Below are 72,089 nucleotides of genomic sequence, written 5' to 3'. Positions count from 1 at the left end.
TAATATGGGTCAAAACTTGGAATCAAATGCAGAAAGGATGGCTCCCACAGCAGTCTTCAAGCACTCTGTTAGTGTCTCAGAGGAGCTTGGACACTGTACTTCCTTCTAGTCTGTATTATTGTCCCTTGGCCTCCATTTATTACTATACTATGTAGAATGTAGGCAGATGAAGATGGAGAGGTTGCATTCCAGAAGAAAGTAGAATGAGCAGGACCAAAGAGTGAGAATCACTGCAGTTGTACAAAGAAAGAAGAATGTGTTTAGCAGGTTAACAGAAGCCGACCTGATAAACTCATTCAATTACTTCTGGGAAAGATGAGCTAGCTAGTTACCATTAAAGGTAAATATACTTTACTTGTGGTTTGTCATTTTATTTTGCTCTGTATCCCAGTTTCTTTATGCCCAGGGATTTGAAAATGAGACTTCTGGAAGAAAGTTAAAGAAAGTAAGAGAAAGAAAGAAAGAAGAGAGAGAGAGAGAGAGAGAGAGAGAGAGAGAGAGAGAGAGAGAAGAGAGAGAGAGAGAGAGAAGGAAGGAAGAAAAAGAAAGAGGGAAAAAAAAGGAAAAAAAAAAAAACAACCCTGTCTCCGGTGGCCACGACAAATACAGCTTGGAATGACAACCATGGAACTGAAGACACTTGTACATTCAAGTGTTTATGCTTTTTGAACACAACCTGCTTCAGGATTTATGTTGGCTGAGCACTGTTCAGGAGTAGTCTATTGTGAAGATGGCAAAATTACATATTAGGACAGCATCTCATTCCTTGACACTCCTGTGAGAATGAATGATATGGATATCCTGTGCTGTACTGCATTACTATGAGCAAGAAAAAGACAAGCAGCAAGGATCCAGCTTTTGGGGATGATTATCATTTATAGTGTAGGAGAATAAGTCACTGCCACTCATGAGTATCTCTAATGTCTGTAGTCTCCTTGGCTTCTCTGTGCTATAGACTACAAATTTTATGCTTTTGTGTAAAAAAGAGATGATGCCTTATGCTTAAAAACCAAGCCTTGCTCTTTTGAGCTACACAAGATGATCCTGGGCATCCTAATGTAAAATAGCTTCTCGTTGTCCCTCATGGGTTTCATGCAGGCTAGTGCCCTATCTTCAAGTATAAAAATGAAAATTAAAAAAAAAGTTATCTCCTGCAAAAGTGCCAGAGGGAGGAGAGGCAGCTGTCTGTATCCAGATTTGGCTTTAACTGCTACCACTTACCTAATCAGTTTTGGCAGCCTGTCTTCTAAGCTAAGGTAAGAACTGTATGTGAACACTTAGGTTAGCCTTGCAAATAACATCACTCTCTAAACTTAACCAAATGTCCCCCTATCAAAGCCCACAGACAGTCAACTGGAATCAGCCGTTATGCCTATTCTAGAATTTCTTATCTGTGAACCTCAAAGTTACATTTTCTAGTGTGGTCCACCTGTCATACACTACTGCCCAGAAATAGGTTCTCTGTAATATTCAATGATGTGAGTTGAATGAACAGTTATGAAATTCTACTCTGGGGTGAGCTGTTTCCTAGTTCTTTGTAAGAAGCTCAGGGCCAGGGGCACCTGGGTGGCTTATCTGGTTAAGCGTCTGACTCTTGACTTCGGCTCAGGTTATGATCTCACCAGTCATAAGATCGACTCCTGCATGGGGCGCTGTGCTCAGCAAGGAGTCCATTGAAGATTCTCTCCTTCTGCCCCTCCCTGCACTCATGTGTACATACTATCTCTCTCTCTCTCAAATAAATAAATAAATCTTTAAAAAAATATGCTCAGGGGCAGTTGAGAAGTCAGTCATGCACCACATTACATATACTATAGAGATTGCTGTGATGGAACCATGGGCTATAGAGCCTATGACATTACAGCCATGTGAATCAACTTGTAGTCCGTGGACCTGCAGTGTTAGCATCATTGGGAGATGGTAGAAATGCTACTAACTGAATCAGAATCTGCAGGTGATTAATCAGATCACCCGATGATTTGTGTGCATGTAAGGTTTGAGAAGCACTGCTTTAGGACAATACTTCTCTGACCTTGCTTGTATTGGAATCACCTGGAAGCTTTTAAAATCCTGATATGTGGGCTGTGCTCAAGCACAATTGAATTAAAATCTCTACTAGTGGATCCCCACCTCAGTATTTGTTTCAGCCTGCTGTTTCCACTGGTTTCGCTATTGGTACTGCCAACTCTGAAAACCAATCATCTTGTAAGGAGTCACATAGTTAGCATACACATATGCCCATTTTTAAGGAACACATACATGTTGCTCACCTGAATACATTGTTGTCTACCCAGCAACAAATATTCCATATCCTCGCTAATAGCCAGAGAACTTTCTAATGGAATCAGAAGCCTAGAGTCTATATCTCCATTCACACTCTAAACCAATGGTGGTGATTCAACTCCTCTGCCAGACTGGCTTAAAAATGGATATACAGTATCCTTCTGGCCAAAATGAAAGAGGGGCTATAGATTTAGGACCTCTAGAAAAGCTTTCCTGACTCTTAAAGAGAAATATCAGAAAGGGTTGCATTACTTGGTTTTGGTTTTCTCCTGCCTCTGAATGTTTTTCTGTGATACCGGGAGCCTTTGCAAATAGCCCACAGTCATGAGAATTGAGGCCACACTTGGGGGAAGAGGGATTCAGAGAAGAAAGTAGTGTTCAGTTGACCTGCTGAATTAACCCACCCTGATAATTGATCTCTTATCTGAAATTCTACGTTTTCTTATTTGTGAAGGCATTTTTCGTTGAGTCCTCTTTTACTTTTGGCTGAAAGTTCCTAATAGATAATCTTTATCTGATAAATGGGGAATGATAATACATAGTATGAAAAATCCTAGAATAACATGAATCATAGACTTACAATATAGAAAAAGACCCCAAACACCATCCACTCCAACTGCTCAAGTAGTCTCTAAACAACACTGAAATATGTCTTGCCTCCAGCAGAAGAGTAACAAAATTTAGAAAATTTGCTGATTTGGTATTTTTGCAAGTCATCTTCTCATTTTCTGTCTCCAACTTGACAGATGAGGAATATACAGAGAAATAGATTTTGTTTCTGCCTGAAGGGGCACAAAATGTACTACCCATGGACACGTATTCTTATACACAAGGCATGTATGTGTCTGTGAAGAACATTGTTAATTTGAAAACAGAAGAACAATGAATGGTCCATGTGAAGTTATCCCTGAGTTTTCTTTCGCTGGCTCTTTTTTATATGAAATCCAAGTCTAGAATTATAACTGAGAGGCTAGTAAATTTAAATTGAATGATATTGTTACATTTTTCCAACTGGTTGTAATTAAATTAGGAAAAAGAAATGGTTGAGGGCTGATTCCGAAGCTACTTATGATCATGTCCCATGAGGGCAGATAGTTTATTTCTGTTTCATTCATTGCATTCATGGCATTGTTATGTGTTTCTATATGCAAATGAGCTCACCTGTGATTGGTAAATAGGGGATTTATATAAGTGTAACCCCAAATACAGTAACTCAATTGAACATAGCAAGCTTGCAGAAAGACTATTTAACAGGATGACCCCACTCTCCAACATTTGGCTTTGATTATAATGTCAGATGTTTTCTCTTGGAAGTCTTTACTACATGATTCTCCCTATTTTAGGGCAATTTTTGCCCTATCTTCATAACTAGGTTTTAAGAGAATCAAGAGCTATCAGGGTTCTCTAAGAAACAGAACCAATAAAATGTGTGTGTGTGTGTGTTTGTGTGTGTGTATTTTAAGTAATTGGCTTATTTAATTGTAGGACCTGGCAAGTTGAAAATTCTATAGGACAGGCTAGAAATGCAGGCAACAATTGATGTTGTAGTGTTGAGTGTGAAAGCTGAAAACAGGGAGAATTTCTATGTTATAGTCTTGAGGCAGGAATCCTTCTTTTTCCAGAAAAACTCAGTCTTTGATCTTAAGACCTTCAACTTTGGATGAGACTCATGTTATGAAGTGTGATTTACTTTAAAGTTAACTGATTGTAGATGTTGATCACATCTGCAGACCTCCACAGGAACATCTAGTGTTTGAGCAAACAACTGGCTTCATAGCCCAGCCAAGTTGACCCATAAGATTAACCATCACAGAGTTGTTGTTTTCCTTCTTATGTCAATGGGAGCATAAATAAAAATAGTTTTAGCATTTATGATTCTTCTGAGTTATATACATTTCCCTTCAAGGGACAAGTGATAACACATTTGATAATACATTTTACTTAGTTATTATTATCAGCTTCACATAAAACCCTATAGACTATGTCTAGTCTGAATTCACCCAGGGAAGAACTTCCCTAATAATGTCTTTCATTTAGTTGCTATTTGCAGACTGGCCTTGCTAAAGCTTACCCAATTATGAGATAGATAATAATCGCCTTACGTCTGTCAACTCAAGCTCAGGCCACTTATTCCTGGTCTTCTGAGGCTTTCAAATTTCTAGTCTCAGAAGGGACAAAGAAGAAGCTGCTGATACAAAATAGTAGTAAAATGAGAAATGGATCATCACCACATCCACCTGACTCTACTAGGAAACAAAGTGGCTTTGCTGGGTTCATCTCAGCAGATATAATAAAAGAGAAGGAAGATACCTATCTCCTCTAATTAAGCATAAGCCCATAGTATCAGTGTTTCTGGCTTTTTCTGAATGTGCTAAGGGATTGCTGGTGGATTTCTCAGGAACCTGTGCTTACCCATCACCAGGTATCCTGTCTTATTCCCTCTCTACATCACATGTGAGGTGTAGGGGTGGGAGTTTGGTAGATTGCCTTTGGCCGGGAAGCTTCTCTGAGCCCAGCCTCTTCCTTGCAAATATAGATGCATTTTTATTGAGGGTTCATAGGCTGAGGATCATACTCAATTTAAACTAAAAGATGTTCTATGCATTGCACAAGAAATTCACAACCGAAATTTAGAAAGATAACTGATTAAACAAACATACTCAAAGACATTTTTGAAGGGCAAAGTTGTATTTCTCCACTTCAACTTTCTCTAGTCTTTTCTAATATTATTTTTCTGCTGTTCAATTTCCTCTTCTGTCCAAGCTTTGACTTTCAGTGACTTAGTCACTTTTCCATTTTCTCCATTTTTTTTATTTGTTGTCCTTTTTTTTTTGTCCTCTTTTTTAAAGTTAGTATTAATCCATGTTTCTTAAGCTGCCACTAGTATTTGTCTTAAAGATCCTTCTCTCCTAGACTTTATCATATAGAGCTGGCATTATCAAACTTTTGCTTAAAGAGCAAGATAGAAAATATGTTAGACTTTAGGCCAAGATGCAAAATTGAGGCTATTGTGTAGTTATTTATAAAAGTTTTTAAAATGTAATCGTCTAATAATGTAATAATTTTAAAATTTAAAAACCATTCTTAGTTCACTGCAAAATGGATTTGATTCATGGCTCAATAGTTGCCAGCTCCATGTATGGAAAAGGCATGAACTTGAACAAAGAATGAAGGAATATAATCTTCACAGCTTCTTATAATGGTTTGTCTTACACCATTATACCTCTTTGGGGCTGGGGTTTTTTTTTTTTTTTTATTGTTTGTTTGTTTGTTTTTTGTGCCTTTTTAATAAAATAATTGCTTACTTCACAGTATCAACCTGGAGATAAAGTTGGTTGTAGGGTAAGAAAGAACCTTCTTATAAACTCTAAAGGGCACACACATAAGAGAAGGATGTATAACAGTGAAAACGATGTCTTAATTATAGTTTAAACCAAATAGACCTTAGAAAGAAGAAGAACCCTACTGGAGCAGATGGTAAAGTTACAACAGAAAACAGAGTTATTCAATTTGTTCTATATTCTGCCTTTTCTGTTCAGAAGTCTGTCACATGGGAAAAGAGAGAATGGACTCAGATAAGAAAGAATTGATATTGAAGACAGAGAGGAAAATAGTGGGAGTCTTCTTCATTAACTCATAAAATTCATTTGCCTAAATCCCTCACTGTGTTTTGAGACAAGCTTGAAGAAAGTCAGGTATGTGAAAATACATGTAGGTGTTTCCAAAATTCCCCGAATGATCAAATAGATTAAATAAATAAATATATAAAGCAAGCCACATTATCAAGGACAGAGGTCCCCAGAAGGCTTTCCCTTATTAGTCCTTGTCAAAGCATTTATGTGAAGTTTAAAGAAGGGCTCAATTACAGATTATTCTATTTTACAGATACTGAAAGATGGAGTGACTAAATGATCTATATAATATTTTTCCAGCTCTAAAAGCCAACAGTTTAAATATTGGTGTTTTTTTTTTTTTTTAATGATAGTCACAAAGAGAGAGAGAGAGAGAGAGAGAGAGGCAGAGACACAGGCAGAGGGAGAAGCAGGCTCCATGCACCGGGAGCCCGATGTGGGACTCAATCCCGGGTCTCCAGGATCGCGCCCTGGGCCAAAGGCAGGCGCCAAACCGCTGCACCACCCAGGGATTCCCCAGTTTAAATATTGTTAAAAAAAAAATCGACATCTCTGTATCTGAGCTGCAATCTATTCTGAAATAGATATTAAAGTATTTGAAAATAACTCTGAGCTGCTATGTTATTTATTGTCTATAATACATGAACATTTATAAGGAAAACTTAAGGTGTGTCTCCTGCTGTACACTTGAAGAAATTTTGTTTGCAGGAACCAATCCTAAGAATTTACATTGTTCCACTTAAATCGCCTCTCTTTTATTTCCAGTATTATGTAGGCAGACCTACCAAGATTGTTTTGGATTATAATTGTGTTACTAATAGGAGGATCTAGAGAAACGGATGATTGATTTATCTAAGGTAAGAAAATGACTTAATGACAGAGGGCAACATAGTACTGGAACTTACTCCCAACACAGTTAGACTGTTACTGCTAATTGCGAACACAGAAATAAAATCAGTAAACAGGAGCTGAGATATTTGGGAATCAATTTTAACTTGATGCAAGGATTTTGTTCTTGTTTTGCTTGTTGTTGTTGTTGTTTAATCAATGGATACTTTCCAAGGAAAGATAAAATACCATATGTAGTTCCTTTCTAATGTAATAAAAATAGACTTGGTTGTTATTTGGGAACTTAGCTTCCAATATCAACTCTGAAACGCCTGGGCCTCCTTTGTTTGATATGTAGAATAGAAGTTAATAGGGAGTCAAGAGTCTCCAAAATCAAAGAATGCTATATTCAATCTTGCTTTTCCCCTGGAGAGTTCAAGCAGAATAGGGGTCCTTGAAGGTCTGGCTCATTGCTTTGGCCAAAGACCTTCCTGTTAGGATTCTAACCAGGTTCACTTCTTGGCTAAGGAGCAGAAACTCTTTGCTCTTTTCACAAACCCATTGTACAAGTGCATGACTATTAACATATAAACTAAAAACCTTGCCCAAAGTAGAAAACTCTCCTTTAGAAAGAAAGGGAGGAGAAGCAAATGACAAGCTGGTAGCATTAGAATGGATGAAAAATTTGCTCTTCTACCCCTAATTAAGAAAAGGTAAAGTAGGCCAGCGTTAAATTTGCATGACAAAGAAAGCAATGCAAACAGAAATTGGCTCCGATTAATCTCCTTTTGAGATTCAAAGTTTAAAGGAGAATATAAAACAGGGAGAATCTTAAATTTGCTCCAGCAGGAATCTGTGGTCTTTACCATTTAATCCTCCAGGGGAAAGAGGTATGCTTGTCATTCAGACCTGCAGGACTTTAAAGGGCAACACTATTCATTTATCTTTGCTCTGGTATGTGTAAACCATCTTCCTTTTTATTCCTACTCTGTAGTTTCAAACTAAAGAATATGTTGCTGCTGATATATGGGCTGATTTCTGCTCATCATAGGCTTCCAAAGTAGCTGCCTGCATCAGTAGTGAGATTCAGAAACAATATAATGGTGCTGATATATTGAGTTAGTGTTTGCTGCGGATAGATATAATGTCAGAGAGCTGATCAATTTTTCTTAAGGAACACCACTTCGTTGTCATCCATTGAATCTTATGCTATTTCTACTCCAACTGTAGTCTGTTTCTGAAACAGCTCTTTGTGCTCGCCTGGGGCAAGGGAAATTAAGAAACTGAAGGCAAATGTTTAGAGATGTATAACAAACACAGTGGTTTTCTGTCTAATGAATATGATAATTAAAAAAATAAGAACATGTGTTCATATGTTTTTGTTTTTATCTTGTTTTCCTAGTAATTTACTTTTGTCATATTGTACAAAATTGCCAAAGATGGAGTAGAATTTATTTTTAATGATCTTTTACTACAGAGCATTTTAGATGTCCTGCCCTATCATGGAACTTAAATTTAATGTGTTTTATGTACCCAGTTAATTCTTAGCAAAGATGTTTTCATTCAAAACATAAATATACACATTTTTGATATATTGGCCCATAATTTGCATGGGAAGAATAACAAAAGCAATAGTAACAACTACAACTTCAGTCATAATTGCTGCTGTTAATATGAGAATTTGCATGGTATTAGCATATTTAATGAGCACCTACCACTGAATCAGAGGCTTCTTTCATTAAAAATCTTAGATGGTCTAAGGAAGTTATTATTCCTACTTTCCTCAAATTAGGAAACTGATATTCTGAAAGTCAAATCATGTCAATGTATAATTTTCAGAAAGTTAAAACGCATGTCTCTCATACAGACGTGACCTGTTAATAGATTTTTTAACACATTAAAAAAAGAACCAATAGAATGATAAAACTAAGTTCAAAAAAGGATCCAAGAGACCAAAGTGGTAAGAATCAATAAGAGTGTTGAAATAAGATTGTAAAAAGAGTTACAAGGCTGGTTAATATCCTTCTACAAAACTGTAGAACAAAACAGCAATATTTAGGGAATCCTCTTGAACAACAAAAATCATTTACTTTCCTCTTGGATAAAAATGTTCAACATGTTGATCTACGAATTTAAATTTACTTTTCAGAATATGAGCTGCAGTGGTGCCTGGGTGGCTCAGTCAGTTAGGCCTTTGCTTTCCACTCAGGTCTTGATCTTGGGTCCTGGGGTCCTGGGGTCCTGGGATCTTGGGATCCTGGGATGTAGCCCTGGTAGGTGGGGCTTCTTGCTCAGCGAGGAGTCTGCTTCTCCCTCTGCCCCTCCCCCCTTTCCTCTTTTTCATACTCTCAAGTAAATATAGTCTTCTAAAAAAAAAAAAAAAAGAATATGAGCTGCAATCAAAAGTAAGCAGGAAGCCAAAAGAAAAGATAATCCTTACGTATTTATGCTGCATGCAAGAGTGGAAAATTTTTCCCTTCTTCCCTTCTAGGGCTTTTTGGCTGGTCTAATAATTAAATTATATAAGGCAGATTAACAGGAGGAAAAAAACAAATATAATTTTGTATGTAGAGGAGTGCCATTAAAATATGAAACTCCAAGAAGTGGACAAAGCAGGCAGCATTTATATCCTTTAGACAAGGAAGCAGTAAATTTTTGAGGAATTGTCAAGACCAGGGTTTTGGGCTTGGGGTAATAAATTAGTGAAGAAGTAACAAGGCTTATTTACATGGCCTTCCCTAATTTCCCTATTTCTGGTGATAAGGATATCTTCTACTGTCCTGGTATAGGGAGAGTACTTTTCACACAGGAGATTTATTTCCTGGTTTCAAGGGGACAAAGCAAGATCAGAATGTCCTTTCTGCACTGAAAGTTTCTTAAGTAACTTTAATTCAAAATAATCAGTATGTCAAAGTGGCATCTTCTTAGGGTGGCATATTCTGTTCTTCATGAGCAATGCTCCTAGATGACATTAAAAGAATGGGTAGTTCTCTTTTTCCTTTATTTCAAAGTCTTGGATATTTTATTGAAACAAACACTTTTCTTTAAAAAATCTAATTAGTGGCAGATTTGAATTCATGTTCCTTCTGCTCCACACTGTCCCTTAAATTGTCTGCCAGCTTACTGATAGAAGGCTGTTGAGAAACTGATCAGAAGGTTCTGATGTTGTCTCTCCTTTTGATGGTACATATAATACAATACTGTGTCACTGGCAATCCTCACATCACATGCTTGTACCCATGTGATAAACATGAGAGAATTTACTTTCATAGATATCTCTATAGACTCTATAGTGTTGATTACATGCACGAGGATAGGTATGTAGGTGGATGAATGCTTCCTCTGGCTGCTACTTACTGCCATTCCACAAAAGATACTCTTTTGTTTTGTTTTGTTTTGTTTTAAAGATTTTATTTACTTATTCATGAGAGACACACACAGAGAGAGAGGCAGAGACACAGGCAGAGGGAGAAGCAGGCTCCATGCAGGGAGCCCAACATGGGATTTGATCCCAGGTCTCCAGGATCACACCGTGGGCTGAAGGCAGCGCTAAACTGCTGAGCCACCCAGGCTGCCCTAGACACTCCTTTGGATACTGAATTAGAAGTCCAGCTCCATTATTTAGTAACGATATTACCTGGGGCAATTATTTAACCTCTCTAAACCTCATTTTTCTAATTTATAAATAAGATAATGTTAGTAAGACCTCATGGAGCTTTGGTGAAGATTACATAAGAGGGTGGTATAAAAGCTGAGCATGGTCGTCCCCACCCATCTCCTTTCCCTCCTGTGACATGTTCCTGGCCTTGTGTTGCCCTCTCAGCACTGTACCCTAGCAGCAGTGGAAAGATATATATTTCTGAATGGTGACTATCAAAGGAAAAACTTGGCATGTTAGATATTAGCCCCTTCTTTTTTTTCTTTTTTCTTGTGAGCATGCCCATAGGTGACCGACATTCTGATCTTTCAGAAGGAGGCCTGTTGCCTGCAGTTACAGAGTAGTGTTTCCAGCAATTATTTCACTGATATTGATACTGACACATGCTATTTTGACTTTTTTCCCTTATTTCTCAAAAGATTTAGAAAGTGCTATAAAAATTAGCTATTACTGCTTTGTAGTTTAGTTACTGTTGTTGTTGATTTTGTTTTGTTTTTTAATAAGTTACTTATCTTCCCTGAGCTTCATTTCTAAATGGGATAACATTATTAACCTCTATGAGTTATTATGATCCTGAAAAAATATTTTGTATGTAAATTGACCCCTAAGCAATATTCTATCTTGTGGCCAGAAACTGTGTCTTGAGTTTTGGTCATGAGAATGCAGTTATTATAAATATAGGGCCACTTAAACATAATAAGTAAATGGCAATTTTGCATTAAAAATATCATCTTTTAGATAAAAAGAAACCAAAAGGAAACCTTTATTGCTTTTGAATAATTAGGCTAGTAATTGTCAGTCACTGCTTTGTCTTTGCAAGAAATTTGAAAGGTACATTTGGACTTAGAGAGCTCTTTTCTGATGTCTAATATTAGTGGAGGTTCATTTTGCTAAATCAAATATTCAAATTTAAAATCCTCTGCTAACATTAGAGATGTAAAAAACAAATTGTTCTTTAAAGTACCAACTAAAAAAATCTATCATAAATGTGAAAAGATTTCTTCAAAAAGAGACTTTGATCAAAGAGATAGAATTTATTCTTATGGTGAATATCCATTAGAAACAAAATAGATAGTTTTTTTTTAAAAAACACATAAGTATCTTCTATTGTGGAAAAAAATGAATTCTTTGATAATTTTACTTCAGTGTGTTGTTGATTTCTATTTAAAACCCATTAAAATCAATTCATTTATGCAGTTTGTTTCTGTACCATCCTTATTTAAATGCATTTTTTTGCGTCCACAGTTCTAAATTCCATGGTCTATAAAGATGCATATCATGAAATCTGTAAGACTGGTATTGATACTGTTTTTGGTGATAGAAAAGAGCAAGGAATATGGATTTTTACCCCCTCTGAGCTGATGAGTGTTCTATATGAAGAATGGATGTGTATTAATGGACCTGTCATTAATTCTATAGTTATGTCTTTGAAGCAGGCACCATTTTCTTGCATTTCTGGGAGGCTATATTTTATGTTTGCTTTCTTCTGACAATGGTTTTGTTAAAACTGGGTTGCTAATAACTCCCTAAAGTAAGCTAGTTTGCTGAGCAATACAGTTTGACAAATGCTTATTAGTAAAAGCTATACTCTTAAGATTTACTTGACTGAACTGTCCCATTGATTGTCATTAATTATTGTGTTTATTCACAAACAAGTTTCTATGTTCACTTGTCACTTCAGCAATTTGGATATTGATTGGATCCATTTGGATGTATAACATCCAAATTGAGGCTTTCTTAAAAACTTGTCAAAAGGTACAAAAGATTATACTGACAGTCAACAGAACAGAAGACAACAGCATTTTCTTTAAAGAGTTAGTCCTTTCTGGAGAAGAAAATGCAGTGGAATTAGCCAGAAGAATAGAAATCATTTGCCAGTGGAAGGCATAAGGATGCACACTGGAGATTTCAAGTAGAAACAGATAGTCAGTTAATACTTTTTTTTTTTTTTTTTAAGAGTAAATTCACCTAAAATCTCAAAGAACAAAAAATACACTTAAACCTGCCAGGCTTCAGGCATGGGGTTGCAGATCTTTTAGGGTAACACCCTGTCAGCATTAGCTCTTAGTAAGAACCTAGCTTCTGGCAAGAAGCATTTATCAAATGGTATCACTCACTACAGTGCAGAGATTGAAGAAGCCCTGGATGAAAGCCACAAATCCCATGTCATGCCCCAGGCTCTGTCTTTTAGCTGTGCTCTTATCAGGACCTTGGGCAAGGTATTTAGTGAATTTTATCTCACCAAAGATACCATTGAATGTAAGATGCACCATTATATCATGTGCCACTAAGAAAGAAAAAACACTGACAGACCATAGCCCATTATCTATTGTAAGGTGAAACTTCTGAAATGCTAAAGGTATAAAAATATAAGTGCCTTAAAAATGAAATATGGCTATTCCTCGAGCTTTAATTTACTTAATTATCCATAAATGGAGACCTGGTTAGCTCAGTGACCATTTAACGTGACTTCCTTGGGAAGTTAAGAGGTATAGTGCCAAAAATAAAGTTTCGTAATGAATAAGATATCCAAGAATACATAAATTTTCATTTTTATATACAATAGTAATAATTTATTACATTATAAAAATAATAAAAGCAAAAGTAATTGAAATCTGTGATATCTGCTATACCCTTTCAGAGTACCTTCGAGAACAATTTCATAATTGCATAGTCCTAGTGTGGACTCTACTTGTGGTCTTTACTCTCCGATCTCCACTGTCTCCCTTCACACCCTGCCACTGAAGAGTGGAACCGCAACTTGGGCCTCCCCAGTTGGAGTCTCCCTATCCCTGTCTGCAGTGATGATCCAGCAATGAATTTATGAACCAAACAAATGTATTTAGATCCTTTCCTGAGACTGCATGTGAGTTCCAGGAGAGAGAAAGGCTCTTTCTGGTTGGGTTTCTCAACTGGGAGGATATTTATCTGTGGTGCTAGCATTCATTTTATACAGCAATTGGAAAAGCCTGAGAAGGAAATGAAGCCAACTATGTGTAAGAAGTATGAAGAGGAAGCGATTGCTTTGAAGGCATTGTTTGTACTCTTGAATCCTGCCTTCACTAAGGCTAGACCAACACTGGCCAATGCATTGTATGAACTAACAAATTTCCTTTTTGCTTAGATATGCTTGACCTTGTTTCTTTTATCTCTGTCTCTCTCTTTAATCAAAGCATTCTGACTAATATAGAATCAGATATAAAAGTATGTTCAACAACCTCTACATGGTGAAGGTCAATTCTACTTTCAACAGGATTGGTTTCTAAACTAAGTTACCTTTTATACTTGGACATTATATACTAAATTTTTAGTTGATGGGAGTAATGATAACTAGTTATCTGTTTTTATTTATGTGCTCAGCATACAATGTTCCTGGCGATAGTTATTACTCAGTTAATGTTTTGGCAAACAAAATAATTTTATGAATTTTTAATGTTTGAGAAGAAAAGGTATAGACCAATGAAGACAGTATAGGATAGTGTGATTCATTTTATTTGAAAAAATCAAGAAGGATCTAAACATAATATGTTAACGAGCATTCCAAAGTACATTCCAAGAATCTCTAATTCATTTGGAGGCTAATGGCTGTTTTTTCAAAACAAACAATATAAATACATTACCAAGTACAGTTATGGTAAATAATCAGAATATAACTTCTGCTTGACATCCTAAGGAGCAGTTCCTTTTTTATTGCTTTCTTTAGAATAAAAAGAGATCAATGGTTAGACTTGTTTTATCTCATACTGTTTGTTTTGTACCATTCCTGAAATCTTCATAAATAACTATGTGGAACATTTATCCTTAATCTACTTGACTTCTTTCTCTGACTTCTGCTTAAATAATCTAGTATTTTGCTATTGAAAGTGCTGGTGCCCACGGGCACCAGGGTGGTCAGTAGCGAAGTCTCCCAACTCTTGGTCTGGCTCAGGTCATGATGTCCCTGTCAAGCTCCATGCTTAGCAGGGAGTCTGCTTCCCCTCTTACTCTCCTTTTGCTCTATCCCTGCCTCTCTCTCTCTTTCTTTCACATAAATAAATCTTTAAAAAAACAAACCCCAAAAACCACAAAGTGCTGGTGGCCAAACAGTTACTGGTCCACTACTAGATAAAGAACTTGAGTCAGAATACAAATCAATGCACTTCCTTTGTCAGGAAAAAAAAAAAATGCCAGTTGAACTAAGTAGTGTGTCCAAGCGCTGGAGCTTCTTCCTGTCAAGGACCAGTAGCAAGTCATTGGTAGATCTGAACTTAAAGTAGCAGGGATCTATAGAACAATATTAAGTTATTATCAGGAGCAGCTGAGGATAGCCTACTAAGACAATTAAGACTAAGACAATTAGAAATCTCTATCTTGCAAAGTTCCTCCTCAGTGGTCAGAACCTCCAAAGACAATCAGTATAGTGTGTGGGTGGATATGGGTGTTAAACTGTCCTCTCAAAGCTGCAGGTCACCAGGACCCAGAATTTACTATCTCTAATTTGTTCATGTTATTTTTGCACATACGTGGTGACTTCACCATGTGTCACCTCTACTAATACACGTATACCCCCATTATATGATCTCAACTTCCTACAAAAGGATGTGTTCATTACTATGGGTTGCTTGGAATCTATCTTGGAGTTGGACTCATTCATACTATTTGTTCAACTTCCTTTGTTCACCATGGGTGACCACATTGTTAGGTAGATCTTCTTTATCCTCAAATCAGGGAGGATCTTTAGAAACTAATGTTGCTGGTGCCCTTCAGAGCCCCCATGGTACATCAATGGTTATTTCCTGTTTAAGAGGAAAAGGGTCTTCTTAAGCTAGAATAACAGGAAATGCTCATATGGATTTAGCTCTCTGCCCTTAGGAGGAAGTTCTGAACTAAAAGCAATAAGCTATTTCATCTCACACTAGTTGTTTTGTCCTATACACATTGCCCTTATACTGTCTCTAGATGTGATTTCTCAATCCCATTTATGTACAAGCAGAACAATCTGTCCTACCTGCATTGCCCTCCCCCCTTCAGTCATTCAGCTGCTTTAATATTTTGATGTGCTTAATTTTCAATTTTTGTCTATTTATTTTGTTCTGACCTAAAGTCAGATATTCACCTTCAAATTCTCTCAGGTAGTTGGAATGTATATTATATGTTACCAAATAGTAAAAGAGAAAAATGGTCTTAGAGTTCTGCATTATATACATACATTTAAAAAGAGCCAAGCCTGAGAAGGAATGTTTTTCTTTGGTAAGAGGTAATTATAATTATAATGAGCATTTACTAAATGGTTTCTTTATGCTGGTACATGCTGAGTACATGGCTTATATCATTTATTTTGATATTCATAACAACTCTGTAATGCAGGTTTGAGTATCCTCATTTTACAAATAAGAAACTGAGATTCAGAGGTTAAATAACTTGCATAGGCTGGGGCTTTCTCTCATGTCTTTTAAACTCCCAGGATAATATTCTTAAATATTAATCTATTGTATATACCAATATCAAATGAGTGAATGGGAAATGCATTTTGTTTGCCATCTTCCTAATTGCAAACTTCTCTAATTCATTCTGGATTCACAGCCACGTATTTCCTGAAGAGGCCTGTATTTAAGAAGTATTATGTGTGTCAGTCTGAACTTGCTTCCTCCTAATGATCTGATGTTACAGACCATTCCTTCAGACTCAAGATAGGAAACCTAATATACTATTCAATCATTATACTACCGAAAACGAGAACAAATCCGTATTCAATCCAAAGAATATTCATTAAATAATAGACTTTCAAAATTTATTTGGTAGCATAATGGGAAAATAATCAATATGTCACCTTTGTGGGATTTTTCACAGTTGGATGATTTCTGAAATATAAAATTTTATAGGGATTATACTTTTCCTATATACTACCAGTTAACTATTTACACATAAATACCAGCTTTGGGATGGTTGAGGGATTTCAAGGTGGAAGTCTGCTATCAAGCATATGCAGAGTTTCCTTTCCCTCATCTTCCTTCCAGGCCTTGGTGCCATATTGAGAACTTATAATTAGGTCCTAACGACAAGCCTGCCAAGAATTTATTTTCAATTTCCATGCTTTGCTATCTCAGCTGTTTCAAATTACATATAACTAAGCTTTAGGAAATGTGTTATCCTAAATGTTCTGGGGATTGATTTTTCCAAGTGTTTCCAACCTTTTGTTTAGGCGTTACAAAAGTTAACTGAGAGAATCCCATCGATATTTGTGGTCATTCATCAAGCTTTTATATACATTGGCAATATACTAGGCATTTTTAGTATTCACTTCATCAAATCTTCACAGTAATTCTCCAATTCATATACTATTTACCTCCTCTTAGGGATGAAGAAACGAACTGAGGGCTGCTAAATAAATAACTAGTTATTCTACCTTGTGACTTGGTTTGTCTGACTCCAAATCCAAGTTTTACATACTGCAGTATGCTTTTACAAAATATATTTCAGACATCTATTATTGGCTTGCCAGGCTTCCTTTTATTTCTGGAGGGAGTTAGTATTATTCCTGTTTTGTGAATGTAGAATCCTGCCAAATTTGGACCTGCCAAAGATCACTTATCTGCAGCATGAGAGAGTCGGAATCTAATTTCTTTCTACTTTTTAAATACATGTATATAATATAGTAGCTTGTTGATTATTACATTCTTTGCAAAAGAAGTTAGTCTATATCTGAAAAACATTATAAGGTTAACAAGGTAAAATATACATACCTGAATTATAATCTTATAAAATATGGTCGTAGGTATATTAGTCTCAGTGTATAAAACTAGCACTTACATACCAATAGGGTGATTCAGTACTATAGCCAACCCTAAAGCCACTGGAAATTAAACATTTTTTTTTCTTTTTGTTAGAAATGCAGGGTATGAAGTAGGGTGCTTGGTTATTTTGAAATCCAAGAGAATTTTCTCATCTCCCTATGAAGAAGCATTGATTGTATGGATCTGAGTGCCTGCTAGGGTCAAGTTGATGTGCAAACCCAGTCGTCTATACTAAAACAACTCTCTTTCCCTAGCTTCTACTACCAGACATCTCTCCAGGATCTCTGAGGATTCCTGGGATTTGGACACTGGGGGACACACAACAGTCATGTGAGTAGGGGAGAGTGGGCTAGGTGGAAAGTCCAGAACACAGGGGCTTTGAGAGTCTCTATCTTCACCCAAAAATGGTCACTGGTTCCCACAGTCATTCTTCCTTATCTGTTTCCTTTTTTTTTTTTTTTTTTCCTATTTCATGGTCTCCCTTTTTTCCCTTCCTACAAATAACAAAAAGAGAGAGAATGACTTAAAAAAAAATCCTTTAGCACCTGGATGGCTCAGATGGTTAAGCATCTGACTCTTGGTTTCAGCTCAGGTCATGATCTCAAGGTCTGGTGATTGAGCCCCATATTGGGCTTACACTCAGCATCAAGTCTCTGCTTAAGAGATTCTCTTTCTCTCTGCCTCCCTCTCTGTTCCTCCCCCTGTGCTCCCTCCCTCTCTAAAGTAAGTAAATAAAATCTTTTTTTTAAGAAAAATCCCTTTAGTAAGCCAGGTGGAAATGTTTCATCTCTCTTGCTAAAATTCTTCCCAATCACTACTTCATAGTGGAACTCTTGGCAATTTTCCACTTGCTCACCTCTAATTTATCTTTTTCTTAATTCCTTACTTCCTGCCTGCAATAATGGGTGTCCTGAAGTAGATCAAAACTTGAGGATGCGATATGGTGCTCCTTGTCAGTCCCCAGTTTTTCCTTCTCACCATGCTCACAAATGAAAACCAGCCACCAAAATTGTTTGGTACTTTATCAATTATGTCAGTTAGGAATCTGTCAGCGCCAGCCAAAAACACTGCTTACAATGGTTTAATCCTTTATACCATGCATCATTCCATATGTGCAGAACAAGAATGAACTCTATGTATAGTACCTCCATTTCTGTTTGATTTTCTCAGTTCTCTCCTTTTTTGTTAACTAGCTTTGACTTTAGCATGAATTCTCTCAGGGATTAAGATGATTCCCAGCAGCAATTATGGCAGCCCTCTGTGTTTGCATATCCTAGCATCGATTCTACAGTTCTAACCATATGTACATGGATGTATGTATGAATAGATGCTGTGGATATGGATATAGTTAGACCATTGATTGATACATCATAAAGAATTGGATATATAGAAACATACGTAAATAGATTATATATATATGTCATTAATGGTGACAATAATATATATATATACATATATATATATATATATATATATATATATATACAGAGAGAGAGAGAGAGATAAAGTGATAAATATAATGATGGTTACATCTGTACATCTGATACTTATCCCAGTGTATCACACATAGTGGGCCTTAACACATTCTTATTATATGAATGGACAAAAAAGACCACATGAGACTCCTAATCACAGAGAGTTACTAGTTATTTTCTGCTCTCTGAGTGAAATCTGAGCGCTAATTTGGAGTCAGTACCTTCCCAATGTATTGAAACATCCTGGCTCCATTAGTTCCGACTTTCTTTTTACCACGTTCTAATTTTAAAGAGCTCATCAATCCACTACTCTCCGTGTGAACACTGACTCTTATTAGATTACCCTTAAGGCAGGGAACTTATCAGCTCAGGTATCTCTCAGAAACCTAAATCAAAACTATCTTTCTGTAACCTCTACCCACTTATTCTGCTTTTATACTAATTCAGCACTTTTCCTCCAGAATGGGAAAAGATGAATGCCAACTGAAGGACTGTTGCCCCCCATTGAAGAGCAGAGGTTCCTACCTTTGGATCCCCAAGAAAACATCTTTGCAAGTCTTCATTACCCTCCATGGATGATCCCGTGGAGACAGAACATTTAAAAGCAGCAACTCAAGAACAGAAATCACTCCAACTACTTTGCTGCAGGCACTTCCATCATTTATTTTGCAGAAATGCCTTTTACCCCACTTTCATTCCCCCTTTGGTTGAATAAAATTTAACAAGATCTCAATGCTCTGCATATGATGGCAATTCCAAACCTTCTTCAGAAGAAGGAAGTCTAAAATCCTTGCCCTAAATTTCTGACCTGGTGTAATACAGAAATTGTTGTTTGTATCTTTCCTTGTGTGGCTGTTTCCTGCCATGGTGGGAGACATGGCAGGGAGGCTGCTGTCAAAACCTCATAACGGAGGCTCAGGACGAACTCCGTTAATGACATTTGCTGCACACTTGTGGACTATAAGAGGAACTTCATAAACATTTATTTCCCCAAACATAAGAGAATCATAAAGTCTCCAATCACTAGGCTGAGCAGCACTAATCTAATTTCATTACTTGCCATGGAACAATGGGGCTAAGAGGCTATTAAAGTTGTCCAAGCATGATAATTTCTCATGATAAATAGCCAGAGAAAAAGGGAGTGCTGCTCAGGGACCTGGGTTTGGGAGATAAGGGCCCCTGAAATCATGGGGCTGTCACAGCCTGTAAGCCGTCGACTTAGATCAACACAGCCACTTCCGCATGTGCTCTTGAAGAGTTCTACACAAGAACTCCAAAGGCTGGTGCTTGTTTCAGAGCCTCATTTATTTTTATTAAAAGCAGATGGAGGCAGAAGTCCTCTGAGCACTTTATTAGCGTACTGCTATTCACTGAACAGCAGCCAGTAGAACACAGAATAGAGAGTCTGTCCATCTGTTCATTTGCCTCTCCCTCCCGTCTCCACGGCAGAGCAAGCAATTGCAGCGTTGGTGTCAATGAGCATAATTAAAGGTCTGAAATGTTTTGTAGTATTGTATTTTTATATAGCCTGCATAATGCCATTGAGAGTAATTTCTGACACATCTAAATACATTTAGCATATAAATATATTACTGTCTTGTTGTACAGGATACTGAGAGTTTGTTTATCACCTGTAGCTAAGTGCATACCTCAAAAAGCATTTCTTTTGCTTTTTCTTATTTTGTGTTCTATAAATACTTTTACTCCGTGGGCATTTTCGAAGCTTGGTATGCTCTGTTTATTCAACTGAATAGAGTCAGGTGGTAGAATGTGTTTTTCATCTTCAGCACATTTTCTTTGCATTTTTTATGTGTCTCTGTGATGAGCCAGCTATACTTACACATTTGCCTAAGGAGAATCATACAGTTCACATAAAAGCTTGCTTTTTTCTATAGTAGAAATTCTCAACGTTTTATATAATTAATTCCTGGGCTACATCATGTAAGAATTTCATTCTGTTCCCTTCCACCAAAAAAACAGTAATAACATTGAGAATTGCATTTATGACCAATACTCAACACCAAATTTATTTATTTATTTATTTATTTATTTATTTATTTATTTATTTATTTATTTATTTATTTAATTTATCGAGTTGAGTTGAGTTGAGTTGAGTTGAGAGAGTTGAGAGAGTGTGTGCACCAGTAGGCAGAGGTGAGAAGGGGCAGGGGAAAAGGGAGAGGGACAAACTCTACACTAAGCTTGCAGCCCTATGTAGGGCTCAATTTCACAACCCAGAGATCAGGACTTGAGTCCTGAAATCGAGAGGGAAAGGCTTCATTGGCTGAGCCACCCAGATCCCCTTTAACACCAAAAATCTTATAGAGCAATCAAAAAAAGAAATAAGAAAAAGACATACAAATAAATTTCTCTGATCATCCAGGATAATTAAACAATATTTTGATGCTTCAAATATAAGATTACAAAGATCTGTGTTGTACAATAGCATGTCCAAATTTTAAAAACTTGTCTTCTCTATTTCATAATGAATATGACAACAAATTGTTCCTCATTTGGGATTAGAGGAGAAGCAATAAAAACTCATACTCTGGAATCATATTTCTTGCTGTGCAGACCCTTCTATGGTTAAGTCGTTAAAATGATTTTTAGGTTTTTTTGACTTCAGGCATGATCCTTATTTATTTAAAATCCTGGATGGATTAATGACCTCTGTGACCTAAGATGACTTCACACAGGCAGCCTTAACTTTAAGGGGGAGTCCATATTCTCCTTCAGGTGGCCATAAATATTAGTGGGTTATCAAATAATCTTAAGTCTTCTCATTGAGGATGTTAAGGGCAAGGGAGAATATAAATTTTGTCTGAGTTATGAAAAATGTAATCAAATAGGCTATGAGCTATGAAATAGTTTTTGAAAATTACCATAATTTCCTTTATTTGGGTTGACTTTTCCAAATTTAGGAAGCAAACTCCTGCGGCAGCTTGGGTGGTTCAGCAGTTTAGTGCTGCCTTCAGCCCAGGACATGATCCTGGAGTCCCGTGTTCGAGTCCTGCATCGGGCTCCCTGCATGGAGCCTGCTTCTCCCTCTGTCTGTGTCTCTGCCTCTCTCTCTCTCTCTCTCATTCTCTGTCTCTCATGAATAAGTAAAATTTTTATAAAAAAGGAAGCAAACTCCTTCACTTCATAAAATCAACAGGCAAGCCAGTCAGTCTTCCAAGAGTCTGACAATTTGCCTTGAATTTTGAGAGTTCAGCAACTGAGAGGTGGATATCAGGCAGTCTAAAATAAAGGACTAAAAGACTGTCAAAACTGTAATTTGGATGCTTAACCTCTGGCCTTTATGCTCACTTGGATGAAACGCTGATTAAGCATGTATAGTGAGTCAGGGAAAAAGTGCCCAGCACTATGATCCTAGTAACACATCACTTTCAAAATTAGTATAATCCTGTTGTGTTATCAATCAGAGCTGATCCTATGAACCATTGAGTTTCATCACTAATATTTATTCAGCCTCATGATGTTTCAGATAATATTTTGTGGAGATATATATATATATATATATGTACACTCATATGTATATACATATGCATGTATTTATATGCACATATTATTATATGTAATGAATTCTTATGTATGTTATAAATACCTATCACTACCCTTTAGCCTCTGAGTGCCTGCCTCACCAATAAACAGGTGTATTGGTGTGGTAAAATTATATATGTGCACAAAATAGAAAAGAAATAAAATGGTAATCTCTGAAAATAGAAAAATTTTCACATTTGACCTGTAACTTGAAATAGTTAAAACTAGACTTATGCTTCTGACCTATCAGTCTACTTAATGCCCCATAAAGCTTTACAAGAGTCTTTAAGCAATGGAGCTTGGAATTCTCTGTGGAGAAACTGCCTGTGGATTATTGCTTTGAGTGGTGGCATCCCTTCCTGAATCACCTTCACAAGCTACCAGATGAAGACGATTATGTACAGACTACTTTCCGGGAGAGCACTGCATCTGTGCAAAGGAAATTATTAATGAACTTCCCAGGAGAAAAGCTGAGCTACTCAGGGAACCAGAGAGTGCTCTAACTTTCCTGTGTGAGACAGAGGCATCCATTCTTGGCTTCACTTCTAGTACTGTGGAAGAGCAAGCAAGGCAGGGCAAATGGATGGGTCCAGGGACTGGGGTAAGATGGTGGACTCTGAAATCTACACTAAAGCAATTTAAGTGAGTTTGAGAAGAATGAGGAGTTATTAAAGTCTAAGAACTAAGATGGTACATGCAGATGCTATTGCAAACCAGATTAGAGAAGATTAAGGAAACTAGCCCTGGGATGTTCAGGTCAGATTATCCAAGATACCAGATGAAACCAGATATATACCATGGAGGCCTTTTTTACTCAAGTTACTAGAGTGCAGACAATTATTCTCCTTTTTCTACTGCAGAGGTTGCTTCTCTCATGGGGCTTTATGTCTTATAAATGCAAAATATCGATTTACTTGCCAAGGGTAGAGACTTTGGAGCTCTCCTCACCCTTGCTGGATTCATTCAGTCCCAAATCCTGGCCTCACACATTGTTGTCTGAATGGATCCCTTCCTTTCATCTCTGTCATTCCATCCAAACTCCCAACAGTTTTCCCTGGAGCATGTGACAATCCTGTCCTCCCCTGCCAATCCCTTCCCTTTCTTTATTCCTCCCAAAATTGCTATTATAGTTCAAAAACAGACCTGGGCATGTGTCTCTACTTCTTAAAATTTTTCCATAGCTTTCCATGGCCCTTGAGAACTCCATCAAAAGACATAGACTATCTTTCACAGACCCACCCCGTGCACCTATGCACCCTTTGTCTTCAATTTCTGCTACTTCACTTCACAAACTCCATGTCTTAGCTGAAAGGAGGATTCTTCTATGCCTCATAAAGGTCTTGTCCTTTCCTGACTCCCCTTTGATCTTGCTTGAAATTCCCCTTATCCTGTCTCTGTAGCCTATATTCTACTCCTTCTTTAAAGGCTGGCTCAAATGCCATCTCATCCATCCAGCAGTCTCTGACCTGTCTTTTTCTCAACTTCTATTATGATTCATACTAACAATTTTTCAAGACTTCAGGGCTTAAGATATAAATTGTAGCCTAAAGTCTTTTCTTTCTCAACACTTTCCTCTCTGCCCTACCTCCTCTTCTTCCCACTAACTGGTCACTCCCTCCTTGGTGTTGGCATGATATTTTTGTGTCTGTCTATGGTAGCCTGTGACACTTTGTAGTATAATTAGTTATCTCTTTGTTGTGTAATTATTGTACTGGTCAAATTATTGCTTATTGGTTATAAGTTCCTGGGCTCATTCTTGCTTAAATCTCTAGAACCTATCACAGTGGCTGGCATATTGCAAACAGTTGCTTCATAAATGCATCAAATACATGAAGAAATGAATGAAGGGGTATCAGAAAAGAAAGGCAAGAGGGAGGGAATAAAGCCAGAAGTGCTGGGGCACCTGGGTGACCCAGTGGTTGAGAATCTACCTTTGGCTCAGGTCATGATCCCGGGATCCCAGGATCCAAGGATCAAGTCCTGCATCGAGCTCCCTGTATGGAGCCTGCTTATCACTCTGCATATGACTCTGCCTCTCCCTCTGTGTCTCTCATGAATAAATAAATAAAATCTTTAAAAACAAAACAAAAATAGAAATGCCATTTTATATTTTTCAATTTGCCAGACTATCTTGCAGTATTTTAAGTGCCAAAATGTGGAAAATTTACATTATTCCTTCCCAGGCTTGAGAGAGGCAGCTTCTCTGTTGTTTTACTAACTTTGAGACACAGCAATAACAAGTAACAATTAATCAAGTAATTTTAAGGCAAATTATCTCTAAAATTCTTATCTTCCAGTAACTTTGAACACCTTTGAGGACTGGAACAATGTGTTATGCAATTCTTATTAATCTCCTATCTTGCTATATCACTCAGGATAAAATTTGGAAAACAGTAAGAGTTCCATAAATGATTGATTCTGTTCTCGTTAGAATGGAATATATCCTTTTCTGGCTATTTCTTGGCTCTTTACCATGTAATGCCAGCATGTAAAAGAGAAATGCTTCCAGAACACTGAATATATACTCCGTGTTTTGCAGACTTGTAGTGAAGCCATAAGCAGCCTATCACCAGAAGAAGCTATTTGACTTAACTTGGATTCAAATGCAAGGAACAATCGAAAGACCTTTTTCAGCAAGGATAACCTATTGACGTGTGAGAAAGGATGATAAATCAGTTCCTAAAAGGCCTGGGATTGTTCTTCTTGTGAAGAATTTTAAATGAGAAAAGCTGAGAAAGAAATAATGTAGCCATTTCAGCTCATATCATTGTTACTATCGTGCAGAATGTGAAAAATATCAGGTAAATTTATTAATGTACAGTCAAAAGAAGCAAACCAGAGGAAACACATGTCTGTAATTCTTACATTGTATGTAGTATTTTGAGGGCTGTAGTTCTAAGAATTTCTGTTCATTTCAGTCAACAATGTTTAAGATGCCTGTTGTTTGATTTATTTAATTTTCATTCTTTCATCTACAAATGGCATTTGTTTTTTCATTCAACAAAGATTTACTGGCAGATATTATTTACTATTTTACTTTATTTTATTTTATTTTATTTTATTTTATTTTATTTTAGGGTCTCATCAAAATCATGCCACTGTATTTTATTGAAAAGTGACCAATTTAAGTAAATGTTTAGTGTAATTAGGACATTTACTAACTGAGCTCTCTCAATTGCAAAATGGAAACCCAACTCAAACCAAATGAGACTTTATTCCTTCATATAACTAGACAGTTCAAAGAATAATTCCTACTCAGGCAATAACAAAATCAGGATCTGTATCATCTGCATAAAATCAAGAAGCTGTTTGTCTCTAGCTCTTGTCTCTGCTTTTCTGGCTTTATTCCCAGGACATCTCTCTAGATATATCCCAATTTCAGGAAAAGAGAGCAATGTCTTCCAAAATTCTAGCAAATGTCTTGGGATCAACTCTTATTAGCTCCTTTTTGGTGTTTTATATATTCTAAGCTTACTATTAAGGTCAGGAGGATGGAAAAATCAAACGGACTAAACTGGGATTATTTATCTGACCTTCAATCCAGGAGTAAGATTAGCTCCATGTAAGCCACATGGGTTAAGAGTAGGTGAGAAGTGTTTCCATAGACTATATGAGGTGAAGAGGAAAAAATGTTCTATTCTAGGAATATGATCTATAGTTACCTCATTTTGTAAATTATCCTCCAGTACCAGAAAAACAGAACACATTTAATTCACATGAATTATTCAAGTAAGCCTAAAACATAAAAGTTTTGAAATAGCCTTTAATTCATTATTTTAGTTTGGACATAATTCATTGTTTTAGATTTGAATTTATTTAGTTTAAATAAATGGAAGTTCAAAAATTTTTAATAAGTTATAAGTTTAGGGGCTCCTGGGTAGCTCAATTGGTTAGGTGGTTGACTCGATTTCAGCTCAGGTCATGATCTCAGGTCCTGGGATCTAGCCTGCGCTGGCTTCTACACTCAGTGGAGAGTCTGCTTCAGGATTCTCTCTCTCCCTCTGCCCCTCCCGCTGCTCACTTGCATGTGCACACACACACTCTCTCTCTCTAAAATAAATAAGCAAATCTTTAAAAAATAAGTTTAAAAATCACACACACACACACACATACACACACAGATTTCAAAGTCACTTTTCCCTTCTATGTAATGTAGAAAGGTTTAAACCAAATGAGAAGAAGGGAGCATGATCATTTAGCAATTCTGAAATGTAATTTCATAAAAGCTCTCTGAAGTCATACTTCTCATTTCCTGTTTTCCCCAAACTAGATGTCAGTTTTTCTACCTTTGAACTCTCTTGGCACTTTTTTTTTTATTTTTTTTTATTTATGATAGTCACACAGAGAGAGAGAGAGAGAGAGGCAGAGACACAGGCAGAGGGAGAAGCAGGCTCCATGCACCGGGAGCCCGACGTGGGATTCGATCCCGAGTCTCCAGGATCGCGCCCTGGGCCAAAGGCAGGCGCCAAACCGCTGCGCCACCCAGGGATCCCCTCTCTTGGCACTTTGAAGATCTCATGCAGCACCTACCATGTTACCACCTTGAATTATAAATACTTGTGAACTTACCCTTGTTCCCTGGGAGATGATACACAATTTGAAGACTGGAAGAGATTTTTTTTATCATCTATTCTATATCCTCAGTTAATATTTGATAGTGGGCTTTCTGTAACATTAGGTGTCAAAATATTATGTTAAAGGTAATTTATTCTTTTCCTTTTCAATAGATCCCTTTGCAGATGCTGGGTGTATTTCTTTGTTATTGGAAGACAAGTTTTAGCAAGTTCCTAATGAGTATGCATCATATGATGGCCATGGGCTAGCCATGTATGTTTTTTCATACACTTATTACAGTGGCTGGCATATTGCAAACAGTTGCTATAAATTCCATCATGGAGTAGGCTTTGTTTTGTATGTTCAACAATGCTGTCTCAAGGCCTAATGAATGGTAGACTCTGACTGGTAGGTTGATAAGTTAAAACAAGCCTTCATAACAACACATTAGAACAATGGTTCTCAACTATGAGCGATTTACCCCTCTGAGACCTTTGGTAATGTCAGGAGATGTTTTTCATTGTTATAAGCATGGGAAATTCTACTAGCATCTGGTAGGTAGGGGTCAGGGATGCCACTAATCATTTTACAATGACCATATTAGCTCCCCACTACCAAGAATTATCTGGCCCAGTGAGACAATAGTGCTAATAATGAGAAGCCTTGTTTTAAAATAATAATTTTTACTTTATGCACATAAGAAAACTAATGCTCTGAAGGGATATAAATTCTTCTCAATTATTATATTGATAATAATTACAAAACAAATTTTAACCATTTTTTCTCATTTCCTGCTGCAGAATTACCCATCAGTTTTGCATAATTATATGTAAATTTGAGCCAGTATTGCCCAGCCTAATTTAGAAAATGAAATAGAATGTCATCTAGTTAATTACCACCAGTTTAATAAGGTATGTGCTAGTTTTGGTTAAATATGGCAAAGCAATTAGTATGTTTTAAAATCAAAATACTGTGCAGAATTAAGGAAATGGTTTTACACTAAAAGTCTATTTGACTTTTATCTTTGATCTAAAAGCCAAACAGGCTTAGAAAAGACAATATCTCTTTTTAGAGTTTTACTATACTCCTTCCTTTGAGGACTAGATTTATTGGAGTCAGACTACACTATTATATCAAAGTTCCAATCAGATTTCCTGAAGGGTTTATGAAGCCTGGGATAAAGTCCTAAAATTCATTTTTACCAATCAGATTAAAGGAACCATTTCTTACCTCTCCAGAAGAGGTTACATCATAGGGCATATTAGGCATATTCATAGTTCTAGGGCAAGAAACACCATGGAGATAAGAATTATTCTGAGTGTACAGGAGAGCTCATCACAATCATAACTAAATAGGAAGGAAAGAAGTCTACATCTCTTTTTGATAAATGTCTTTCCATTTTCTTCATCAGTGCCCCATATCCGAAAGTTTAATCACATCTACAGAGGGGCTCCAAAACAAAGAAGTTATATTAAGATGTGATCCACTGAAATGAAGTCAGGGTGCAATAGGAGACATAACTATAAAAGTATTTAGAGTATCATCAGCATTAGTATGAGAGTAGTGTTATTGTTCAGTGGTATTAACCTCATAATATTTAAGCACACTGCATATAGTAACAGAAGTTGAGGGCAAAGGATGTACAGGAGCAGCCTGTGAAGGAAATTCTTTGTCATCTGAGGGAGTTCTCAAAGGCCAAGGGAACAGTAAGTAGTTTTTAAGAAGTGAAGATATGTGAGATCTGTGACTTACGAAGATCACTTCAGCAACTTTTGGAAGGAGCAAAGAGTGAAATTGAATAAAATTATTGTGAATGACAACTGTACCTTCTAATGATCTATTTGAGTGTGTGCACATGTACACTAAATTCTTTCATTTGTTTTAGTCATTGTCTATACACACTAGCTGCAGTCTTCTCTAGTCTGTTTGCAAGAAAATAAAAAATAAAAATTTCCAATGGTTCACATACACCTAATGATTAATACTTTATCTGTAGGTTTTAATTACAGAATTAATATGGGATAATATGCATTAATAATGATTAGTTACTACCATGTTTATTATTTATAACATTTCTTTTGGTCTACCACACCAGTATATGAAAGTATAATATGTGTTCAAGAACTTTTTGACAATAAGAAAAATACTTGATAAATACTATGAAGGAAAAACACAGAGCACTACAAGAATGGATGAATGGCAGGGAAATCTGACCTAGATTGGGAAAGAAGGATGGATAATGTCCTTCCCAAGGGATTGATAGTAAGACTGAGGGGGAAATGCCAAGTAAGAGCTGATTAGTCAAAGAATTGGAGGAAGGGAGAGGAAAACTTAAGTGTCCAGTCTAACCACGAACATCTGTAATCATCCTGAGACCCAAAGCATCTTGGTGCATTAGGAACTGAGAGAAGTTCAGTCTGTACTTTCTATGGTGAAATAAACCTCTATGAAAACAACCCCTCCTCCACAAACTCAACTATCTTACTGAGGAAGCTGGACCCTAGACTGAAAGCACAAAACAATTGCCTTCTTTTACCCAAGTTCTTCAAATTTGCTCTCTCAATGTCATATTTTTGCTGTCCTTGAATGAAAACTCAGACAAGTTCCAGAGCTTTTATTCTTCCTCTGAACCGTAAGCCTTGTCTCAATCACAAAAAGATCCAGCCCAGAACAGTATTGGGAACTTCAGGGTAAAGTCAGGCTTGGGTTTCCCCCTGCCTTTTCTAGTTCTGGACTGATTCATGCTTGGACATCTCAGAGTGGCATGGCTATCTTCTTATCATTTCTCAGTTCTACCTCCATAGCTCATGGGAGATTTAATGGCAAGTGCAGTTTTTGTCAGTCTTTGGTTTCTCTGGAAGCATCAATTGTAGGAGAGTAGTGAAAGTCTTAACACTGTGGTGATCTTTCCACCAAAAACTCCAGTTTTCGTCTGTGGGTTTGAACCATGATCACTAATGCTGAGAGTTAGGCTGGCAAACCAGACTCTGGGCAGATCCCACATGGATAGCCTAGCATCTCACTTCAGGATGTGGATGTACTTGGTCTTTGGTGTTTTGCCCAAAAGTGAGAATCAAAGAGTTCCATGTATTATATCCTTGCCTTATTATATCCCTTTAGCAAGGGGAAGAGTAGCAAGAATTATAGACAGGAGCCAGATGCAAGACCTGGCCAGACGGGGCTAGGTCTCATAACCATGAGATAAAGAATATAAAGGAAGTAATTTGTGAAGTCAGGATGTATTGAAATCTTTAAATTGCTAATATATATTAACTTCTGCACTGAAACTCCATGGTTCCCAAATGTTTTTGACAACACTCATTTTAAAGGAATCACTAGTGCCACTTAATTAATTGTGCTGCATTATTACTCTTTCATGACTGGTATTGCCCTGTTTAAAAAAAAATGGCTCTAAAGAACATCTAGGAATATCAATGTATGTGTAATTCACCCGGACTTATTATCTTTTACTGACAATGACAACCCAAACAAAATGACTCTATTTATAACTTTAAAAGGTTAGTAGTTAATAGGAGCATAAATTTAAACCAAGTCAGTTTGCTAAATAATGCTCATAGATGTAATCCAAGTCCTTTAGTGAACCATCAATATCTTATGCCTATCAATTTGACACGTAAGTTTCTTATTGGGAGGGTCTCTACTACCTATAATTTCAGACATATGCTGTGTATTAGAATTTAATTTTTAACAACAAAAATGGCTGTGTGTATTTAAAGAAACCTAGGACTAGTTTAGATTTGGCTACTGTCCATACCATCATAGGCTACTTCTTTAATCTCTGTATTTTCAGTTATAAAATAATGGGTAATGAAGATTTTTTTATATCTACTTTAAAAGTTGCAATGAATAAATGATATTTTTGTGAACCCATTTCAAATCATGAACACAATTAAATAAGCACCAAGTAAATGCATAACATTCTATCACAATCTTTCCAGAATTAGTACTATAATTAAGCCATGTTCTGTTTTCTTCCAACTATCCAGAGTTTAATTTTACAAGCATATGACACATTTCTTCATTGGATTTTGAAGGACCTCATCTGACATGAACAGCTAAGGAAATACTGAATGAATCACTCTTTTCAGAATGAACATGAATTTTTCCTTCTTCAGTGACAGAAATTAGATTTTAGCTGTGATTTCCATGACCTTTTTAGTTAATTATATTCTAAAATAATTTGTTGGATATAGAGCTAGAAATTTTGTCTTCATTATGTAAATTAAATTTAGGATCAATGAACAGTAATTAAAGAGTAAATAATAGAACAAAGAGGTTAATATTATTAGATTCATGTTTGTTACATGGTGATTGTGGGAAAATCTAGAGATATTACTTTTCAAAGGCCATGTCATTTAGAAACAATAATTTATTTAGTACTTGATAACTAGAAGGAGTATTAGAAGTCTTTCAATTCAGAGTTCTTATCATTTGAGGAAAGGTCAATTCAGAGAAGAAAAGTCTTTGCCTTAAATCAGAAAGCATGTTGAGGGCAGACCTGGTGCCAGAACCTGCGACTCCCAACTTGACTAAATAATGATCAGAATTTACTGAAAAATGTGGAAATAAAAAATGGAAACTCCACTTTTGAAAATCATGACTATAAATTGTCATTGTTTCATGTCTAACAATGGCCAGCTGAAATGGTTGTGGTAATGAAATTTTGCCTAGAACTCAAGCCAATTGTTAGGTCAGCACTTCTCCGATTATTTGTTCACAGGAACTCTATGGATTCTTAAAAATTATTGAAGTCCCCAAAGACTTTTTATTTATATAGGGTATATCCATAAGTATTTACTGATTAGAAACTAGGAATTTCTAATAGCTTTATTGAGATAAAACTCACATAGCACACAGTACATCAATTTAAATTGTAAAATTCAATTTTTAAAATATAAAATATAGAAAACCATCACCACAGTCAATTTTGGAACATTTTCAAGATCTCAGAAAGAAATACCATGCCATTTAGCTACCACTTTTCTACCCTCTCACTATCACCAATAGCACCCTTGCCCCAAGAAACCACCAATCTACTTTATGTCTCCATAGATAAGTTTCGCTACCCCAGGCTTTTCACATGAATTGAATCATATGGTCTTTTGTGGATAGCTTATTTCACTTAGCATAATATTTTCAAGGTTCATTAATTTTGTAGCCAATATTAGTACTTCAATACTTTTTATGGCCAAATAATATTCCATCATATGTATTTGTAGTATTTATTAAGACATTTAGGGTGTCTCCACCATTTGACTTTTATGAATAATGCTACCATAAACATTCATGTACAAGCTTTTGTATGGATATTATATTCTCATTTCTCTTGAGTATATACCTAGAAATAGAATTGTCGGGTTATATGGAAACTCTAGTAAATAATTTGAGGAACTGACAGACTGTTTTGCAAAGCTGCTGTATGATGTTACATTCCTACCAACAGTGTAGAAGGTTTTTGTTTTCTCTGCATCCTCAGTGACACTGGTTGTTATGTGACTTTTTGATTCTATCCATTCTAGTATGTGTGGAGTCATATCTCATGTGGCTTCATTTTTTATTTCTTTGATGTCTAATAATGTGGAGAATCTTTCTATATGCCTATCGGAAATTTAGAGAAATGTCTATTAGCTTTTTTGTGCATGTTAAAATTGGACGATTTTTCTCACTATTGAATTATAAGAGATTTTTTATATATATTCTAGTTTTACCTCAGGCACCTGGGTGGCTTAGTGGTTGAGCATCTGCCTTTGGCTCAGGTCATGATCCCGGGGTCCTGAGATTGGGTCCTGCATCAGGTTTCCTGCAAGGAACCTGCTTCTCCCTCTGCCTATGTCTCTGCCTCTGTGTGTGTGTGTGTGTGTGTGTGTGTGTCATGAATAAATAAATAAAATCTTTAAAGAAAAAAAGAAATAGTTTTACCTCTACATTTTTGTCTAGATACCATACATATATATATATATGTATGTGTATATATATATATATGTATATATGTATGTATTACCTAATTGCCCTGACTAGAACCTCCAATACAAGATTAAATAGAAGTAGCATGAACAAACATTCTTGTCCTGTTCCTGATATTAGGAAAAAAGCATCCAGTCTTTCATCAGTAAGTATTTCATTGTTAAGCATCCAGTTTTTTGTTATTAAGTATGACATCAGTTGTGTCTTTATCAAGTTAAAGAAGTTCCCTTCTATTACTAATTTGTTGAGTAGTTTTAGCATGAAAGGGTGTTGGATTTTACTGAATATTTTTTCTACATCATTATGATTTATTATGTTAATTTATTTTTTGGATTTTAAACTAACCTTGCATTTCTGATATAAACTTCACTTGATAATGGTACACAACTCTTTTAATATATTGTTGAATTCAGTTTCTAGTAGGGTTTCTTTTTTTTGCATCTGTATTCATAAAGTGGAGGATCACATAGGTTTTTATTTTCATGGTATCTTTTTGTGGTGTTGTGTTTTTATTTTATTTATTTTTTATTTTTTAAAAGAGAGAAAGCAGGGCAGGGAGGGGCAGAGGAATAGAAAGAGAAAGAATTGCAAGGAGGTCCCACATTGAGCAAGAAGTCTGATGCAGGGATCGATTTCACAACCCTGAGATCATGACCTGAGCTGAAACCAAGAGTCAGATGTTCAACTTGGCTGAGCTATCCAGAGGCCACTTTTTTTTCTAGCTTTAAGGATAACACTGGCCTCATAAAAGAAATGAGTAAGTGTTCCTTTTTATTGTTTGGATGACTTTGTGGAAATCAGTATTTAGCTTTCTTTAAATGTTTGATAGAATTAATTGATAAAGCCATCTGGACCTGGGTTTTTCTTTGTGGGTAGATTTTTGTATACTGATTAAATCTCTTCACTTAATATAATTCTATTCAGATTGTCTATTTCTTTTGAGTAAATGTTGGCAGTTTATTTTTTTTTAGGGACTTGTCCACTTTATCTAAGTTATGTGATCTGTTGGAGTATAATTGTCCATAGTATTCCTTTATAAACTTACTTTTCTTCTGGTAGTAATGCCTCCACTTTTATTTCTGATTTTAACAAGTTGAGTCTTAGCTTTTTTTTTTTTTTTTTTTTTTTTGTCAGTCTATCTAATGATTGGTCAATTCTGTTGAACTTTTCAAAGAACCAGCTTTTGGGGATCCCTGGGTGGCACAGCCTTTTAGCACCTGCCTTTGGCCCAGGGTGTGATCCTGGAGACCCGGGATCGAATTCCACGTTGGGCTCCCAGTGCATGGAGCCTGCTTCTCCCTCTGCCTATGTCTCTGCCTCTCTCTCTCTCTGTGTGACTATCATAAATAAATAAAAATTTTAAAAAAAATTAAAAAAAAACAAAGAACCAGCTTTTGGTTTTATCAATTTTAGCTATTGTTTTTCTATTCTATGTTTCATTAATTTCTACTGTAATCCTCATTAGTTTATTTCTTATGCTTTATTTAAGTTTAGTTTGTTATTATTTTTTTGAGTGTCTTAAGGAGACAGTTTAGTTTATTGATTTGATTTTTTTTTCTTTCTTGACGTAAGTAGTTACAGCTATAAATTCCTTGCTAAAGATTGTTTTCACTATATCCTATATGTTTTGTTATGTGGTACTTTACTTTCATATATCTGAAAGAATTTTTTAACTTCCTTTTTTAATTTGACCCATAACTTATTTAGTCATCTGTTGTTTAACTTCTCCATGTTTGTGAATTTCCCTAATTCTTTCCCCATTATGGATTTCTAAATTAATCATATTTTTGTTGGAGAATATACTTTGAAATTTCTATCCTTTTAAATTTAATGGTTTATTCTGGGTGTACTATGTACACTTGAAAGAATTGTATATTTGGTATTTGATTCTTTTAAGTTGAAATATTGTATATATGTTTGTTAGGTCTACTTGGTTAACTTACTTCTGCACCCGTGTTGATCTTCTGTGTCTTTGTCCTATCCATTCTTGACAATGGGAAATTGAAGTCTCCCACTATTATTGTTATATTAAATATTTTCCTTTTATTTGTTTTGCTTCATGTATTTTGATACATTGTTTTGAGGTTCATATATATTCATAATTATTATAAATGCCTGTACATTAACAATCTTATTATTATGAAATGTGCCTATTTATCTCTAATGATATTTTTTACTCTTAAAGTCTGTTTTAATTGCTACTAGTATAGCCATTCCACCTTTCCCATGATGGCTATTTGCATGATATATACTTTTTCATCCTTTTCAATATATTTGTCTCCTTTAATCTATAGGCAACATATAATTGGATTATCTCTCTTTTATTGAGGGGTGTATCAAAATCTGACAACTTTTGCCTTTCTTTTTTTTTATGATTTTATTTGTTTATTTGAGAGAGAGAGAAAGAGAGCATGAGCAGAGAAGGGCAGAGGGAGAAGCAGACTCCCCAGTGAGCAGAAAACTTGATTTGGAGCTGGATTCTAGGACCATGGGATCATGACCTGAGCCAAAGGCAGATGCTTAAGCCCTGAACCACCCAGATGCTCCACAAGCTCTGCCTTTTAAGTGTATTTTTTAATCCTTTCACATTTAGTATTATTCATATATTTGGTTTCATATCTCAATTTTACTTCTTGTTTTCTATATGTATACCTCATTTTGTTTTCCTCTTTTCCTCATTTACTGCTTTAATTTTTATTAACTGAATATTTTCTAATATATCATTTAATTTCATTATTTTTTCACTATGTTTTTTAAATATATTTTTTGTTATTGATCTAGGGTTTACCATATACATCTTAACTTATCAAAATCAATTTCAGATTTATACTAGCTTAATTCCAATTATTTACAGAAATGTTACTCCTATGTAGCTCTATTAGGCCCATGTAATGTCCTTCCATTTGCCTTTTACCACATCCTTCACTGTTCTTGATTGGAGTTTAAACTTCTTTACAATCTATTGCAAATGAAATCAATTCCACTGGGGAGAGAGTGAACACTATTTATTTTAAGGATTATTCTCCCCCCCTATGTGAAATCTCTGAGTCAAGTCTGAAGCTGGGATTAGGGACAATAGCAAGCTTCTCCCTGTGTGACACTCCCATTCAGGAATGAGTGATAGGGTCATAGCAGCCTGAAGTCCTCTCAGCTACCCTTTCTTGGTTTGGAACCACTTCCAATATTAGGACTATTAGAGCCACAGTATTCTCAGTGGTAGTCTGTCTAAGGTAGAGCAGGGGTTGAATAGAAAAAAGGAGTCTTCATTTCTTGTTTGAAATCTTGCGGTAGTTAACTTCAGCATCAGACACCTGAGGACAGAATAAGAAATGCTGAAATCCTGCTCCTCCCAGGAAGAAAGCATTCTGACTGGGCACTGGGGTGAGAGGGTCTCTTGTGTTTGGGGCTGCAACAGTCTAGACTAGAATTTCTACCTCCCTGAGCTGGAGAGATGATGGAGTACATGGAGAGAGCAATCTCAGTAAGAAACCACAGATTCAAACCTTTTTTACTGAATTTTCATAGATTTTTCTGAATAGATATTTCTGCATTTACTGCTTACTATTAGGACCATTTCCAAAGGCTTTGAATGGTTTTGTTGTTGTTGTTGTCATTGTTGTTGTGAGTTTTACAATTTAACCAGGGAACAGGTAAGAAGAACTCCTCACAGTGTCATCTCAGAAGTGAATCTCTTTTCCTCCTACATTATAAATTAAAACGGAATTTTAAAAAACCCAAATATATATATTCCTTCAGGATCAGAGTATTATTGTCACATGCTATGCAACATCTGTATGTATTTTTCCTATAATGTACAGCCTCCACTATGTATTCATGAGACAATGAAAATGAAGAAGGTAAATAACATCTTAGCGCTATCATAAAACTAACATTGACCTTACAACCCCCCTGCAAGTGTCTTGGGGGCTTTTACAGAAGGCTGAATCACACTTTGAGAACAACAGGTCTAGATTTTAGATTTTTTTTTTGTTAAAATACATACCTTTTAATGAGAAACAAACCCAGGATATTATTGATTAAGGATGAAATTCAGGTTTCCTGATTCTACCTCTGGGATCATTCCACCAACATATGATATAGCATACTTTGAATATTGATTAATTTCATCAGTGTAGGTTTGAGCTGAATACAGAAAAATCAAACTGAAGCCATTTTACCAAAAGCTCACTGAAATTATTTTATATGTAAAAAATAGCTAAGAATAGGAAATAAATAAAATACTACATAAATACAATATATATATAGTGTATATATATACATATATATATATGAAAGAGAGATATTTCACTTTAACTATCTTTCACAATCTCACTTAATATCTCCCAAATATTATTTAATATACTTAAATATAGTAGTTTGTTAAATGAATCACTAAATCAATCGTTCATTGGCACACTAATGAGAAAAAATGGATTTGAACTTAATAACATGTTTAATAACCTTGACATTCAAAAATGAGACCCAATCATGGAAACCTACTTTAATTTTCAATGAAGACATAAGCAGAATTATTTATGTAGAGAAACTAGGGCAAAAGGACATTTGGATACTGAATTTATATTTGACAAGATGAATCAAGCAGCTGCCCTTAGCATCAATTTGTATGCAATGCATGAGTTTAGCCAAGGAGAAAAAGCTCTTCAAGCTAGTATATATTACTTAATGGCCAAACACTTTGGATCTACAAAAACTAGAGAGAGCAGAAATTAGTGACTCTAGGGGACCATGGAGATCAGAGAATGCTAATGTATGGCTCTAGAAAAAGAACCAGCAAGGAAAAAGAAAGATTGAACTGAGAACATTAGCTTAGATTCCAGCTCATCAGAAAACTGGCACAAACCAGAGTTACCAATTATTCCCTTTACTTCCTAGAATGCAGCCAGGATGATAGAGTTAGGAAACATTAGACTAGTTAACAGATGGGGGTGGGGAGTAATATTTGCCAATGAGAAGACAGTTAAATTGTTAACTGAAGTAGAAATGGCTCCTCAGCCAGACACAGAATCCAATGTTCCCTAAAAGCAAAGCTGGGATGATATATTTTGAGTACAAGAGAGGGTTTGCACGTAAAATTCTACAAATATAGAGAAATATTAGATAAGTATAAGGTTTCAGAGATTCTATATTCCAAATCACACATATCTAGTATCTTTTCTTGTTTTGTGGCTTAATCAGAGGGAATTTAGATTAATGACCTGCAGACTTCAGGGATCTAGGGAAAACTGAGAAGTCAAAATGAAGAATCAAATTCTCATTATCACTCCAGGGTTGCTATGCTCCATATCAAGTTATTTTGTTTATAACCTTGATATCAGGTGTAAGGACAATATTTTCATTCATTTAGTTTTCTACATATGAATTGAGGAGCACAATGGCTATAAGCAATTATTTAAACTAATAAATACTTCATGCTTATTGACAAGGCATTGTTATAGAACATGTTATGAAAATATGGCAGTGGGACTTATATGATTTAAATGGAATTATTGTAGAGTTTTAAATTTATTACCATAAGTAGATATTTATAAGTACTAGATTCTTGCTCTTTCTTAAAAATCCCCATGAATCTTTACAAAGTCCAGTCTTCAGTAGAAGCCAAGTTTTATTTTATTGGGAGTTATTCTATTTGCAGATGGCATAAGTCTGGTGCATTAGCTGCTTTTAAGGAAAATATAAGGGAAATGTTAATGAGATGCCTTAGATGTTGTTACGAATCTTGTCATTCTGCTTTACCTTCACCTACAGGAAAGGGAATTATAGAAATGGGTATCCTAGAGCCTGCAGTAGAAGAGAGCATCTGGGACTTTAACTGTGGGCACACTTGGTATTCTGTGCCTTCTGACATCTCCTTTGTTATTCCATTAAGTCATTTGATGACTCTCATTTCAGACAGTCAAGCACTAAGAAACCAAGAAATTGGGGAAAATAGCTTCTTTTCTTATCATGGAGGTAATCAACAAGAAGGGTATAGGATTATGTGGGACACCGATGAAAGAGTAATGAATTTTCTGCAGTGGGAGTGTATGATTTTAGAGTGTAATATAAAAAGGGGACATTTTCTCTATTATTTGATAAATGAAGAAGAATTTACACACTGAGAAAGGAGTACTTCTTTCAAGACAAAGGAAACAGAATGAGCAAGAAGATATCAATATAAACTCACGTACCTTTCTCAGCAAATGTAAACTTCGGTGTAGATTGTCTTCAAATGATGTGCACAGTTGTAGGCATTAATCAGTCAGTGGTCAAAACCCTATCCAGCTCCCTAGAACCTTCCATTTTCCTTTTTTTTTCAACAGTTCAGCCAAATTGTGCATAGTTCAAGCAATGTCTCTCTCCCTTACCTTCAGACATGTCACTTGAGCTGTCTGCTTCTGTATAATATCTTCCCTACAATGTCTCTAATACAGAGGATTCTGAGCTTAAATGATTAAAAGTCAGACTTCATGAAATGAGATTTTACTTTGGGTGCTAGAATTTTCTTGAGTATCTGCCAAATTTTGACTTCATTTTTCTTTATAACTTATGAGTTCCTTTTTGTTCTTTGTTCTTGTCAGATTTTATCTAAACATGAAAAAAAATTTCAGGTGTAGACTTTTTCCAAAATGTTTCTTTCCTTTGATATCTGTGTCTTTTCACACAAGAATATGTTGTTTGAGCCATTCTGATGATGTCTACTCTGATCACAAACATATCAAAGGTAATGCAGTATCATCTATGGTATCTTTGAGTATATGTCATAATCCCTCTAGAGAGTAATATAAACTGAAATGTTCTGAGGGCTTCTCATGTACCAGGCACTGTTCTAAATAGAGCATGGACTCATTCAACTGTCACAACAACCCAGTAGGGTAGTACCATTTTGTAAATGGGGAAGCAAGGCTTAGAAAATTTAGGGAGCTTGTCAAAGGCCACACAGCTGATCACTGTTGGAGCTGATTTTAATCCAAGATCTTCTTACTTCAGAGATGATGCCTGTCATATTCTCTTTTTGCTACACTGTCTCTTTCATGTTTGCTAACAAGAAAAAGGAGAAAAGAGGAAAATAGAAGAAAAGGAAAGAAAGAGGGAAGGAAGAAATGAGGGAGAAATCAAGCTGGGTCATCTCAAATTCTAATAGGTCTTACATTTTTTAAATGTTTTATTTTAATTCTCAAAAGACCTAATTATGATACACAAAAATACTTGTGGTATTTTTTTTTAATTCAAAGATATGACCACTTCAGTAAGAAAGCTGTGTCCCTTCTTGGCTTTCCCTGTTTGTCATACAAAGGAAGCTGGCTGATGGGCTGATAAATCAGTCATTTGCAGCTTACTGATTATATTGTATGAGAAAATGGAAACTTTAAAAAATTATTTGGCCCTTTGATTCTTTTAAAATGCATTGAATTCCTTTATTATTCTCTAAACCACAGTGGCTTGACTGAGATTCCCACTGACTCTCATTATTTCAAACCATTCCCTTGAGGTGTTTTATTTTTCTTCCCCTTAGTATTCTGAAACTCTGGGGTATAGCACTGGTGAATAGGAAATTTGTCATGAAGAAATGAAGAAAGTGGAAATCAAGAAGTGTCAGCCTTCAATACAATGATCATGATAATTTACAAAAAATTTGCCAACATACTACTATTTTCTTGCAATAAAGAAGTCATCTGGTTTACAGCTCAGTAAGCATCAAGGTGCCAGAACAGAACATGTATAAGTTGATTTTAGTTGCGTCAATAATTATCGTAATGAGTTTTTTGGAAGGGAAACCGGTTTTACCATCTGACCATATGTGTTCACATCTGTGAGTGTATGAATGCATGTGGTTGTGCACAGAAGTATGTGTTGGTGTGTGCATGCTTATCACCATGAGGCCAGTGCAGGTTCTGATGTAAGAGATTCAGTGGAATCAAAGGGTGGGAGCCTATGCCCGATTCATGGCCAACATGTGGCTCTCATTACACAAGGCCCACCAACATTCCCTTTTGTATTTTGCTACTGTTCCCTAAAGCATGGATAGCAACACATCCTCTTCCAGACGCCCAGAACATAAAGGGAGATCTGAGACAACAAATGTTTTCCCAAGTAGGGGATGTATAAATAAATGGCACAGTTGCAGGCCATTCCCTGAAGCAATTTGTTGTATGCATGCCTCTTGCTCTCTCCTTTTCCTTTGTCTCCCTCCCAAGGCTAGACATGGGACCAAAAACCACTCAGAATTTCTCTCTTCTGTATCTATATGACTAGAGACTATCTCTGCAATATTTGATGGATGCCTGAGGTAATTACTGCTCAATCATGATGTTTCCCAATTAGGTAGTCCTTCAACCACAATGGAAAAATTACAAGTGAATGGGAAGTTCAGTTAAACCAGAATGAAACAAAACAAAAGAAACAATGAATCAGATAATCCATATTACAACTCTAGCCCGGCACTTTCTAAATATCCTCAAGTCTAATCTTAACTAAATAATCAGATTGGCTTTTCTATAGAAAGTTAATTTCCATCTGAAAGTTAATTATCAAACTTTGTAGTTCAACACAGAGAGGATGGATTTGTACAGAAATATAAAAAGATGTGGTCGCCTTCATTGTTGTTATTAGGCTATAGAAAAATTAATAATAATAACTAACACGTATCAAATTATTCCATGTGTTTTACATGACTTTCATTTTATCATCATTTGCAGTGATTATAATCTATATAAAGATGGCAAATGAGGAAATAAGGGACCATGAGATTAAGTAACTAGCTTCATCACTTTTACATGGTAAAAATGGGATGAATGAGACAGAATAATCCCAGAATCACATTCTACATGGCTACATCATATTCCTATTCCTTACATTAGTCATATGTCACATAATTTGTCAGTATCTTACTTACATATTATTTTACTTCAACCTACAAACTATCTTCCATGAGATGGATAAGGGAAGCAGTTGTGAATGGTCTCACAGTTTCTAAGGGCTGTACATAGCTCCCAAACTCAGATTTTCTTCCCCAAGATCCAGGACTTTTTCTATCATTCCATTTTAATCAGCTTCCTGGTTGGACTCCAATTAAGAGAGTGTGAGGAGTTCTTTTCTAAAATTCTTTCTCTTTTAAATCTTTTGGGTTATCCTGCTTATCTCTTTTTATCTATGTACTTTTTAAATTGTATCATACATTTTTATTTTTTCTTCGTTACTTTCGGTTGTCTCTTAATGATCTATAATTTGTTTCTACTTTTTATGTCTTTGTTCATAATTCCATCTCAGTCCAAAAACACCTTTTTTTTAAAAAAAAAGATTTATTTATTAATTTGAGAAAGAACTGAGAGAGACAGGGAGAGGGAGAGGGAATCTCAAGCAGACTCCCTGCTGAGCACAGAGCCCCATGTGGGGCTCAATCTCACAATCCTAAAATCATGATCTGAGTCAAGATCATGATCTGAGTCGAAATCAAGAGTTAGATGCTCAGCCAGCTGAGCCATCTAGTCACCCTCCAAAACATCTTTTAGTTTTTAGTTTTAAAAGAATTTATTTATGTATCTGAGACAGAGAGAGCATAAGAGACAGAAATCACAAGCAGAAGGGAAGGGTAGAAGGGGAAGAAGACTCCCTGCTGAGCCAAGACCCGAAATCAGAACTTGATTCCAGGACCCTGGGATCCTGCCCTGAGCTGAAAGGCAGATGCTTAAGAGTCTGAGCCACCCAGGAGCCTTTAAATGTCTTTTAAAGGTATTATGACAAATAGCCTGTTACATTATATACTGTCTATTCTAAAGGTTTACATTTGTATGTGGCATTCATAAACATTTATCCACAGTAAATGTATCACTATGTCACATATTCAAGTGACTTCCCTATCCCTATTTCATACATTTGAAGTTAGTATCACAGTTTAAAATGGAAAACAACAAAATTAGCTAAAATTCTTTTGTTCATTTTGCTGCTAATAAAAATGAAGGTGATTACATTTCTTATGTTTCTGTACAAATCCAATCATCTCTGTGATAAACAATAAGAAGTTTGAAAAATAACTTTCCAATGAGTGCTCTATAGAAAAGCCAGTCTGATAATTTAGCTAAGATTAGAATTGAGGACACTAAGAAAGAGTGATATTAGATTTTTAATATAGATCATCTCATTCATTGAGCTTGCTTTTATTTTCTTTTATGTTGCTTTCACTGAGCTTCCAAATCACTTGCAATTTTTTCTGTGGTCATCTAGTTAGTCCTCTTTCCTATATTTGTTCTCTTTCTCTTTGTGTTACAAACCCTTTCTTGCTCACATTATCATTCTGAGTATACGTATGTATATGTGTGCATTTTAAATTATAGATTAGCATTTTAGGAAAAACAATGACATACCAAGTAGTGATTCATCATATCCCACATTGAAAGCAATGAGGCTGCTTCAAAAATCAGCGCTTGGGCTGCTTTAATGCTGTGGGTCATTTCACAGCCCGACAAGTAAATCCTACAATAATCCATCTTGCCATGACAGGGAGATACAGCATCTTATATTCTAATAATAATCCAAGAAAATACAACTTTACAACTCAGTGAAAGAGAAAGTACAAAACACTTTCCATTAACCTAGGGCATTAGTTTGCATTGTGTGTTGTATTTACTAACGAATAACAGATTCTTTCATAATTAATCTTTGAGCATTTTTTAATCAATATTCAAAAATATATTGAATTCTTTCTCTGGATTAAACACTCTGCTTTCACTGATGGAGGAGAAAACAAATACAACAGAAGTGTCTCAAAATGTATTAAATTTGTTATTCAATCTGTTCTTTTATCTTTCATATAATATTTTTTTTTCTTAAATTTGGCTGTATGTTGGAAATGCTCAAAGTGCTAGAACTTCTGAAGGGAACATAACAATCTTTTCCTTTTTGGTGCTTACTGTCTTGTACAGAAGATACGTTAACCCATGAATTAGGTTTTCCTTAATTGGGTTGAGTACTGTGAGAACAGAGTATAGAACAAATAACTCAATCCAAGGAACTTCAGTTCATTAATACATTTCATTAAGTAAAGCAAATTAATATACCATATTATTTATCTTTATGGGAAATTCTCACATGTGCTTAAAAGCACTTAGCATTAACCTTTTTTTATGAATTTGGTCCAGCTAACTCCTAACATTATCACTAAGGCTATTAGCAAAAAATAAAAATTTATATGATCTGCTTTTTATGGTTGGTATCCATGTTTTGTTTTGCTTTGCTTTGTTTGTTTTGTGACTATAAGTGTTAACATTAAAGTTGCAGTTGGAAGGTTTGGTCCCTAAGAAAAAAATTTTACAGGGTACTACTTGGCTGGCTCAGAAAAGCAAGTGACTCTTGCTCTCAGGGTCTTGAGTTTGAGCCCCACATTGGGTAGAGATTATTTAAAATAAATAAACTTTAAGATAAAAATATTAGAAGGTGACTAAATTCATCTGTCTACTTTTAGCTGTCCTATCTTTATTTCTGTTATGGCAAAAAAAAATGGGCCACTTTATAATATGCTTTGTTGATAGCCTTCAAATATGATCTGAGAAGGGAAAAGCTGTCAACTCTTGTTGACTCAACTTAGTTACTTAGCATGGTATCATGGAAACCACATGGTAATTATAGATTATAGGTTCAAATAGGCACATGATCGTATACTTGCAGGTAGGCACATGATCGTATCTTTTCTGCTCATGTTCATGTTCAGGGTCCAATTAGACTTCAAATAAAAACACACCAAGAAAAGTTTCCCCTATTATTCCTTTTGTTTTAATCCATTAGTCAATTTATTGTCCATTATAAATATGTCAGCATTCACAAAACCCAGATTTATGTCAACTTCTATTATACAAATTCTTCTTCCCAGGCTGGGAGTGGGTTACAGAAAATAATCTCAGTTAATCACCCTATATGAACTCATAAACTTTCATGTAGTTAAGTAATGACCAAGTAGCTTCATTCCACTTGAAAACTCATATCCACTAATGGTGATTGCCTTTTCTGTAAAGAACCTTGAAGCTAAATCTGAGCTCTGTAAGAAAGAGTGCCTGGATTAATCAGACATGACTGCCATGACCAAAGGAGACACAATATCAGCATGCATGCCAAATATTTGACATGCCTCTTCTAATTCTTTCAGGACTATTTCATTATGAAGAGCTACTGATTTACAAAGTGGGGTTTAGGTTTTCATTTGCTTGGAATAAGATTAATAGAAATTATTCTCCATTCTTCTTGAAATAGGTATGTTTACTATATCTTATCTACTCCTATTTTTAATTTTCTAAAACATCTATTGTCTTTTTTTTAAATTTTTATTTATTTATGTATGATAGTCACAGAGAGAGAGAGGCAGAGACACACAGGCAGAGGGAAAAGCAAGCTCCATGCACCGGGAGCCTGATGTGGGACTCGATCCCGGGTCTCCAGGATCGCGCCCTGGGCCAAAGGCAGGCGCTAAACTGCTGCGCCACCCAGGGATCCCACATCTATTGTCTTTAAGCACAAATTCCGCCCCCCCAGAATCCATGGGTTCTTTCAACTCTCATTTCCACTGCAATAGTTTTAATAAAAAAACCACAACTGGTTATAAAATAATTTTATGATAATTCTATTTTGTATGACTTCAAGGCATGAGGAAATGAATATTAAGAACATTTCAGCACAAAGTACAATATTACTTGTTAATCTGTTTCTACAAAGAAAAAAATTAAAAAAATATAATCTATACTACTAATCCTATAAGACTGGTATAAAGATCAAATAGGACTATGGAAATGAAAGCACTTTGGAAAGTACATAAATGCAAAGTATGCTATTATTTATTTGACCATCACTGACTGAGGTGAGATGAAGAAATGCTCAGAGAAGTTTCTGAAGGCAGTATTGGTTGGATGGGTGATAAACCAATAGCTATCAAACTTGTCTTGCTAGATTTTTTATATGAGCACAAACCCTGATCTTCACATAAATTTGCACAGTCCCAAAGTATGAGATTGTATTACATAAGATTTTCTCTTCACCTTTATCTCTTACAAGTGCAGTGGAAGGTTTGATTAGATCCAAAGAAGGTCTTGATATACTCTTAACACAAAGAGGAAAATCATGTCCTAGTTACCACCTGCTAAGGGATATTCAGCTCATCCTTGCTTTCCCACCCTAGGCTCACAGCATGCCAAGTATAGCAATCTGCCTATAAATTACACTCTTCCTAAATGTTGTGAACCCACTTATGTTTTCCCTGACTCTTCTAAAACCAACCAAAGGAAAAGGAAAAGGAAAACAATAACAATAACAACAACAACAACACTGGCAAGGTGGCTTTAATTCTCTAAAATGTTCAAAAGGGTATAAAGTTCAATGTCACTTCTAAATCTCATTGGCATTTCTCTAAAGTTTTATGTAAATTATTTAATGGCAATTAACAGGACACTATGTGTGACCATAAGGATGCTTTTAAGAGTATTGAGAAAAATGAGGCAAGGGACCCATAATTGTGGGAGTGTATTGGGAGAGCATGATGGTATTATTACTTAAATATTGGGCATGCACCATTCTCTTTCTTTTATTGAGTTATTCAAGGACATTCTAACCAACCAATGCTTTTCTAATGTGTTTTCCCCTTAGACACAGCCAGTTTTAGGTTTCTTTCCATTAACCAGATACTATAAAGTTCTTTGCGCAATTCAAGAGAAATGGAGAATTTTAAAACAAAGTAATAATCTGCTCCAGATGTTTTTATCTAAAAAGTGTTAAAAGAGAATACAGACAAACACTTGCTCTCAGAAGAGTTCAGGTTTGGGTTTTTAATCTGAGGTCCATAGGTAGGCTAAAGGGATTCCACCAATATTCTCAAATTGTAAGCAGGACTGTATGTAAGTGTGTTTGGGTTTTTTCTGTGGGAACAGGAGTCTAGAGCACTCATCAATTTCTTGAAAGAATAAGCCAAAAAAAAAAAAAAAGAACTAGAACTAAAAATGTATATTCAAATTGTAAAACTGCCTTTCTTTCTTCTATCATCTTTGCTGTAAAACAAACGTAACTCCATCTTGCTTCACTTTTAAGAGTTCAGATTAATATTCCAGAATGTGGGTTATATTAGAAGCTAAAATGTGGCACAGGAAATGGGAAATAGAGATGTCACTTATAGGTGACATTTATAGGATTGATGCATGCTGAGATAGGCCTCAGCTTCCTCATCCATAAAGTAGAAAGTTAATTAGAAAACCCTTTGCGGTCCATTTCAATGCAAAATGTCAACAGTTTTTCAAAGAAAGAGAGTTCCCTGGACCTTCTGAATCTGTTCAAAATAAAGCCAGTCTAAGAACACAAAGATATTCCTTTCTCATTGCTACTAAACCTGAGGGACCTAAGGGGCAAAAGAAAAGACACAGAAAGAATTAGATCAATCAAACATTTCTGGGGCATGTTCATTTGGGATATGTTCACTGAGCTTCTTCTATGGCTGATCATTACTTTTATACACTGTACGGTATGGTTCTCAGTCTCAGATGCTGCACTGATTTCCTACTTTAGAAATGATAATAAACAATGCCCTTCAAATATATTATTACTTCAACATTCAATAAATATTTACAGAGTTGTTACAAAAATAAAGAAATACAATAATTAAGTAGCATTGCAATTTTGGACACATAGCTTATCTATTAAGTAGTTACTTTTTAGCATCAAAAGAGAACTATGAGATAGGTCTCATGCAAAATTAGGACCATATTTGGCTGACAAACTGAGGCTCAGTGAGGTATACAGAGCTGGAATTTGAGCAAGGTCAGTCTAACTTGAGAGTCCAGTCTTAATCAATAAACTATAGTTTTACTGTCTTACTTAGCCATTATTGATTTGATTTCCTCAGCTAAAAACAAAAAATATAGTAAGAGAAGATGACCACACTGAAATAAAAAATATGAATATTGCAAAAGGATTAGATAAGGGAACTAAGGCTTAAGAAAACTTGTGAAAGAGGAGCAACTTGGAGTTCACTGTGAGTGAAATATGTCAAAAGTGTGATACAGCTGGATGAAAGAAAAGAAGAGAAAAGAAAAAAGAAGAGAAGAGAAAAGAAAAAGGATGAATGAATAAAGGTACCATCAATCAGAGATGAGAAGTGTTCAGAATGAGAAAAGATGGTGTTTCATTTTAATCTTTCTGAATTAGACCATCCCTGGAATAGTATCTGTTCTATTGTGGGCATCACTTTTACCAACACTAGCAAACTGATGGGAATTGGAAAGGTCCTTAGTAACAATATTTAAATTTAACATTTGGATTTTGTTTTTTTGATAAGAAAAGCAGTGCAGTTGCTAAGAGCATGAGTGATGAAACCTGGCTGCTTGGGTTCAAATCCCGGCCTTCTCACTTTGAGATGTTATTAAATAAGTTATTGTAATTTTCTTTGCCTTACTGCTTCCTCTATCAAATGGGGATGATAGAATGCCATCCTTAAGGATTTCTGGGAGAATTGAGTTCATATATCTAAAGGATTTAGAACATTGTAAGGGCTTTAATGACATTTTAACAAAAGAAGATATTTGAAGACAGACTGTTTAGTGCATAGAAGTGTAGTTTGAGAGGGAATTTACCTCCAGATGGCCAGAAAACAAAAGCATTTATCAGTAAAGTTATTTAGAGATTTAAGGGAAACAGTTTTGTGTCTGCTTTGGGCTATATTTGGTTACCTGTCACTCACCAGAGGTATCCAAGCATTCAGCATATCTTAGGGATGAAACATCAGGTAGAGAACATGAAATAGACTACATTATAATTATGTATTTGTTTTTATTAATACTGTTTGGAGAGTAAAATAAGAGATTTAAGCAATACTGAGGTTTACAAAAGTAAAAGTAATGTATCCCCCCCCTAGTTTATTCTACCCTGTTCCCCAGAAATAATCAGTTTTATTTTCCTCTGGTGATCTCCATGACATTAAGAAATACACAGAAACTACTGGTTTCTGATGATTTATCCATATTCTTCAATATATATTATTTCTCCACTGGGATGGATAAAAGAGTTAATAAACTCATCTTATTTCCTACATCTTTTCCCTTACCCATACTGTTATTATTTTCAGTTATTGTTTTTATTAGTAGTAGTTAATTCTATTTTTAACTTGAAGCAATATACTTCGCCAGGGTTAGAGTGATTTCTTGGGCGATCCATTGTTAACGCTTTCCATCAACTTACCAAGATGTGAAATAAGGAAATTAAGAATTTCTCCTCATCTCTTGTCTGTAATTATAGTGAAGTCTTTGATGTCTTGTTCTAAGCGGATTCTAAAAATTGAAGTACATTAGCAGTATTGAGACTATTGGGATCATGACTTTCCTGGGGTGTTCTGATTTATCTTAGTGTGCTTTTTGTTTTTAATAGTGGTTTCTAGTTAACTTTCTTTTATCTTGTGATCAAAAAAGTAACTACCTAATTATATATATAATCTGCTATGATATTTATCTTTTCCTTAGGTGATGAATCTCTCTTATGTCTTCTTTTAATTTGGACTAGTTGTTTCTTAGGTCTGCTATAGAGCTGGGCAACTAGAAATAAAAATATGCGTTTTATAACGCATGTCTCTTATTTCCTTATTCTTTCTAGGATTGTCTCACTGGAGACTCAAGTATTATTTTTAAAAAGCTAAACTTTCTGAATCACTGAATTCCTGAAATATATATGTCTTGTCCTCACATTTGGTTGCCAGTGTGCCTAAGAACTGAATTCTAGGTTAATAATAAATTTTTTTTTAATTTTTATTTATTTATGATAGTCGCAGAGAGAGAGAGAGAGAGGCAGAGACACAGGCAGAGGGAGAAGCGGGCTCCATGCACCGGGAGCCCGATGTGGGATTCGATCCCGGGTCTCCAGGATCGCGCCCTGGGCCAAAGGCAGGTGCCAAACCGCTGCACCACTCAGGGATCCCAAATTTTTAATAATAATTTTAAAAATCTTAATTGGCGGTCTATCTGAAAGATATATATTCTTCTTCCCAGTATTCTAGGTGTTTAGTGTGGACATTTCTTTTGTAATTTTACTTTGCCTTATATTCAGTTGGCCTCTTTTTGGTGTGAAGATTGGACTTTCTTACTCACAAATACACTTTTACATGAACTTTCACAAGTGAATTTAAGTCTATTTTTTTCTTGATATTCTCTGTGCAATTTTGCTTTCAAAGTATTGCTAGATTTACACAATGAATGTGGGAAGAGTTGCCTTTACCTTCTTTCCTATTCTTTCCAACAGTTACCAAATTTGGAGTATTCAGTAAATTTAGCTGTAAGACAACCTAATGACTTTTGTGTCTGTGTCAGTGAAGAGGACATGCAGGAAATTGATTTTGGTTTTTTGTTTGTTTGTTTTTAAGATTTATTTATTTATTTATGACAGAGAGAGAGAGAGAGAGAGAGAGAGAGAGAGAGAGAGAGGCAGAGACACAGGAGGAGGGAGAAGCAGGCTCCATGCAGGGAGCCCGAAGCGGACTCGATCCCGGAACTCCAGGATCACGCCCTGGGAAAAGGCAGGCGCTAAACCCCTGAGCCACCCAGGGATCCCCAGGAAATTGATTTTTTAAAATTTATTTATGATAATCATACAGGGAGAGAGAGAGGCAGAGACATAGGCGGAGGGAGAAGCAGGCTCCATGCACCGGGAGCCCGACGTGGGATTCGATCCCGCGTCTCCAGGATCGCGCCCTGGGCCAAAGGCAGGCGCCAAAGCGCTGCACCACCCAGGGATCCCAGGAAATTGATTTTGAATAGCACTTTAATTTCTTAAAATATTTACTATCTCTTATAGGGAGCAATTTGACATGTTATAAGGATTTCCTTTTAATTTAATTTTTCCAATTCAGAAGTATGCATTGGTTTACAGAAATCAGTCAAGACATTCAAAAGCAAATATCATATGATTTCACTAATATGTGGAATTTAAGAAACAAAGCAGATAAACATAGGGGGGAAACAAAAGAAAGGCAAACCAGAATACAGACTCTCAACTCTAGAGATTAAACTGAGGGTTCCTGGAGGGCAGGTGGGTGAGGGGATGGGTTAAATGGGTGAACGGCATTAAACAGGGCACTTGTGATGAGCACCAAGTGCTGTATGTAAGTGATGAGCCACTAAATTCTATACCTGAAACTAAAACTACATTGTATGTTGTGTAACTGGAATTTAAATAAAAACCTGAAAATAAAAAAAGAAAAGAAGAAAATTATCGAAAACTACAGACATGTTATCTTTTAAGTTGTAATTTTGTTTTTATTACATTATATTTATAATTTTATTATTCTACTATATGTTTTATTTTTAAAAATATTTTATTTATTTATTCATGAGAGACACACACACACACACAGAGAGAGAGAGAGAGAGAGAGAGAGAGGCAGAGACAGGCAGAGGGAGAAGCAGGCTCCCTGCAAGGAGCCTGATGTGGGACTTGATTCCGGACTCAGGGATCATACCCTGAGCCAAAGGCAGATGCTCAACTGCTGAGCCACCCAGGCATCCTTGCTATATTGTTTTAAAAAATTTATTGAGGCATAGCATCATACAGAAAACTGTAAAAAAAATAATATGGTCTATCTTGAGGAACTTTGATCAAGTGAATACACCTACGAAACTACCCCCCCGCCATGAAAGAATATTTTTAGAACCACAAGCCACCTTTGGCATCTCTCTGTTCCCTACCCTCCAACTCTTTCCATAAGATACCTTGCTCTTTAAAAAAAAAAAAAAAAAAAAAAAAAAAAAGGATACCTTGCTCTTAATCTATAGCACCATCACATTTTTGTGATTTTTGTATGTTTTAAAATCTTGGTCTTTCTTGCTAGTAGTTCTTTACTACTATTTTCTAAGAAAAAAGCTTTTGTCTGTCTTAATATTCTTTAGTATATGATTGTTTTCTGTTTTATGAATTTCAAATCTTACCATTATTAGATCTTTCCTTATACTTTACATGGACTTATTTGCTGTTCTTTTTATAATTTCCTGAGATGTAAATTGATATAATTGATTTTCAGTCTTTCCTCCATAATATTTACATTGAAGGTGATAAATATCCCTCTATAGAGGATTGTCTCTGTATCCCACAAGGTTTGATATATGCATTTCCAATATGACTCAAGAGCAAAATATTTTCCACTTCCAATTTTATTTCTTTCGTGATCTCTGTGTTATTTACAAATGTATCATTTCCAAGCATTTGGGGACTTATTCTTCTTTCCCTCTCTCCTTCTGCCTTTTTGTCCAGAGCCCTTTTTTTTTCTCCTTATCTCCTTCTCCACTACATCATTATCATCACTATTCTGATGATGATTATGTGATTGATTTATAACTTAATTTATGTCCACACAGAGACAATACCATAAATATTTTCATTGTTTTTATATTTGTTGGGAGTTACTTTACAAGCCAACTGAAGTCTAATTTTTTAAATTCATATTCATATTTAAAAATACACAGTCTGCTATTATTGGTTATTGTGTGGCCTCTGAGAGAGTGTATATTAATTTTGTATTTATATAGTCTCTATTTTACTGAATTGTTTTCTTTTCCTGCAAAAGAGAGTTTCTTTCTTCTCCTAGTGGAAGCAAATAGTTATGCTATGAACTATAAATGGAGAGGGTCATGTGGCAAGAAACAGGCCTCTAACCAATAGCCAATGAGTCAGAGCCCTTATATATAGCCATAAGGAAATGTCACACAGCCAGAAGGAAATGAATTCTGTCAACAACCCGAATGTGCAGATACCTTCCTGGCCAGAAGATAATGAAATGACATGGTGATGGTTAATTTAATATGTCAACTTAAATTGGCCTAAGGGATGCCAAGACAGCTGGCAAAACATTTCTGGGTGTGTCAATGAGAGTACCCTGGGAAGAGATTTGCATTTGAATCACTAGACTAAGTAAAGCAAATCATCTTCACCAGTGCAGATGTGTATCATCTAATTTGTTGAGGGACTGAATAGAACAAAAATGTGGAGGAAGGGCAAATTCTCTCTCTTTGCTGTGACTGGAAGATCCATTTTCTCCTGCCCTTGGACTTAGTCACTCTTGATTTTCCGTCATTCAGACTACAATCAGATCAGGACTTACACCGATAGCTCTCCATTTCTTAGGTCTATAGATTTGAACTAAATTACACCACTGGCTGTTCTGATTCTCTACCTGTGGATAGCATATTGCAGGATTGGTCAGCACCCATAACCATGGGAACCAATTCCTAAAATATGTCTCCTCTCATAAATATATAAGAGGTTAACAGAACTAATATATAGGCTCTATTTCTTTGGAGAACCCTGACTAATAATGACATTTTATTTGAAAGAAAATTCCTATGAACCCCAAAGCCCATATTCAGTGAAATAACATTTCCAGACAAGCAAAAATTAAAGCCATTTTTCTTCATCAGTTTCACTGATGAGGTGAGAACGAAGTTCAGCCAACTTCTGGGTTGTGGCCTAGTGGGAGCCTAAATCAGAGAACCCAGCTAAACCATGCCTGAACTTTTGACCCATGGAAACTGTGAGATAAATGAATGTGTATTATTTTAAGCTGCTGTATTTGTAGTAATTCGTTACACAGTAGTAAAAAATAATACATATTCTATTACATGAAATATACTTTAGTCTAGTAAGGATTTTGACCTTAATGTCAACTGTATTTATATTGCAGTAGCTAAATCAGCTTCTTATTGTTGTTCTTAGTATTTATTTGGAATATCATTTTATGTTCTTTTACTTTGAACCACCTGTGCCTCATATTTAAAGTGTAACTTTTTTAAGAAAAATGTTGTTTGTTTTTGTGATGTTTTGTTGTTACTGTTTTACCCAGTAAGACAATTTCATTTTTTATTTGGAGTAGTTAGTCTGCTTATACACACTCCCTATTCAATTTCTATCTTTCTTACCTCTTTTTTGTTTATCTTTCTCTTTTGCTCTGCCTTCTTTTATATAAAATGTTTTTTTTTCCATTTTCCTCTATTCTTGTTACTTATACATTTCTACTCCTCTTTCATTGGCTTCCTAAATACTAAAACATTCTTTTTTTAAAAGATTTTATTTATTTATTTGACACACAGAGAGAGATAGCACAAGCAGGGGGGAGTGGCAGAGGGAGAGAGAGAAGCAGACTTCCCACTGAGCAGGGAGCATGGAGCTGGATCCCAGGACCCTGGGATCATGACCTGAACTGAAGGCAGATGCTTAACCAACTGAGCCACCTAGGTGCTCCTAAAATATTCATTCTTGTATCAATATAGTATAATATAAATTAGTAGTCATTTCTAAGATAGTTGCATTTATCACTCCACTGCCATTTCTGTCATCGTCATTCAATTCTACATATATTTTAAACCTCACTAGATTTTATTAGCATGTTGTACAATTTTCATTTAGATATACCCATGTAGTACTATTTTTTCAATCATATTTATTCCCTCCTCTGTTTCCAGTTTGCTGTGTAGAATAATCTCCTTTTATCTGAATTTTTCTTTCTTTCTTTCTTTCTCTTCCTTCCTTCCTTCCTTCCTTTCCTCCTTTCTTTGCTTTTCCTGTAGAGTAAGATTGATGAAGAAAAGTTGTCATTGTTTTTGTTTGTCTAGAAACATTCTTATTTTAGTGAATATGGATTTTGGGGGTTTCTTTCAATGTCAGGTCATTTCTTTCAGATAAAGGTGCTATTTTATTATCTTCTGACTTCCATCTTTTATGTTGAAAAGTCAGTTCTTAGCTTTAGTATTGCTTTTTAAAAAGTCACAAGTTATTTTTTCTCTGTCTGTATTAAAGAATGCTTCTGAGGAGTCACTTCTGGCAGTGTCAGTGGCCTGAACTTGGGTGCCGTGGTGGAGGAAAAATGGAGACAATTCTGGAGCAGCAGTGGCAGTATCATGAGGAAAAGGAATGGCTCATGGATGTCATTGCCAAAGAGATGCTCACTAAGAAGTCCACGCTCCGGGACCAGATCAATTCTGACCACCACACACGGACCATGCAAGATAAGTATATGGAAGTGAGTGGGAACATGTGGAATTTGTATGATGATAAGGATCGGTTACAAAAGCAGAAACTCAATGCCATTTCAGGGCCCAATGAATTTGCTGAATTTTATAGTAGACCCTAGCAAATAAAAGAATTCCATCGGAAACTCCCAAATGAGATCTGTGTGCCAATGTCAGTGGAATTTGAGGAGCTTCTGAAGGCTCGAGAGAATCCAAGTGAAGAGGCACAAAACTTGGTGGAGTTTACAGATGGAGAGGAATATGATCATTACCTCGACCTCCGTGACTGTTACTTCAAATACATTAATCTGAAGGCCTCAGAGAAGCTGGATTATATTATCTATCTGTCCATCTTTGACCAGTTATTTGATATTCCTAAAGAGAGGAAGAATGCTGAATATAAGAGATACCTGGAGATGCTGCTTGACTACCTTCAAGATTACACAGATAGAGTCAAGCCCCTCCAAGATCAGAACAAACTTTTTGGGAAGATTCAGAATGAATTTGAGAAGAAGTAGGAGAATGGTACTTTTCCTGGATGGCCGAAAGAGATAAGCAGTGCTCTGACCCATGCTGGAGCCCATCTTGACCTGTCTGCATTCTTCTTGGGAGGAGTTGGCCTCCCTGGATCTGGACAGATTGAAATCTGCACTCTTAGCTCTAGGCTTGAAGTGCAGTGGGACCCTAGAAGAGCGAGCCCAGAGGCTCTTCAGCACCAAAGGAAAGTTTGGTGCTCCAAAGGACCTGGAGTCACTTGACACCTCCCTGTTTGCCAAAAATCCCAAGTCAAAATGCATCAAGTGAGACACTGAGAGGAACAGAGACATTGCGTTCCTAGAAGCCCAGATCTATGAATATGTAGAAATTCTTGGGGAACAGCAGCATCTCATGCATGAAAATGTACAATGCAAGCAGGCGAGGACAGGGGAGGAATGAGAAGAAGAGGAAGAGCAGATCAGTGAGAGTGAAAGTGAAGATGAGGAGAATGAGATCATTTACAATCCCAAAAACCTGCCCCTCGGCTGGGATGGCAAACCTGGCTGTATAAGCTTCATGATCTAAATATCAAGTATAACTGTGAGATTTGTGGAAATTACACATACTGAGGCCCCAAGACCTTCCAGCAGCACTTTGCTGAGTGGCGTGATGCCCACGGCATGAGGTATTTGGGCATCCCAAACACTGCCCACTTCGCTAACATGACAGATCGAAGATGCTGTCTCCTTGTGGGCCAAGCTGAAACTGCAGAAGGCATCAGAGCGATGGCAGCCTGACACCGAGGAAGGTATGAGGACTCCAGTGGGAACGTTGTGAATAAGAACACCTATGAGGACCTGAAGAGACAAGGACAGCTCTGGTGTTCAGGGATGTATCTCAGCTTCTCGGCTTGCCCGGGCTTACCTGAAATCTTCTTTTTCTATTTCTCCCAACCAAATGCTCCTTAAAGACTCCTACTTAGTCTTAAGGTCTAGTGTGCGTCTTGTGAAAACCAAGACATGCTGGCAGATTGCAGGGTTGAGATGTGTTTTATCTTTGTTTATATTAAAAGATTCTGTCAGAAAATAAACCCAGTCCTTCTTCTGAAAAAGAGAGAGAGAGAGAGAGAGAGAGAGAGAGAGAGAATGCTTCTTTAGGGGTGCCTGTTTGGCTCATTCAGCTCCTGCCTCTTGGTTTCTGCTCAAGTCATGATCTCAGGGACTGAGATCAAGCCTCTAGTCAGGCTCAGTGCTCAGCATGAAGTCTGCTGGAGATTCTTTCCCTCTACCTCTCCCTCTCCCTAGCCCTCCCCTGTTTTCTCTCTCTCAAATGAATAAATTAATTAAATATTTTTTAAAAATGAATGCTTCTTTAATTTTAAGAAGTGTTAAGTGATATGCCTTTTGTTATTTACTCTCTATTTTTTCTGCTTGGGGTCCTAGCATCTTATGAATCTGTTAGTTGATATATTTCATTAGTTTTAGAAAATTAAGGTCATTGGTCGATTGTTACTTTTATTATTCTTTCTCATCTGCTTCCTCTGAAGCTCAAATGGCATGTGTGTTAAATGTGTTCACTCTATCTCAGATGTCTCACACCTGCTTTATGTATCTTCCATTATTTTTGCTTTCCATGTCAAGTCTACAGATTTTCTGGTGAATTCTATTTCAGTTCAATTATTCCTTCTGCTCTTTGCAGGTAAATTCATTTATTCAGTTCTTTCTTTCATTTTGTTTTGTTTTCACTTTTATGGTTTCCACTTGGATCTTTTCATATAGAGTCTGGTTCTAAGTGAATTCCTTTATTTTATCATTTATTTTCTTGAAGTAATAACAGTTGTTTTATTAAAATTTGATAACTATATTGTCTATATCACTTGTATTTCTATTTGTGCTTATTCTTACCCTCAACTGTATTCATTAATTCATGCATGCATGCATATATGCATATACCTACATTCACTCATTCAGTATGCCTAGTGATTTTTAATGTCAGATAGTGTGTGTAAAAATTATAAGTGTTAAGGATGATTTTTTTTCTTCCTTTAGAGAGGATTCACTCTATTATCTGGCAGGTAGCAGATGGATAGATTACCTGAGTCCAGTCAAGAATTGGGAAGACTAAAACATATGGCCATGTCTTCAAGTCTTGTTTCTAATATGAGAGTGTAACTCTCTAGATGTTTTAAATGTGAACGTGAAGTATTTAATGGGATTCCTCTACTTGGTAGATAATGAATTTTGATTTTTCTGTGTGCAGTACCATAGGGCTGCCATAAAGTCTACTTTGATATTTAGCCACTTTGGGCATGACTCTTTAACATTTTGCCTTGTGGAGCTTAAAAAATCAGTAAATGCCTCAATATGAAAATGTGTGTCAAATGTTGAGCTAACTTCTTTGTTCTATAAGAAGATATTGGTTACCTTCATATCTCTGAATTCTAATTTTTGTCTCCAAGCCCTAGAATACTTGACAACATTTTAATTGCCTCTTAGAAGCTGTCTGTTTTCTTCTTTGTCAACCATGCACCAAAAGTAGGTAAACGCTCCCAAAGGAAAAGCAGTGTGCAGAGAGTTGGGCTCAACTCAATGAGCTTCCATTTTCTCCAGGGTCTGGTCCCTCATATCCTTCCTGCTTTAGCAGCATTTCTGTGCTTTCTGAAAGATTCATTTCTATATTTTATAGCACTTTTCTAGTTGTTTCCATTGGGAGAACTCATATGCCACAAACTATATCATCATAGCTGGAAGAACTCACCTCAAAAAGTATTTCTAGTTTCATTTTTTAAAGATTTTATTTATTTATTTGGGAGAGAGAGAGAGAAAGAGAGAGAGCACACGTGGGGGGTAGGAAGAGAGAGGAAGAAGCAGACTCCTTGCTGAGCACAGAACCCAAAGTGGGTCTTGATGCCAGGACCCTGAGATCACGACCTGAGCTGAGGGCAGATGCTTAACCAACCGAGACACTCAGGCTCCCCTCTAATTTCAAAAACTATTTCTGGTTCTACAACTTCTTCAATTTCACAATAGTCTGCTCTTTTTTTTTTAGATAGACAATATGATCTTGATCTTGCTGAAGCTACTATAATCTTAAATTCTCTTCTTTTTGTTACATAGTATCTGTTTGCTTTTATATTAATTGTCTTTGGTATTCATTACCTTTTAGTTTCATCCTTCAAATATTTATTAATATCTAGCTTCATCACTTATGTCTATTTTTGTGGGTAACTAATAGAGGTTTGTTTAAACAGTTGTGCAGGTCTATTTACCTAAAAGACCTCTTTACTGAGTGGAAAAGGTTACTGTGGTCTCTGGGTAATTGGAAAGTCTGATCCACTGGCAGAATTTTGTTTATGGTGAGTGGTTGACTATGGAGCCAAAAGATTAAATTAAGACTCCTGTAATTGCCAACTAAGAATTATTTTTTCTCTAAGTGAAGTGCTTCAATATATTTTGCTCTTAGTTGAAGCTCCCGTTATTTCTTCTCTGAATCTTTTTGTAGATTTGAGTTATTATGGCTCACTTTTCTCTCAACAGCTCCATTACATACACAGTGGATTGTTCCCAGGAAAATAATTTACTTTGCTTGGAGAGCACTCTCTTTAGGTCACCAGTCAGAAACAAATTTTCTAGTCAGAGGAAAGAATTGTCTTCCTAGTTATAGAGGACATTCTATAGGACAACCTGCAGGTAATTCTCCAGGAAACCACCCTAAGAAGTTTCCATCAGTCCTCTTTTATATCTAATCATTTTTATTTGGATGCTTTTTAGGGATCCACCTAATGGAATCATCTCTTGATTATATATTCTCCCTCGTTTTTTTTCATCCATGTAAACTCATCTGTTTTGTTCTTCTAAGTTACATCAGCGGGTAAAATTCAATTTGGTTCAACAATTTTCACCTCTTGTTTTTATGGTTACTCCAGACATTAAGAACACATTATTAGTGGCATCTACATTTAAGTTAGGGAAAAACAGATACTGTGCATTTTAAATTTTTGATTTCTAAATAATATATATTTAACATTAAATGAATTCATGACAATATGGATTTTATAAAGTTATATAAAATATATAAGAATACTATTAAAGTATCACCTAGACTATTTGTTTATGCCTAGCTCTACTAAAAATTCATAGATGAGATCACCATAAATTTATGTCACTAAGCTAGAGTTATAGTATTTCCATACTTTGAAGTCTTGTCATTATGTGTCATAGCATATATGTAAGTACAACCCATTTACTGTGATGGATAATTTCCTAATTTTATTTAAGGCATTAATAAAATTTATAGATGCCTTGCTTTTCATGTATCCCATCAATGTACACAGTTTATTATATTTACTTTGTACAAAATATATACTTAAATCCTTTTTTTATAGCATATTCATTTTTTTCTGCTGTTTATTCACTTCATTTTCATTGCCAAGTTAATTAAATGAGTTACACATAATTGACTTTGGCTTTCAATGAGAATTAAGGAAACATTTAAGGAAAAAGTTCGTAAAATAACAAACTACTTTTAAGAAGTGTGCTATAATCAGAGTATGCTGGAAAAACAATAATACATTTTACAAAGAGAGCTGTAAAATATGTAACAAAGCAACAAAGCCCCATTGTTATTTTGATTTGTAAATATATTTAATGTATTACAAAAATCTATCAAATGTCTAATAAATGCAGAATATTCTGCAAAGTGATATGGAAGGACTGAGAAGTTTTCAAAAATTTTTTAAAAATTAAAAAATCTCCCTTTCTTTCTCTCTCTCTTTTACTTCTTTTTCTTTTTTCAGTTTTATTGAGATATAATTGACATATGCCCCTCCTACTCCCTCCCTATAGAAAGTGCTAGATTAGGTGCTAGAGAAGGAAGATGTGTAAGCTAAAGGACAGAAAAGTAAATATGCAACCTGAGTTATATTGGGTTAATGTATAAGGATTTCAGTAGAGATGAACAGAGGGTCCTAAGAGTGGCACATAGCAGAGATACCTAGCATGGTCCAGAAAGCCAGACTGGGTTTCTCAGAGAAGGTGAGATATAAGGAGGGAGCTTATACCACCCAGGGCTATGAAGAAATGTACACAGAATCCCATAACTCATTTTGTCCTTCAGCTCTTCTTGTAGTTCTAATCCCCTCACAGTACTTTCCTGATATTTTATTTATTATTTATTTATTTATTTATTTATTTATATTTTTAATCACTATTGGGTAATTGCACTAGGGCCAGGTGACTCCATTTCATATGAATGCTCCCTTACGTCATCCATGCCCTCCTTGTCCCTGAGGGTTCAACCTGAGAAACAAAAACACAAGGAGTGATAGAGTATAAGGGATTCCTTATGGGGCTCTGATATATACAATTGTGGGGCTGACTAAACAGGTGTAGGAGCCAAGAGCAGACCACCTCAAGATGGGTCATTTTGGCATAAACATTATTTTGAGTTAAAAGAAATCAAAACTCAAAAGGTTCAGAATAAACCTTTTTAATCCCCCTCAGCTGCCTGCCTGTACCAAGAAGAGAGCTATTAACAGATATTCCTCTTTACCTGAAAAACTTATCTGCATCATAGGGCTATTTGTGCTGTCCAAACTTCTCACTTTGGTGCTCATGGTCTTCCTCCCCTTTGTATCTTTACATCCCTTCCCCTCTCCTTAGGTCTTATAAGACTAATGTTGCCTCACTGTCTCTGGAATTTTATATATATATGGATTCCCTATAGGGATGAAAGTAAATTTGATTTTCTCCTGTTACTCTGTTTCATGTCAACTTGATTTTTAGTCCAACTAAAAGGGCAGAGGAAATTCTTCCTCCCCAACATAATTTGTGTGTGCCTATTGCTTCTGTCTCCTGCCAAAATTAAACGGGCAGAGTAAGTGGTCAGGCAGGAATAGTGAAAGAAAAGTAGTGGGGATCAAGGACAAATTGGCACAGAACAATGAGGATAGCTGGAATCTGAGTCTCTCTCTCACCATTGTCAAAGACTCCAACCATAGTGCTACAGGGGGCCTACAAGAGGGGCTGGTTTTCTGTGTCATAAAGGTAAATGCATTGACCCAGGAGTTGGAAATGTTAGAGGAGAGGTGATGGTGGGAGGAGCTACAGGCTTCGCTGATGTTCCAGGGGCTGTATTCAGTGGCTCAGGATTTTGGAGAAGAATGTATGGCTGGTGCTCAAGAACTAAGGGCAGGGCCTCCCATGTCAACCATGGGAGCCTCAGGTCAGTAACGGTATGTGTGAACTGAGTGCACGCCTGCCCTGCTCTGACTACCAGAGCAACAAAGAATGTGTCTGATGCTCTTCTCCTGCCTTCCAAATCTGCATAACTTGTCTGTTCGTGGCCAGTACTATGCAGGAAAAAGAGTTCTGGGAAACATAGCCCAGGTTTACTACCTTGGCTCTGCTCCACCAGCGCCACTTAAAATCTTCCTTTCACCTTAACCCTGAGTCCAAACTCACACTCCTTCGCAGCTACAGCAAAGTTTTATTTTGCTGTCTTATGTCTCAAGGTCCAATCTGATTCTTCTCACCGTTGGTTGTCTCTCATCACGGATAAGGGAGAGATGAAATTACCCTATAGGATCTCAGTTCTGATTGTCTCCTGACCATGGCTGTATCTCTTCTCCTCTTTGAATCTTAGTTGCTGTAGAATGTGGAGAACAATGGAGCATCCCCTGGCCATGATGAGGACTAAGTGGGATGTTGCTGTAAAGTATTGAGAACATAGTACCTGGCAAATATGAAGTGTTCTTTGCATGTTAGCTCGGTGGCAGTATTGGGATAGTATAATAGCAGATAACCTTGCCTCCTACCTATTGAGTTTCTTTAACATTTCTCCAACCACCTCATGGAAAGAAATGTTCCTCTTTATTTCTAAAGGGAACTCTTTGTTTTGTTTTCTAAGTCTCAATCTGCTCCTTTATTAGCTGATCTCTTCTACAAATGTTGAGTTATTGTGTATTATAATGCCAAGTAGGGAAATTACATTGCTGAATGGAACAAATTCCCTCTCATGGAGCTTAGAGATAACCAAGAAAGCAGGATAGTTTCCTATTTTGATAAGTTCTATGAAGTAAACAGATGATACTCTGTGATAGGGTATGATTCGTGGGCAGACAGCTTCAGAGAGTATTATCAGAAAAGATCTTTTAGAGAAGAAAACATTTGAAATGAGACTTGAGACATGAAAATCATCATGCTAAGAACCACTTGCAAATACATTTTGGGTCTCTCCTGCCTTGAGCAAGTTCAGAGGCACCAGTGAGGCATCAGATATGGTGGGAAGGGCACGAACCTTGCAGTGATGATGGAATCAAACATTGTTTTGGAGGGAAGGAAGGAAGGCTCATTCTATCAATTATCACTGCTCTTACTAGTGTTTTCAAATTCTCTATTTGCACTGGATGTTGCACTTTATCATGTAATTATGGAAGTCTTTCATTTCAATTACTTAATTAAAATACTTGCTTCTGCTGTCTTCAAACTACTATGTTAGCTCTCCCATTTCTTTTGAGGCCAGAGTTTTCAAAAGAAGTTTATAGCTGTTACTTAATTCTACTTATTGTTTAATCCATGGGGACTGGGGACATTACCCTTATTGATCTACTGAAAGAACTTTCTTGAAATGAGCCTTCACTTTCTATAGCCAATGGGAATGCCTTGGTGGCTTTACTTCTCCATTTCTTTAGCCTTTGGACTCCACTATGTGGTTTTTCTGACAGCAAGTTCTAGTCTTTTACCTTTCTGGCACCACTGCTCTATCTCCTTCCAATCAACTTCTTGCTCCTATAGAAATCTACAAGGGCTCTGTTCTTAGTCAATTTTCCTACCCTTTTCCTACGTATTTATATGTCTATATCATCTAATCCTTTGGCTTCAACTGTTCTTTGTGCCTGAATAATCACAAATCTGGACCTCTAGTCCTGATAATTCTCTTGCATTGTCATGTTTTACTTCTAAGAACCTAGCGGCTAGCTCTACCTTGATGTCACTCAGACACTGCCAACTACTGCACCAAAAATAGATCCTTATCTCTTCATAAAGAATCTATCTGGGTTCCTTATTTTTATTTATAGTGATTTTGCCATTTGTAGATATATGGCTATTTTTAACTTCTTTCTTCTCTTTCTTCTCCATTCCTCACTGTCCTCTTATCAGATTTCCTTATAAGTTTTGAAGAAAACAGAGAAACCATCTTGAATTCCCTTCCATATCTTTCTTCCACCAAGTTCTCAGACTTTCCCTTATTGTGCTCACCTTTTCTTCTTCCACTTGGTACAACCTCTCTGAAATTTATAAATACAAAAAGGTTCTTACCTCCCCCATATAACAAAAACAATAATAAATTTCAAAGAAACAAAATAAATCCTTCCTTTGAGCCTACATTCCTCTTTTGCATCTACATTATTTCTCAGCTTTTGCTTAGAGCTGAACTTATAGAAATAGTACTCTCTCTAAATAAAAAATAAATAAATAAATAAAATTAAATTAAAGAAAAATGTCTCCAGTTCTTTACTTCCATTCACCCCTAATCTTCTTATATTCTGGCTTTTGTCTTAAACACTCCTGAAACTACTTTATCAAAACTCAATGATCTTCATGTGATTGGTTATAAGGATTATTCTGATCTTATCTTATTGATTCTCTTAGACACACTCAACATGTTTGACTCATTTTGTCATTGGAGCCTTCTCCCCTTTTTGTTTCTGGGGAACTCCTTTGATTTTTTTTGGTTTTCCCACTCTCACTTTAGTGGATGCTCTTTAGAATTTAACAGTTACTATTACTATTATTTTTTAATGATCTGGAAGTTTAGCACTTAACCATGCAATAAGAAAAAAAAGAATATATGCTCATCAAAGGTTAACATAAGATTTCTAAGTCTATGATCTATTTTCCTCCATACAGCAGAGGTTCAAATGAAAAGTCTTTCCTGAATTGATATTCAGTCAAAGGAATGACTGAAATGCTCAACTTGGGGCATTAATTCTTAAACTGTGTGATAGAATGGAAGAGTCATGTAAGGCAGAGGCAGTACATGGAAAAGTCCTTGATACCTTCAAAATATAAGCAAAGATATGAGTATGAAGAAATTCTGAAAGCTCTCTGGACAGTTTGCTGGCATTCAGTAGTCAGCAGTATTGTTGCGCTTAGTTTTTTTTCCTTTGGGTATATTCTCACTTTCTTTTATTAACTCATACATTGTAAATATTTCTGAGCTCCTTATATGATAAAAGCCTCAAAGAAAAATAACCAATCTCTGTTTGACATAAAGTTGGCAGCGATTCATTTTCCATTTCCCTCTAAAGCCTTTCCAGTGTAGAAGTTATGTCACTACAAAAGTAGGTTTCTTTGTGACTTGCTATGATGATTTTATCTCTCCATTAATTTCTGGTTTTATGTTAATTTTTAATTGAATTTTAATTTTTTATTAATGTTCAGTTTTAATGGCACAAATTCATTTTGTTGCATTGATTTGGTTTTCTACCTGACAGTATATAATGAGAGGAGCCAATGGGGGTAGAATTTTTGCTTAAGTTCACATTTTAACAAATATCTGTTTGGTTCCTCTGAATCTCCGTTTTTCCATTTTTCTATCCCATTAAAATTATTTGATTTATTGCTTTTGGACAAAAGATAAATCATTTTGCCTGGCATGCCTCTAAATCAAATCCAATAAGAAGAAACTAGTTTAATATTTTATTCTAGACTTACTATCTCTATAACCTTTGGCTTACTCCTGTCAGGAGTGATATGTCAATGATTTCCCTTTGTACAATGTTTATACCCCCTAATGTCCCATCTCTCTCTCTCTCTCTTCCGCTCTCTCTCTCTCTCTCTCTTTGTGGACTGTGAAAAAAAAGTGAATTCCACTGTGATTTAATCTTCCAATTTCTATTTGATTCATTCTCTTTAATTCACCTTTCATTACAGTAGCTATCTTCTCCCTGACTCCTATTAAACGTGGGACAAAAATCATAGTTCCCTTTCTTGACATTCAAGGCTTTCTAAAATTTAATGTGAAGCATGAATATTTGTTTCCCTGGCCAGAATCCTTCTTTTCTTTTTCCTGTAAGAGTAAAAAGAATTCTATTTGGGGAATTAATTTTCTTCAACTTCCAGTTGATGTAGTTTTCATTCTCATGGATGATTCTGCCACTAGTTCATGGGTACTTACATAATGCAGACCTGGCCCATCAGACCAGCACATCCTAAGGTGCCAATGTTTATTCCATGGATGGGTAAAAGACCTAATCAGAGCTTCTTATAGTCATTTATGAGATTTTTTTTTTTTTCAGAGAGGGAGAGTGGGGGAGGGCCAGAGGGAGAGAATATCAAGCAGATTGCACACTCAGCACAGAGCCTGAGGCAGGGTTCAATCTCATGACTCTGAGATCATGATCTGAGCTGAAATTGAGAGTTGGGCACTTGACTGACTGAACCACCCAGACACCCCCAATTATGGGACTTATCCCTGAACTTGGATTTGTGAATGTCTATACTTGGAGCTCTTAATTCACCTTGCCATCTTACTTTCATGAGTGGAAGAAGTGTATCTGAGGATGAAAACTGATGACAGGGATAGATAGAAATAGGATGTGGTTTTGATGACTCTCCTAACTCTGACTTTTCACCAATATGGGCTTTTTCTTTCATTTGGATTATTTATTTTATTTTTGGACTATTTGTTTTACTTTGTGAATTCTTACTACCTCAACTTAAGATCTAGTAGATTTGGGTAATAAGAGTCACTTGTGTTGTACCATTTTGTGATACTCTTCTAATTCTGTTTTTAACTGTCATTTATATATTTTGCTATTGGCCAACATTTCTAATTTGTGTTGGTTATAACACTATAGTAAATACTGCTTAATGGCCATATCTTGTATTTTATTCTACCCTCCATCATACCTAGGATTATGCATTGCCTTAGAAGAACTCAGTGAACATTTCAGAACTTGATAAAGATTATACATGAAATGGGTTCATTTGTGGGAGATTTTAAGAAATTCTAACCTTAAATATCATACTTATTTAGACTGTAGGTGCTAAGCTCTTGTACTATGACCATTTTTAACAGTGGTTTAGTCACATTGGCCTTTCAAAGCCATTTGCCCTTTAAAATGATAAAGCTATTATCAAATAGAATGGCCAAGCCAAGCCAGTACCTTCCTAACCCAGTCCTATGCTGAGGGCCACCACCATTTTTGCTAAAGGTGATCCTCACTCTTCTACCTTTTAAATGCTAATGCTGTACTTCTAACATTGTTTCATAGATCCCGACTCTCTAGAGCCAGATATTCCCTAATATTAGAGCATGAGTATCCATTCCACTTTATAAATATATTACATCTTCTAGAAGCCTTGAAGGGTTGATCATAATTAAACATTTTGTGTGTGTGTGCAACGGATTGTTAAATCATTTAACTTGTATATAATTTAAAATGGAACCAGAATAAAACAAGTATAGCTATATTAAGAAGTAGATTATAAATTTTACATGAATTTTACAATAATCATTTTAGGCAAACCTTTAAACCTAATTTCTGTCTCTCTCTCTTTTTTAAACTCTGCAACTCCTCCCTCTCAATAAAAGAAAATATTAGATCAACCAAAAAAATGTACCAGGCATATATGTACAACTGTCTCTAGCTGTTAGGCTTATTTTGGGGCAGCAATTAAAAAACACTATCCTGAAATGATACATCTTTTTCTAAGATATTTTGGGAGTATCCATACATTTATTGAATTATATGCTTTAATTTATTGATAACTCTAGTCAGTTCAACCAAGTAATACTTGTCATCACTATGCCAGAATCTGTATTATGCTGAGGAGATTCTATTAAACAGCCCCAGGGATCAACAAAATACCAATTACTTTTAGGAAGGAAGGAGTGAACTTCAATAAACCTGTGGCTGTTCTGGGTTTAACGTGCACACTTTCATGAATACATGAGGTAACAGAAAACCAATGGCAAGTAAGGCTTTTATAGTCTTGTCAAGGATGAGGTTTGGATTTTATACATGACTGGTTATTGAGTCTAGCTGACCTCCCTCTGTTGATAGCTCACTCCTGTTATACGTTGTATTTCATGGGTAAAACGGGGTACTTTGGGGCATTGTTGAATGTGATGATTTGCAAAGGTCTCAGGATGTATCCATCACAAATGTCAGGGGTTTTCCCTACAGAGATTTGATGAGTACTTTAAGATTCCCAAATTTTAGGGATTTGGATAGTGTTATAAAGTGCAAATGCTTCTCTGCTCATGGAAAATGAGAAAAGCCCAAATCCCACTTATTCATCTCCTGCAACCTATTTATCTTCATCTAAATATCAAAAGGTCTTCCCCAAGGTTTTAGAGATTTATTTTTCAATAACTTGGGTTAGATGCTCTAGAATTCTTCTGTTGCATGTGCCTTAAGAACCAGCCTTGCCTAGTCCTCTTTTTACATTTGCAGAAGGGGCTGGGTCTATTCTAGGTATACACAAGTGTGCACATGTGCGCAGTTACTTTATGTAATGAACAAATAAAATGAATCTATTTTATATAGAAAAAAAAATCTGCACTGTAAACATTCCCGTGGTGGGGATAAGAAACACATTTCCAGGAATTGTAAAGCTTTACTATGAAGTTTAAAGTAGGCTTCTGTGCATATTAATTGAATACCTAGTATGTGTCACAAGCAATGAACGAGGTAGTAAGGTTTATATATAAGACATAGTCACAACTTTCCAAAGAACAAATATGCATGGTTCTTCACAGTGCCATGCACCATATTATTTCTTTAACTGGGGAATTATTTGTGTTAATTGTCCCCAATGGGGGAAAGTTTCCCAGTACATGTAGTTTGAGGAACACAGGAGCTAGAATTACACTTTTTTTTTTTTAAGATTTTTATTTGTTTATTCATGAGAGACAAAGAGAGAGAGGCAGAGACAGAGGCAGAGGGAGAAGCAGGCTCCATGCAGGAAGCCCAACGTGGGACTCGATCCCGGGTCCCCAGGATCGTGCCCTGGGCCAAAGGCAGGTGTTAAACCGCTGCGCCACCCAGGGTTCCCCCCTCCTACACTTTTAATTATAGATCTCTGTTGCTTTTAGCCAGTAGCTTTTGTGATTTTGTTTCCTTACCTGTAAAATCATGACAGTGATTACAGCAGTATCATAAGAATAGAATAGGTAATTTTTAAAGAAATGACAAAATTAAAAGGACTCATAAAGTATTTGGCACTCAGTAAGGAAAATGCACCAATCTCTCTCCCCTTCTCTCTGATAGTCACGTTTAAAACCACTTAAGGAACAATTAAAATGGTGCAATGGACACATATACTTTTTTGATAGAGGGGAATGGTATCTTTCCACTATTACTCAACTCATATACTACAGTGTAAGGAAAGGACATTGTAACTCCAAATACCATATATATATATTTAAAGCACTTACTTTATTTAATCATTTGAGTTTTGTAGGTCCTCCTACTTTATCATTCTGTCCTCATGGCAATTTCTTGGCCCTCTTCATGTGCCAGGTGGATGCTATCAGCTTCAGGTATGATACACTCTCTATTTTCAGTGACAATAAATTCCTGCATATGATGCCATCTGCAGATGAGAACTAAATAACTTCAGAAGCTGTCCATTGACTTTGGTTTCCTCCTTTGAATTCCCATGGCATATTCTTCATAGCTCTAGGACACTGCATATTGTATTCCTTAAAAATAATGATAATTGGTGTTTCTGAACCAGGAAATAATACAAAGCCTCAATAAAATAAGATGTAGAGAAAATAAGAACATAAATATGTATGTAAAAGTGTGTTTATTATAGAGCTGTAGGGGCAAAACAAAATTTTGGAAACAAGTTAAATATCCATGTTTAGGAGAATTACTGAATAAATTATGGTTCATTCATACAGTGGGACAGGATAAGCATCATCATGGCAGCAACTTACTTCTTTTGTTCATGCTATATGTAGCCTCAAGGCTACAAGAGTTCCCAGTGTATAGTAGACACTAAATAAATACTTCCTGGGATTATTAAATGTAATGAATTAAATCTATATCTTTTGGTTTGGAATAATGTCCATAAAAAGTGAGGTATGTGAGGTGAATAAAAACATGAAGATAAGTCAAGAAATCATGTATACTTCATAACTGTACTGGTCTGGAGAGTGAAAGGTACAGAAGAGTATGTACTAGCATAGTAGGTCGTTTGGTGGGGTTGGGGTGGCAATGGCAATGATACAAAGATACAGAAGAAAAAATGTTAAGATAAAACAAAGCTCAAGTTCTATGTTAAATAAAAATGAGGAATGTAAAGCTCCCTTTCTAATTTTTTTATATATGTAAAAATTAAATATTCATATGGAAAAGGACAAGAGATAAAAAAACAGAAACTACTGAATTTGGTAAATGGATTGTAAGCAATATTTGTCTAGAATTTATTATTTAATTTACTTTTGTAATAATGTTATACATTATTTATAAAGACAATAAAGTACAAAGAATAAAAAAAAATACATTTAAGTTCACAATTCAGTTATAAACACTGCTAACATTGCTTCCTTCTTTCCAGCTGCCTCTTTTCTTTCTCTCTGCTTTTTTTCTTTTCTCTCTCCTATTTTTCTTCCCTTTTCATTCCTTTTTTTCTTTTTCCTTCCCTTTTCTCCTCTTCCCTCCCTCTTTTCTCTGCTTATTTTCCTACCTATCTAATAGAACTGGGCTCACACTGTGCATACAGTTTTGTGTTACTATAATGGTATTATAGTGGGAATACTTTTACATAACTTTTAACGTCCTTTAATGCATGATTTTGTGTTAGCTGCTGTGCTGTCATATGGAGATTCCATAATCTCTTAACTTTTTTAATCTTCTAAGGTTTAAGCAATTGACTTCTACCACATTGTGTTGAATTTCTACTGTTTTGCACATGGCCAGGATCCTCCTCAAGACGGGGGGAGTCTGATTCATCATGAATGTTTTGTGTCTTCTGAATAGTAACCGTATACTTTAGTGCTCACTATTCCTTTGTTTAAATACAGAAATAAGTTGGCATATTGTCCTGCCTTGAATTTCAACTGTGTCGAACATGAAGATTTATGGAATTCACAATTCACAGTTGTGTTTGCATGTCTATCAACTGCAGTGCTTTTTTGGAAGAAAACGCTATTGGTTAAAGTTATACATGCTTTTTAGTAAAAAATAATATTTGCATTTCTTCATTGATGCTTTAATTTCATACATCCTGTATTTCATCAGGAAGATCTGGTTTAAGGCAACAGTTGAATTTCTGCCATTTATATCAACAAACATAGTCTGTCAAAATAGCAAAATATGTAAAAAATAGCAAAATGTAACTTCCTTTTCTATCGATATATAAATGTTTGTGATTTATGAAATATATATTTATGCTATCAACATGAGCTCGTATCTACCCTTTGTCTTCTCTGTGTATATGTAAGCATGTATAATATTTATTCCACCATCTTTACTGAGTGGCAAGTGGCAGCTATTATTTACTAAGAACAGACAATAAAGACAAGAAATGTTTTCACATTGTAACAAAAGGGGGAACTTAGACTGTCAGAAAGTTATTAAGTGAGGAAAGAAATATGTTACAAAAACTGTATTGAGTCATGGTTTTACTGTCAAAGCAAAGGGTTGAAAATAATTATTTGAAAACTTTCAAGAGTAATAAAGCATTTACATGTATTTACAGGACTTGAATTACTCAGATTACTTACCTACACAGTGCTTATTCTCTGGATATTGGTTCAACTTTCTACTCTGCTTGATAATCATTTCATTCTCAGCCTGACTATATTGGACTGGATACTGAGAAATCAAAAGATTGTCACATCTCAATTTTTGTCAAAAGAGAATAAAATAATGGAAAGCTTATTCAAATACATAAGAGGTTTGTTCATACCAGAGATTATATATAATCTATTATTATGTAAGAATTCATTGTCCTGAGGGAAATGAGAATGGGGTACAGACCCTTAGGGCAAGGGACCAGTAAATATATATTCAGCTCTGTAACATTTAGCCGCACTTGGACAAAAAAAAATTTTTAAGTTGTATTGCCAGTTTTTGTTAAAATTGTTAGTGAAATGAGTTAGTTATCCAAGCTTCTCTGTTACTCAGAACTTTTGAATTATGTATTCATTTCTATTCTTTATTGTTTTGTATTTTTTCGGCAGGTTGATGAATCATAATATCTAAATTTCTAAGACTGGTTTAACTGAAATTGAATAATGTATATATTCATACTAAAATGCAAAGTGTAGTAAATATTTAGGCATCCTTACTTCTTATCAATGTGTGTACTTTATAAACAAGTGTATAATTCAAATATTGTAGCCAGTCCATAGCCAATATCTGTAGTTATTTTAAATGCTACATAGAAAATATTAACATTAAACAATTAAACATTAAATATTAACTCCAAACAGAATACCCTTGTCTATGAGATGCAGATCAATGGCAAAGAATCAGTGGCTAGCCAATGCCTACAACAAAGAAAGACAATGAGAAAAATCTGTCTTCTGTGCATTTGTCTACCATTCTGTTGCCAAGGTTAATAAAAATATCCTCAGAAGCATAGTTTTATATACTGACTTGTTGCTCTCACACTATAAATGTGACCCAACATATTTGTTTAAGCATTAAGTGTTTTATCCCATCCAATAATAATTTAAATTGTAATTGATTCAGAAAATACATGGAGAAGCAGAAAAATTATTCAAGAATTTAAATTATTTCCATTTCTGTGAACCTTAGCCATGTTCAGATTTAACTGTCCAGAAGGTGTCCATTTTTGTGCTCATTGTCTTCCAGTAGGTTTTTTGACATTTGGATCTTATCAGTCTCCTAC

General features: G+C 35.8%; 1 pseudogene; it reads left to right on the top strand.

Annotated features, from left to right (window-relative positions):
- The first annotated feature begins 54,590 nt into the window (after positions 1 to 54,590).
- LOC112913298 (splicing factor 3A subunit 3 pseudogene) lies at positions 54,591 to 56,180 on the top strand (annotated as a pseudogene).
- Positions 56,181 to 72,089: the final 15,909 nt, after the last annotated feature.

Source organism: Vulpes vulpes, chromosome 9 (genome assembly GCF_048418805.1).
Source record: "Vulpes vulpes isolate BD-2025 chromosome 9, VulVul3, whole genome shotgun sequence".
Lineage (NCBI taxonomy): Eukaryota > Metazoa > Chordata > Mammalia > Carnivora > Canidae > Vulpes > Vulpes vulpes.
This window is presented reverse-complemented; position numbering and strand designations above follow the sequence as displayed.